Genomic DNA, 72,089 nt, shown 5'->3' with positions numbered 1-72,089 from the left:
AGTTTTGTTATAAACATTGTTTTGGGCTCTTCATCTTCTGAGATTTTGTATGCACACAACACTTCATTCTGCCAGATGTCTGCTGGTGTTCAGTAAGATTTTTGAATATCCTGCAATGTTCGAAATAGGTACTTTGAGCTTGCATTCAGGAAAACAAAGGTGATTTTAAGGCGCTTTTGGTCTAACAACACTGTTATTTTTCCTTTGACACCACCTTTCACCCCTGGCGCTTCCGGTCCATCATGCTGGCACTGGTGGGTGGCAGGTTAGACAACCATTTTGGTGTGCGCACAACTGCGCGGTTTTCCTGGTTCTGGGATGGAATGATGGGCGGCGACAGCTCATCCCCACATCCACCCAGTCTATTGATTTAGTTTTGTTCTGGGATAGAATGATGGGCGGCGACAGCTCATCCCCACATCTACCCCGTCTAATAATTCAACATGGGTCAAAACCCTTGACAATACATGTTTCCAGATTGAGGAATAGGAATTGAAATATTCAAAATATGTTGACAAAAACTGTGTTTACAGAGGTAAAGTAATTTATTTTTCTAGGGATGTCGTTTCCCATGATGCCATTTCCTGTGGTGCCACCCTATACACGTTAGGAGGGTCCCACACTTGAATTGCTGCAATTGGCCCCATAAATCCTAGGCATGGCCCTGCATGCAGACACAGAAACAAATTCTTTCTGGCAATCCACTCACACATATAATACACACACAGACTGACATATACTATAGGTTTATGGCCCTAACAGAAGTGGATCAACCCCTCAGTGTTTATTTTCGAGTGGGTGTTTTTATTTTTACTTCTATATTAATGTTCACAGTGGCATTCAGTGTGCCTTTTAAACTCCCGCCATCCACCCCGGGCTTCAACGTATCTGTGAGAAAGCCACAGGAGTGGGCATTGTTGCGCTCCAAATGTTTTAGATTGACCTGCCTGCCATTTATCATTCTATTGCTGTGCCTTGACTTAGCAAGGTGAGAATCGCTCTCCAGTTATACCAATAATGGTTATTCTTCGTATGTGATGGGTTGGAGAGGAGACCTGTGCCTAATATTCAATTTTTGTATTATTATTATTATTATTATTATTATTGTATTTATTGAGAGTGGACCTAGATTCGAGAAGCAATGGAGCACTTTACAGAGGTATACCACAGAACAGGTGCATAACTGAGTACTTTCCAGAGGTCACAACAGACCACATATACAGCGTGGGGTAGGATGCAGAGGGTGTTACAGCTATACAAGGGGGGTGAGGAGAGGGGTGGACGGCGTCTAACAAATTAAGTGATGTGGGGGTAATGTGATGGCTGAGGTGTGAGACTCCTTGAAGAGCTCCCCTGTCCCCCCAGATTTTGTGTGTCTCCTATTCTCCTGCCGGCACCTGGGTGCCAAAGTGGTTCCAGCCAGCCAGGGGTAGCTCCATCCCCCAGCCACTTTGGCAGTAGAGCCTCAACCCAAAGACACGGCACAGGACACTTTTCCACACAGGAAGAAGAACTAATCTGATGAGGAACTCCAGATCCTGGTTGACTACGTGACCAATCACCATCGTGCCATGTTCCTGTATGCGGGGAGCACACGTACAGTCGCAGAACGTATGGTGCATTGGTTGCATGTCACAGAACAGATAAATGCCTTAGAGTTGGGTATGCGCACAATGGAACAGGTCAACAAGTGCTGGAATGATCTCACCCGTCGCACCAAGCACAAGCTGAGTGTCAACCTGACCTCCGAACTGGCAACCAGAGGGGGGCCACAAGAGGAGGAACAGCGGACACCGCATGAAGAGGCCATGAGCCAATTCATCCCCATTGAGCAGGTGCAAGGCACGGGAGGCCTGGAGAATTATGAGGGCACATCAGGTGAGTGGACGTCATTGCGCCTCATGTGTTTTGCCAGTCATGTTTACCCACATCAATTGTGTATTGGGACATCTGGCTGCATTTGTAAGACAGCCCAGGGAAAAACATGTCCTGTGACATACAAACTCATGTCAATTAGCCATCATACTGGGCGTAGCCCGTTTGGCAGCCATTCGTGGCACATGTCTGTGTGACAGGACACATCCCCCACAGGGTACTCCCCGGTACTTGGGAAACATGTGACACCTACAAATAGTGTTCATTGCTATAGTCTTGTTTCGTTTCACTCTTCACTGCTGTACCGGTGCATGCACACAAAGTATCACTTACACGCCATATCATGCAGAGATGCATGTTCCTTTTGTCACCTGTTCCTATGGGTTTCCTTGTCACGATGCATATCTGAGCTGTCTGTCAACGCACATTGTTGTGTTCAGAGTGTAGTTGCATGAGAGTCCACAGACCACATACACATTGAATCGATTGCAGTGCCACAGAGAGCCTACTCATTGTGACGCATGCTCCCTCTTACCCTCCCACACTCTGTGCCCACTCCATGTGGCCACTGCCTTTACCCTCTTGTGGATTGATGGACCTTGTTCACATTGCCCAACCCACTCTCCATCTCACTGCACTTCAGGGACCTTGACCAGAAGTCACAATTTCAGCTGTACCCACTCATGGGCTTCTTCCCTTTCCATGCCTTCCTGCAAGCCCTCACTGTCTTCTGTTCCCTGTCCCAAACCTGATTAGTGTGTCATGTGTTGACCGTGGTGTTGTCTGTGAATATGGATGTCTGGCCGTTCCCATGTGATGTCATCACATGTGCATTACTTTTCTCCTGGCATGTGTGGCGACTTGGCAGTTGAATGTTCCCTCATTGTGCATTTACAAAACTGTTGAATGTCAATGTGCCCAGTGCTGGCATGGACATGATGTGGGAGGGATGTGAGGGGCACTTGTCATTAAATGTCATGCATCAATTGCTCACTGGACCAAGTGTGTGAATGTGCAATGTCTGATAGGTGCATGTCATGCTATTTCTTGTCAGAGTACTTCTTGGCACATATCGTATGATATGATATGGCATTTCTAACGCGCCTATACACAAGTGTTTCAAGGCGCGATGAGGCAAGGGAGGGGAAACAGAGGGAAGACAGAGACAAAATTCTTACTAGGCCAGGTGACATTGAGATCGCGCAAGTGCAGGGAAGGGGAAGGGGAAAAGTGCGGGGGGACAGGGTGGGGGCAGTGCTATACATAGGATAACTGTAAAATAAATAAAGACAATAAATACAATAAATAAGACAATAAATAAAAAGTTTTGCCAGCTGGTGGCAGGTGCAAGGGTAAATGCAGACATGAGGGGTCAAGTGCTAGTAGGGGCTGTAGGGATACAGAAACAGTCCCTGAGTGCAAGGGTTGCCCGGGGGGCAGTGCAGCTGTGCAACTGGCGGGGAGGGGACTGGGCCCAAATCAGAGGGTAATCAGGTAACCAGTGAAGTGTAGATTCACCCAGGAAATCAAAAGGAGAGAGGAGGAGAGAAAGCAGAAGTAAAGAGGAAGGTCTTGAGGTGCTTCCTGAACTGGAGATGGTTCTCCTCAAGTTTCAGAGAGGCAGGGAGGCTGTTCCAGAGGGAGGGCCCAGCAGAAGAAAGCGATCTACCATCAACTCGCTGCTTGGAGAAGCGTTTGACCCTGAGGGAGTTGGAGGCGGATGAGTGAAGAGCTCGAGACGGAAGATATTTAGGAAGAGAGAGATGAAGTTATTGAGGTCCCAGGCCCCATTAGGCCTTCTGGACAATGCAGAGGGTTTTTAACTTTATCCTCGTCGCAACTGGGAGCCAGTGCAGAAATTTCATTCCTGGAGAGATACGATCCCTGGGCTTGAGTTCAAGGACAAGTCTTGCAGTCCTGTTTTGGATGAGTTGCAGAGGGCGGAGAGTAGAGGTAGGCAGATTTAGAAAGAGGCTGTTGCAGTAGTTCAGCCTAGAGAGAACCAGAGCTCTGGAGACAGTGAGATTCTGGGGGAAGGAGAGGAAAGGAAGAATACCTCTCAGGAGGCGCAGCTGGTAGTGTGACTTCTTAGAGACATCAGAGATGTGAGGAGTGAAGGAAAGCGTGGAGTCGAAGATGACCCTGAAGTGTTTAGCCTCACAGGTGAGAGCAGGAAGCGGTCCAAGATAGGCCGGCCAGAGAGTGACAGGAAAGGAGGGAGCAGGTGTTCCGAAGAGCAGAATCTCATTCTTACTGGCATTAAGGCAGAGATCATTGGTGGCACGCCAGGCACAGATGAGCGAAGGAGAAGAGGTGGCGGAAGGAAGCCTGAAAATGAGTTGAGTGTCATCTGCATAGCACTGAAAGTTGGAGCAGAGAGCGGCAATGCAGTGGGTAAGAAGTGCCAGGTATTGCTTGAACAGCCAGGGAGAGAGGTTAGACCCATGGGCAACACCACAGGTAGAGATAGAGGAGGGGAAGGACCCAAGTTAGACCTGGGAGGGCCGATCAGAGAGGAAGGAGGTCAGCCAAGCCAGGGCATAATCAGTGATACCGATACTGTACATTGTTGACTTTTTTGACATGTATCAATATGTCTTTCACTGTCCATGTGCAGGTGAGGATGCACCAGATGCAGGGGTGGAGGAGGAGGAAGAGTCAGTTGTGCGGCAGACCAGCAGTGGGGGACGTGATGTAGTATGATTATAATAGTGATTATAATTGGTTATTTATAACATGCTTAATACCCTGAGGTTTCTGAGCACGGACTCTGGGATCGAACCTGTGTTGTTCCGTGTCGTCCAAGGCGAGCACGTTGTCCCTGAACTAGGACGTGAGAACCCACTGGTGGTGCAGACCATCCTGAGTCATTCTGCAGACTCTTCAGACTCTTTTGATTCAGATGTCTCTGATGCTGAACCGGATATGCATGTCTCAAAGAGGCCAGAGGTGAGTGCCCCAATGTCTGGATCAGTCAGGGCCTGTGAGTCTGTGGCTGGCAGCTGGCTTCACAAGGCCAGTCAGTGGTGGCACCCCCGTCTACAGTGCTAATGGCTGCAAGGCCACTCTCCCCTGATTTGGTATCAGGTCCTTGGCCTGATATCTAGGGGAGGGAAACAGACCTGCAGCCAAAGACAGTGCCACCACAGCAAAGGACTAGGTTCCTTGCATGAGGCTGCTATGGGCCCCGTCCAAGTGGGGGATGTGTGCAGGCTGGCGAGACAGAGTGGGAGCAACAGATGTTGCGTGCCACCGTCCGACATGGATATGTGTCGTATAAGATATCTGAGGGCATGGATAAGATGGCCAAATCCATGACCCACCAGCGCCCTGGGTAGAACAACAGCTGCAGGTCATGTGTTCCTCCTGCCGCTCCCAAAGACTGCGCATGGAGGCCAAAATCAAGGGCCGACGGGCTGATCTGGGGTGTCTACAGGCTTCCCTGCATGCAGACGCTCAGGCACACAGAGAGGCCTTGAGGCTTGAGATGGAGGCCCAGAGGACTACACTATGTGCAGAACTAACAGCCACAAGGAAAATTATCCACAATGAGGTGGGTGCCTTCAGGCAGTCAATCTCGGAGGAACTCTGTGCTTCATGGGCGTCTGCACATAAAGACTCTGTTGCCTTCTGTGATGCAGTGCATACAGACATCACTGGCCTAACTGTGCTAGTGCATTCATCAGTGTCACACATGGCCACCGCCTCTGAAGACCAGGCCTTGGCACTGCGTGGTCTGCCTCCAGCACCACACTCACCTGCAGAGCAACCACAGGAAGGGGGTCCCAGCACAGACATGCCTCCTGGTCCACCATTGCTGTGAGGTCCATGAGCCCTTGGAGAGTTTTTTTTCTTTCTTTTTTTTCTTAATCAGACCTTTTGACCACTCAAGTGGACATTGGCATGCACGCTACCCCTCCCCCTCAAGGGTGGATCCCCCCACATCCATGATGGACCATTTTCTGACATTTTTAATTTTTCATAGCCATGGCCTTTATGCTTTTGATTTTTGTGTCCCTTGCATTGGCATGAAAAGTTTGTTCTTTGATTACAAGACCCCTGGCCCAGATGTTGGCATGTTTCTTTGTTCATCCCTTTCCAAGGTGGAATGTTTGTCTGTTTTCTTTTATATTTTTTACATTTGCCTTGAGTTGCGCAGTTGCCCTCTCAAGGCCGTGACGTATGCAGTGGTGGACATGCAGCCATGCACAGTGACGTCAACTGCCATGGTTGTATTGTGGTGGGTGGGATGGCATGTGCAGGTAAAATTGGGTTGAGTGAATATTGACACATGTGCGGTGTGTATGGTACTACACTATGGGCCTCATTCCGAGTACGGCGCTAACCAATGGCGCTATTAACGCCTTGGTTGACGCCGTACCCGGACCGGCAGCGCCTTGGTGGATGGCGGAATTACCGCCCCATTCCAAGGTTGGCGGGCGGTAATTCCCCATTCACCAAGGCTCTTCCCCATTCCCAAATGAGCCCCCATAGGGCTCAATGGGAATGGGGAAGATGCAAATAACGGTGACCGTTCATTACGGTCACCGTTATTGGCTTGGAGGCCCCTTTGCGCCCTCGACTTTAACACCTGCTCAAAGCAGGCGTTAAGGGCGAGGGCGCAAAGGGAACTCGGAGTATGGCGGTAAGGGATTACCGCCACCGGTCTCGTTACCGGTGGCCGCTATCCCTTACCGCCATACTCGTAATGAGGCCCTATGGCTGTTATAATGCCTTGTCCCATGTTATTACAGTGACTGAGACAGTGACTGCACTCCCGGGCTAGACACCCTGCACCCTTTGACATCCCAAGTCCCCATGCCCTCTGCCAGGCACTGAACCTCCTGTCATGCATTTGGAGGCACAGTTCCCAGTGGAGCTGATGTGGGAATCACATCATGCTGGCTCAGTCAGCAGGTAAGCACATTCACTGTCTTGCATGTTGTGCCCGTGTAATTGTTCCTCATGGTTTCTGCATGCAGTACACATCTTGATCAGATGGTGGTGTTCACCTTGTGTCCCAATGAATGTCTGTGCTGATGTGTGTCTGTACACATGCATGTGTGAGTATGTGCATTTGCACTTCTATGCCAGTGGCTTGTTTCTGTGGATGCACTCATGATGTTGACAGAATGTTTGGAAGTGATTATGTAGCACTATTGTCACATTCCTCATGGTCAGTGTTTCATTCTGTGTGAGTGCACGTACTGCGTGGCCACATGCATGTTGGTGATTCTGCACTCTGGGGGATTCTGTTCTCTGACACTTGGCACACTGACCATGGTGACGTCTCCTTACTCCCACCCTTCTACTTCCTCAGTCCCTAAATTGCATACAGTGCCCTGTAGGTGTTCTCCCTCTGGATACTACTCTTTGACCGTTGGGCAATTCTAAATCTGCTTCCTTCTCTGTTTACATGTCCCACCCAGCCAGGCCACTGGTTACGATGTCCCATTCACATTGATAGGCATATATGCACACCCTAGACTACAGCACCTCATGACATGACCTCTGGTGACTCCATCGTGGACATTTGTGTGCATTGACTCCACAGGACATGTTTGTCGCAATTGATGCATGTTGGTTTTGACAGATATTCACATGTGTATCTCTGACTGACTGCTTCTGTGTTACCCAGTATGGCGACTTTTTAAACTTGTTTGTGTACTGTTGGTTATCATCACTGTTGTGTATTACATGTTTTCTGTTTTTAAATTCGATTTCATGTTTACTGCCACAGTCTGTGGGTATACATTGCATGGACACAATGTAGTTGCATGCATGTCTGACAAACTCCACTTCCCACCGCTTGGCTTTATCTGGTGTCCCTGGCCCTCATTACAACCTTGGCGGAGGACCATGGTGCTATTAGCACCATGGTCCATGCCGCTAAGGTTACGATTCCGCCATGGTGGATGGCGGAATTACCGCCCCATTCCAAGGTGAGTGGGGCGGTAATTCCCCATTCACCATTTGCCCTTCCCCATTCCCATTTTTGCCCCCATAGGGCATAATGGGAATGGGGAAGGCGCTAATTACGGCACCGTAAATTACGGTGCCGTAATTAGCTCCAAAGTCCCTTTGCGGGTTGGATTTTTAACGCCTGCAGAAAGCAGGCGTTAAACACCAACCCGCAAAGGGACACTTGTAATCAGGCGTTAAGGGTTTAACTGCGCCGACGGTGCCGTTAAACCCTTAACGCCTGAGTTGTAATGAGGGCCCCTGTGTCAGATTCAAGGGAGCCCTGGAATCCATGCACACTTACTGGGGCAGTTTCACTCAGGGGAGTGGTGTTTTGGGGGGGGTGAATGTACAACTGCATGTCCATTTGCTGTGTTGTCCAACAGGGGTATATGTTGGCTGATGTAGGCTAGGTCTATATGCTTTCATTGCATGCCATGGTGGGGTTTTGTCTTGGTTTGGATATTTTCCTTCTATGTGCCTTCTGTGTTCTCATGCCATGATTGTACGTTTAGAGGTATTGATATCACTATCATCCTGCCTATGTCAACTTTTATGTGCCCTCACCCACAGTGATGTTCAGCATGTCCATCCCCATTGCCACTCCAGACAGTGTACTCCTTGCTATGGTTTTCAATTGTCCCTCCCCCTCTCTCTGTTGTGCTATTCTCCACTCCTAGGCAATTCCCATTGGTATGGTATGGTATTGCTTATTTATATAGGGCCTATTCACAGGCAAGTGTATAAAAGCGCTTCGAACCCTTGAAATTCGGAGACGATAATAGTCTGCAGGGGCAGTTTAAGTGTGTAAAAAGTATATTTAACAGATTGGGGGGACAGCAAATTGGCCTGATGGCAATTCTGCAGTTTTAGACAGTGCAATTAGGGGGGAAGACAAGGGAGACAGCCATGCGACCTTGGGTGCATTACGTACGGATCAAGCAAGTGCAAGGAGGGTCACAGGGAGCGGGAGGATCAAGTGCACCTGGTTGGTAGAGACTGGCGTAAGTGCAGAGAGAGCCACTCTCTTGTGTAAATTTCTCAAGTGCATTGAGTGGGGTAGGGTGTAGGACACTGAGGCAAGTGCAAGGGGGGGAGGAGTGGTGGAGGGACCAGAGACCAGTGAGTGTACGATGGAGGAGGGAGAGAGGGAAAAAGCAGAGAAAATTATGTTAGCAATGTAGAGGGAGAGAGAAGGAAGAGGAGAAGAGAAAAGTCTTGAGGAGTTTCCGGAATTTAAGGAGATCTGGCTCAAGATGGAGGGTGGCAGGGAGGCGGTTCCAGAGGGAGGCGCCTGCTGAGAATAAGGATGTCCCTCCAAATCTCTGCTTGGAGAACCAGCTCACTCGCAGAAGGGTGGAGGAAGATGAGTGGAGGGCTTTTGAGGGACAGTATTTAGGTAGACAGTATATTCTGTGTCCTGTCTCCCTCTTGCACCCTCTGGTCCTTCTGCACTGGGTGGACTATGCCTGTTTTCTAATTCCATAAATGGGTGTCATGGATCTCCACTGTCTCTAAGTTGTTGCAATGCATGTCTTTACAATTTTAGGATGTGTTTCCCGCTGGTATGCAGTGTATGCAGGCCAGGTGGGTACCCTCTGCAGGTAAGTGAAGGGGACTCAGGGTGTCACTTGTGGTGTGGTGTTTAGAAGGGAGTCTGGCACTGTGTGCATTCACTTTTGTTTAACTTGTTTTGTGGAGCATAGGTCCAAGTTCGCAGGTGCATGTGTCACATGGTGTTCTTATGGTCCTGTGTCTGTGCATGCTGTTTTCACACTCATATCATGGTGCCACAGGTTGCAGGATCGTAGTTGTGGGCGGGTGATCTCTGTAGGCCCTTTCTTGTTGAGCTTACAGGAGAATGGCAGGGCCAGCTGTTTGTGGTCTGTGACGTGTTGATGGTGGTGTGTGTTTCCTTGCACTTTTCACATGTGTATTGCCTGACACATGGCATTCCTTACAATGATTCACTAATATTGATTCATGTACACAGAAGACACTATTTAGCCTTTCTCGGTCAGGGTTCAACATTCTTTTTGTACAGTCCTAAGAATAATCCACACACATGACTCCATTGACGCACATGTCTGGGATGCTATGTTGTCACTAGGCACACTAAATTGAGCATGGTTTGTTATTTGCCATCCATGAACCATGCATGGTGCACCATGGGGATTACAACGGCATGTTCACAGCTGCTGGGTGCATGTCAATGCTACCTTCAATTCAATGCACATTAGACCCAATGCAATTGAGTCACATTGAAGTCTGCATTATCTTGCACTTTCCAGTTGCCTCTCCATTTTGTGTGCATTTTTTTCTCTGTTTCACATTGCTTGGTCATGTGTGCTTCTGTGTTTCGTGCCAGTTCCCTCGGTGCCCAGCCTTCCAGTCTGACATCTGCCTCTGCGAAGTGCTACCTTCTGCAAGATCCTGCCTCCAGTGCAATTGGTGAGTATTTGCGTTCAGGCGTTCTTGGGCTTCGCATCATCAGTTCCCCTGCCAGTGTTCACTGCACTGTCCCAGTGCTACACTGATGATTGCATGCTATGTCATGGCATGGGAAATACTCCCAGGGTTATCCAGCCTTTTAGTGATCTCAGTGATTACCTTTTGTGGGTCCGATCATTGTCATTGATCATTGTCCTGTTGACTGTTGCCAGATGTGTTTGTGTGTCGAGTATGTGCCATCAGCTTGATTATGGGGTAGGTCTGACATGGCCAATCACTGCATGGCACTTGGGGGTTCAGGCAGTGTGTGGGCTGTGGGCAGGTGTGTGGTAGTGTGTGTGTGTTTTGTGTGTTGGATTTGCATGAAGTGTGCAGATATGGCAGCATGTGTGCCAGGACACACGTTGATGGTCACCAGCAGTATGCAAAATGTGTACGCGACTCACAGTTAGCCTCGTAGGAAAAAACAATACATGCGCGTGTGCGCGGAGGAAACTCGCCCGCCAAAACAAGAAGTAGGCACTGTCATAGTAGGGAACAATTTGCGTGGCACCCCAAAATACTTCGAAGTCCACGCGTCCTTCCACTACAAATGCACGTACATTGTAATGTTATCCTACGCACACCTTATCCCTATCCAGGATGCCAACGCCAAACGTTCAGCGCGTGTCACAGAATTTACGTTCATAGGGCCTTTCCTCTGATTTCATTCTAACATGCTGTTTCCGCACGTGCGGATTCACACTGTGTCCGGCTGCCCATGTGAGTAACACGGAAGACGCACGCTCCTTTACATGCCTCCTGCTTGCCCCGAGCTGCCTCCTACGATCCATCTGCTGCCTGCCCACTGTGCGTGCCTGCTGCCCACGTGCCCTGCAGTTTTGGTGCCTGCTGTACAGCCATTGCCAGTGTTCCTGTCGTCAGAACTGTGACCACCTCTGCTGATCCAGAAGACTTCCGACATGCCTGAACATCGCTCCACAGCCCAGCCCAGGACCACCTTGCCCACCCACACCTGCCTCAGGGGTTGCCATGTCTGAACCAACGTCATCATCGGCAATTGGCAAACCCCCGGCAGCAAGGCAGAGAGCTGTCAGCTTCAGTACCACCGAAGTTGACATCCTGGTCGAGCAAGTCCTGGGGCATTATGATGCTCTCTTCCACGGACCAACGCAAGTCGGCAAGGGAGGGCAGAGGATGATGTGGGCCGACATCATGGGTGCCATCAACGCGGAGGGAGTGGCATCCCGCGACTACCACCATGTCCACAATCACTGGGAGGACTTCAGAGCCAGGATCCAGCACAAGGTCCGGCGCTTCCTCCAGGCTGGTGAGAACCAAGTGGGGCGCCGGGGCCCCTTGACCACCAACAACATGTGGGTCCTGGAGCGGTTCTACCCAGCACTGCATGCCCTGGTCATGGATTTGCAGCTCCGTCTGTAGTCGACTGGTAAGTGTCCATGTGTTGGTGTCCTCCACAGTGCATGTTCATGTTGATGTGTGGTTGGAGTGTGCACCTTGACCTTATGATAGGTATGCCTCTTGTATGGATGTCTGTGTGCATGTCCTAGACAGTGCTGCATATGTGTCCATTCAAGAATGTGTGACATCAACTGTGTTTCTGTTGCAATGTGTGATGCGCTGCAGCATGTAACGACATGCACATGGTTGCATACATGTGTGTGGCCATGGCGGTGTGTGAGGTGTGACACATGGGTGTTGTCGGCAACATCATGGACATGCATGGTGTACATGTGCATGTGTCTGAGAAGTGAGTGTGTGACTGGCCAACACTCCTGGATGGAGGTTACTGGAGCATTTGAATGTGTGCTTGACTCTTGCTGCCAAATTAACATTGAGTGGACTCTAATGTGATAGCTCTGTGCACTGCTTCAGGACTGTCAGGTGATGTGTACGTACATTGTAATGTTATCCTACGCACACCTTTATCCCAATCCGGGACGCCAACGCCCAACGTTCAGCGCGTGTCACATAACTTATCATTGTGAATGAGATGTGTATGTCCCATGATGCATGTTTGGAGACTGCACAATTTGTAGGTGCTGACAGTGCCTTGTCCAAGGATGTGATTGTCTGTTGTGAAGGACACACATGAGTGTGCATTGTGTAAATTGCACCTACCTGTGTGTTGTGGAGGTTGATGATGGTTGTGACCTTTGCCAGTGCAACTCATGTGCATTTGTTTTGTGCCAAACAGACATATTTTCAGTACCCTGATGTTTGTGTTCTATGTCTCCCTATCCACAGTGACATTGGAAGAAGAGGGCGGAGAAGGTGCTGTGGGGCAAGGCAGCAAGGATGCCTCCACCAGGCACAGACGCAGGGCCCTGTCACGCTCCCAAGTAATAACATCTTCGGGGAGCGAGGAGACTGGTGCCGCATCAGAGCCAATGGCCGCAGCTGCTGAGGGGTGGTCCAAGAGGGTGAAGGTGGTCGTGGACTCCTCGGCAGTGGGAGGGACAGGTGAGCTCGCACAGGGACAATCCAATGCGGAAGACATTGGGGAGTCATCCAGGTTGGCGGGGGAGTAGGAGGAGGAGTAGGCCACATCAACCCAGTCCATGGGGCCCGGCGGGGGTGATGAGGTGGGTGTGACTGGTGCTGTCCAGACTCAGGGGCAGGAGGCAGTGCAGGTCGCTGTGGAGGGGCCTGTGCTTAATCCTGCCCCTGGGACTGCGACTGCACCAGTATGCACCTGTGGGCATGCCCCAGGCCGGACCATCCTCAGGTGGCGGATGTTTCCACACAAACGGAAACACCAATACCTGCAGATGTCGCCATTCGGGACAGGGTGGAACCTGTGCTAGCCCGTATCGCGAGGCGTACAGTCACCATTCGTGATGATGTGCAGTCTTCCAATCAGGGGCTTGCACATCATCACAATGAGGTCTAGTGTCTCCTGAACTGGCTAGCACATTTCCTGGTCTCGAATTGGGTGCGTGGGCTGACTACTGGTGCAACCCCCCTCCTCATCTTTCACCTCTGTGCACTAGTCGTCCTCCCTGCTGTCTTCTGGCCCAGATAACACCAGGGCCCCTGTGTACCTGTCCGAACCCCAGTGGCCAGTCTGGTGGAGATCACATCCCTGCCAGAGTCAGGAGTCGAAGTTGGATCATCCGAGGTGGTCCCCACGCAGATTCAGCCGGCGAAAGGAGCTGTGGCAATGGCGGGAGAGCAGGCACCAAGGAGCAGGGCACGTGCACGACGGCTGACCTTAAGGAGCAGGCACCGGGCTGTTGGGCAGCAGCAGGCTCGGAGTAGGAGGCTACAGTACTCGGGGCTTAACATCTCAGGGAGGCAGGTATCAGCTATCAGGCAGGAGGCAAACGTGGACCTTACACAAAGGATGTCTTCCGTGTTGGAGATTTTGGGGCAGCAGATCGGGGCAGAGTGGCAGCAGGCACGGGAGGCAAGACATACCATGGCCAGGGCGAAGATTTCACCGCGTCTGGCAGAGAGGCGGGCTGAGGTCCTCGAGGAGACTTGCAGGAAGTGGGAGAGGAGCATGTTGGAGTCCCTGCCAGCCCTCGAGGTGAGAGCGAAGGCCCATCTAGGGGAATTGGATGCAGTGTTCAATGATGCCCTGGCCGAGACATTGAGGGAGCATGGCGAGGAAAAGGATTTGCCTGCTGACCTTTTTTAGAGTTCTTTAGGTATAAGTTTCCTTTTTCTTTTTTCTTTTTTGGGAGTGTTTCGATTGTGCTCTACTTTTTGTACATAGTTATTTTGGTGTGTCATTTTGTTGATTTTTAGTTATCAATGTATTGACTTTTATGTTCACCATGTTGGAATGGATTTGCTTTCTGTACATCATTTATGGACATGGACCTGATTTGTGCCTTGTACATCTTTTTTTTTTTTTACTTGCACTGGATTTTCATTTTGACAATCTCACTTTTTATTTTTTCATGCATCTTTTATTTTTTTTTTACATATGTGTGACATTCATACTACTTTTAAATATATTTCATTTATTTTACTCCCAGTGATGTTTGAACTTTGATTTTTTGCAAGTTTGGTACTTCCATACTCTGTTCTGTGTCCCTGGTGATGACGGTTGTTTTTCATGTGTGTGCAAACTTGCATGCATGTGCCAGGTTTGACATCCATTTGCATGGGGCATGTTCTGGTGTGCATGAGCAGTGGATGGGTGTCAAGGTGGAGTTGGAGTGTACACAGTGAAGTGGCATTTGATTTTGCATCTGCAGTATCAATGTGTATTGGTCCTCACTGTGTTTGGAATGGGGGTGGAGTGATGGGAGTGTAAAATGTTTTCAATTTGGGTCCAGGATTTGCTAGATGCAGTGTGACGCACATGTCATGCTTTGCCCTTCACCAGCATGTCTTTGTGCTTATTTCATTGTCTCTCGTGTAGTTGTCCATCTTTATTTGCACCTTTTTTCAATTAGTATGTTTTTACATATGGACAGAACAATGCTGCAGTATTGGTGGATAGGGTACTGTATGATTGCCATGCACTCAATCATGACTTAAGTCACTCCTCTGTGCTTGTGCTTTTGGTACTCCTCTGCCCTGATGAAGTCCTGTGTGAATCTGCTATGGTCAGCTGGCTACTCTCTGACCTTGCCATGATGTCCCCTTGCACGCCACTTGCACACCTGCACTGGCCTGCCCAATCTTTAGACTGTTTTTAGCCAACAGACTCCTACTGACAGTTTGCACCTCCCGACTGCACTTAGGCTTCAAATTGACACTGGCTGTCCAGATTTTCTTTGTTGTCTTTTTGGGTGTATTTTTTATGATGTCCTTTGCATGTACAGAACTGGCACCTCTGCAACCACATTTCATCAATCACCACTTCCGATGCACTGGCACCATCTCAATGTAACCTGCCCTAACAAGTTTCTTGTGTCTGTCTTCCCTCTCTTACCCCTCCCGGGACGCTTTGGCCCTCTGGACACTTGTGTACATGTGCATTCTGAATGACATGTCATTTGAATGTATGCTATGTCATGTCCTTCACACATGGCAGGGTCACTTGTGTGTTTATGATGGGGGCCTGGTGGGGCCCATGTGGTGTGGGCTGCCTGCGGGGTGTGTGGCATCACGGGTGATGGGGGCTGGGGTGTGACTGTCCCGTCAGGAGGGGGTCTGCTTCCAGTGGATTTGTGCATGATGTGGCTGGGGTGCGTCTGGGTACGCGCAAGAGTTTTCACGAGATTTGGCTGGTGTGCGTCCGGGGTACACGCAGGAGTTTCTATGAGATTTGGCTGGGGTGCATCTGGGCTACGCGTGGGCGTTTCCACGTGATTAGGCTGGGGTGCGTTCAGGGTATGCACAGTAGTTTCCACGCAATTTGGTCGGGGTGCGTCCGGGGTAAGCGGCAGAGTTTTCACGCGATTTAGCTGGGGTGCGTCCGGGGTACATGTGGGGGTTTCCACGTGATTTGGCCGGGGTGCGTCTGGGGTACGCGCAGGAGTTTCCACGCGATCTGGCTGGGGTGCATCCGGGATATGTGCAGGAGTTTCCACGTGATTTGCCTGGGGTCCGTCTGGGGTACGTGCAGGAATTTCCATGGCATTTGGCTGGGTGCGTCCGGGGTACGCGCAGGAGTTTCCACGCGATTTTACTGGGGTTCGTCCGAGGTACGCATAGGAGTTTCCATGGGATTTGGCTGAGGTGGGTTCAGGGTACGCGTGGGAGTTTCTACACAATTTGGCTGGGATGTGACAGGGGGACGCGCTGAGTTTTCACGATATTACGTTGGGGTGCGGACTGGGTACGCTGGACCAGGGATGGCGCAGGGGCTTGCGCGGTGTTAGGCATTTCACTTGCTTTTTGCTGTGCGTGGGGGCGTGTTGGGGGCGTTACTGGTGCTGCTTGATGTTCCTTGTGCCACGGCTACTGATGCCTTGGGAAATCCATGAATATGCGTGCCACGCAATTGTTTCTTTGTGCCACGGCTGGCACACTCTCCTTCTCGGCGCATAGCGCTTGCGCCTTTTCTGCGCTGCATTCTATGAATCGGGCCCTTAGTATTTGCCATTGTCCCTGGCATGAAAATAATCGTAAATATTGATGATGTCTTGCTGAACAACCTATGCTCATAGTGAATGGACTCTAAAGCTTCTATTGATTTAGCTGAGAAATAAGTCTACCTTTACATTCGTTTAAGAGTTTCAAGTGATCTCTTCTTTCTTAAATGAGCATTAGCTTTGGGAAATTCTCCAATGTCCAGATCACTTTTCGGGATCACCAATGCTGGAATATGGATAATCACCATAGAACACAGTCCACCCCAGTCTCTGGGTAGCTTCATATAGGCTCTGGATCCACATGCCCAGTAGTGGTTGATTATCACTACTGTTCCTTCCTTCATGTCTGGTACATCGAAAATGTTTCTGCACTGTTAATTCTCTCCAACTTTTCTAGTGCGATTGTTTCTGAAGAACAGTTCTGTACTTGCCAAAGGCACTATCTGCACTGGGCCTCCTCTATCTTCAACCCAAGATAGTAGCTTGGCAAGCTTCGGCCATAGAAGTTTGCATACCCTCTCCACATTTTCTATAGTTGATTTGTGGGATCTTGTTACTGCCAGTCCTCTGCATACTACCATGCCATTTTCCCATCCATCTGGTGAAAGTACTGTTCCCCAAATCTGCATCTGTCCTCTCTCGTTGCATCGTCAGATTTCTTCTTCATTCTTGCAGTGGCAATTAAGCCTTTTGTTTATCTCCCATCTAATTCCTGCTCCCTTTATTCCAGGCTGTCCATATCTTATCACATGATCTCTGGTGTGAGGTCTTGCTCTTGTCTTTGAATCTTGAACATAATCATCTTCTTCTGGCGCTGACCATTCTGTAACCCATACTAGGGATGCTGTTTGACCCTGGAATTGACCTTTTGTATGACAGAGTGCAAGGTGAGTAAGGCAATGAGCCGTTTGGACATTTATTTCTATAGCTATACATATCTTAGAGTTCCCCAATGCATAAGGTAGGAGAGCACAAACATAACAACTCTCCTCTGAGGTTCGCTTGCCAACTTCTTTCATGTGCTAATGCCACATGTTATTCCCCAAATGTGCTGTATTGTCAAGATAATTATTTAACTCATAATCATCTTCGCTTATTCTTCTCTTGGGTCTCTTTCTTGTATAATGCGTGTGTACCCAATGATCATGGAGTAAATCAAAAACAGACCTTCCTTCAGGGGGAATCATATATTATACACCAATACATTAATCCCCACCAGCAATAATTCCTCATACGTTCCTGGGCTTGTACGTTGTCCACTATGATATCATTATTAGCACTCCACATTATGCCTGTGAACTACTTTTTAAGGAAGGAAAAACTTCTTTAATCAGGCAAATTCATCAGATTCTCGGGAACCTGCATGATTTGCTCAATTATTGCTGAGCAATCTCCTTACAATTGGACCATTTTTAGGATCTTGCAGAAAAACATATATATCTGTATTTCTCCCCACCAGTGCAGGGAACACTCGCAAAATAAAAAGAGAAACAGCAAGTAAGAGCCGATGAGTGTTGACATCAGACGGCACCATTAGCGAGACCAAACAAGAACTCAGTGAGGAATGAATCGGGAAACGGTTCCCTTTTCCAATCATTAAATAAAAACTCACGATCTGGCATATTTCTTCAGGATTTCAATACTTTTCTAAAGTCCAAATTTAAAAGATTTCAGTGGCTCAAGCAGCTTGTTTTCATGCCTGCTATAATATCTATAAGGAGTGCTCAAGGGAAGCCACAGTCCAAATGCACATTTGCATTTACTCAGTCAGCACTTTCTGCATCCTACTACCTCGTCATCGATCGAGTCCGCACATGCCAAACTACTTCAGGCTGACTTGCTTCTCAATCAGGTGGGGCTGGACCGGTCTCACCGGCATATGGCTTGACGTCGCCCAAATGAATCCAGGCACGTCTTTCCTGGACCTTTACTGCTGAAGGGGTAATGTTCTCGATAATAAAGGGACCAACAAAATGGGGCTCATGCCACTTCCTAATGAATTTTCGAATTAGGATTGGGTCTCCCACAAATCATTTTGGTATAGGTAGTAGTTCTTGTAGTCCGGTTGCTGAATGCTCTTTGCTTGCATCCTGAGACTGACACCCCGTGCTGCAGTATTGATCCGAAATGACAGAGCTACTAGCGGTCATTCATGTCAAATAATCACGTATCTCATTTCCTAACATTTCTACTGTCTTCTGGGCATCACTTCTATTCCTCGATGGAGGAGTCAGAGGCGTTCTCATTCGCCTCCCAGTAACTAGTTCATGGGGTATGAGGTGTGGACCGACCCAGGATGATTCCTTAATGCATACAATGCTAGGGGTAGGCAATAAAGCCATCCCTTCTTTAGTGATAATTTCAATTTGGCAATTCTCTCTTTGAGAAGACAGTTGAGTCTCTCACATCTGCCGTTCGCTTGCGGGTGATAAGCGGAAGAAAAAGTATGCTTTATGTTTAGTAACAAGTTGATCTGTTCAAATAATTCATTTACAATATGGGGGCCATTGTTGGATATCAGAACTTCACATGTTCCTGATCTAGGAAATACTTCTCAAACTAAAAACATTGCTGCGCAAGTGGCATCAGGATGTGTGCATGGACCGGCTTTGACCCATCTTGAAAAGGGGCACACTACCACTATCATATACGTATATATCCACTACATACCTCCAGCATGTCAACATAGTCAATATGTAAATGCTGAAAAGGACTGTTCAGTTGAGGAATTACTCCTCTAATTGTTCGAAGTGTGTGCCCAGCCATAAACCTTTGACATGCGATGCAATTTACTACATAAAATGCAACGTATTCTAACAGGTAGGTACATGCGCAGGGTAGTACAGCTGTTCAAGCGCTACCTTCAGTAATGCTACTGGCATCACTTGCTTTCCAGTGCTGTCTTGCCGCCATAAAGCTTCAGTGTGGCATAAAGAACATCTCCTCCTCTTCCATAACTCCTTCTCATCCTGTGGAGCATTTCCTTGAATTTCCATCAACTTGCATTCCTTCTTGCATTGTCATAGCCATAGTCACCCCCCTCTTTATACTAGGAGTATTAAAACTTGAAATATCAGAAGAACCCACAACCCTTTTGGCCTCTTCGCCCGCGGCTTCATTTCCATGTGAAATAAAGTCAGTTATCTTAGTATGTGCTGTGCATTCAACTACTGCAATGGCTGCTGGGAGCTGTAGTGCCTTAATAAGCCTGTCCAATAATACTGCGTGTTGCACTGGAGTGCCGTCCGCTCGAAGGTAGCCACTCCTTTTCCAATGTGCTAGACCTGCATGTACGGTCGACGTCACATATTCGGAGTCACTGCACATCGTCACTTCCTCCCCTTCATATTTCTCAAGCGCAATAATAAGCGCCACCTATTCTGCTGCTTCCTCCTTTCTCCATTATCTTGATCGATCTTCGACGACCCATCAATAAAGAGAATCTCTCCTTCCAACAATGCATTTTCTTTTACATGCGGTATGGCGTCATAAAACTCCTCATAGCTAGAGCAGTCATGCATATGCTCGTCATCTGACACTGGCTCAGCTACAAATGTGGCAGGGTTCACTATACTGCACCTGACTATCTCAATTGCAGGATTCAATATGACTGCTTCATATGCAGAAGTTCTCTGGTGTGTCAATGTGCACTTAGGCTTTTCCAGAATGGCAAACAAAGCATGCTCAACAAATATTGTCATAGCGCATTCCGACACTATATTTGTAGACTTCTCAATTGTGAACGCTGCTGCAGCCAGCGATTGTTCGTAAGCAACGTGTCCTCTCATAACTGGATCTAAAATCCCACTGTAATATACCAGAGGTTTATACCCCAGAGTAGTCCTCTGTGTAAGCACTGCTGTCATAACTGTCCCATTTGTGTGTGAGAACAGGAAAAACTCCTCAGAGTAATTGGGAATCCCTAAAACTGGAGCTGTACAAATTGCTTTCTTTAGCTCATCAAATCCTTCTTCCATCTCATCAGTCCATTCTATTTTATCTTTATATACTCATGCCTTCTTGAGAGCCTGCAAAGGTAGTCTTGTGTATGTACTATAATCAAATACCCATGTACTAACATAGGGGGTCATTACGACCCAGGCACTAATTGCGCCAACTTTACCACCATGGTGCAAACTATGTTTACACCATGGTGGATGGCGGATTTACCGCCCCATTCCAAGGTGAGTGGGGCGGTAAATCCCCATTTCCCATTTTCCCTTCCCCATTCCCATTTATGCCCTATAGGGCATAATGGGAGTGGGGAAGGCGCTAATTACGCCACCGTAAATTACGGTGGCGTAATTAGCATCATGGCAGGTTAGCGCCATGGATTTTAACGGCTGCTAAAAGTAGCCGTTAAAATCAGAATCAGGCGTTAAGGGTTAACGACGGCGTTAACCCTTAACGCCTGAGTTGTAATGAGGCCCATAATTACATAAACCCAGGAACTGTTGCATCTGCCTTATCATGTGCGGTTTTGCCGTTTTCAGAATTGCGTCAGCTCTTTCAGGTGCATCCTTTTTCCCTCATGCAAGATCAACGGGCCTATGTACAACACCTCTTCTTGACAATACTGCAATTTCTCCTTATCCACTTTATATCCCTTGTCTGCTAGAATAATCATTAACTGAATCAAGTCTTCCCTGGCTCATCTTCTGTCGTGCTGCAAACTAAAATATCATCTACGTATTGCACAAAACTTTTCCCTTTCAATTCAATGTTGCCTAAGTCCATCTGGAGCACCCTATCAAACATTGATGGAGACTCACAGTACCCCTGAGGTAAATGTGTGCTTTTCAGTTTCGTCTGACAGAAACTAAATGTCAGATTTTGAGAGTCCTTATGCAACAGGATTGAGAAAAACGCATTTTTCAAGTCAATCACCGTGAAATATCCTGCCTCACCAGGAATATTACATAGTATCATCGCAGGATTTGGAACTAGAGGAAACTCTGACTGTACAATCTGGTAAATCGGTCTCATGTCCTGGTTTAAATGCCATGACTCTCCCTTCTGTTTCTTGACAGGATACACTGTGGTATTGCATGGTGACTCTGACGTTACTAAGATACCCAGTTCCATTAATGCCAAAATGGTCTTAAAAATACCCTAAACTGCCTCTCGAGACATGGGATACTGCCTTGCTCGAGGTAAAATTGCTCCTGGTTTCAACTTAATCTGAACACTCCTATCCCCTTTAATAGGCCTACATCATAGGTGCCTGTGGTCCATAACGAGGATGACACTTTTTCTAAGTCCTCGTCAAAATATTCTGGACGCTGCTGTACTGTCATCATTCGCTGCAGGAACCTCTCTTTCTATATTTTAATCCAATAGGTCATATTCATTTCAAATATCAACTCATCATCTGCTGGATCGTCTTTAAACAAATCTTCGTCTGTGGCATCAGTCAGACTATACCCTTCCCCAATGGCAATGACTGTTCTCCATAGCCTGCCCTGATCCCATCCTTCGAGCATGGCCCTCCCCTCGCACTACAGCTGCAATTAGTTCTAAAGGAGCGACTTGTCCCCCCCTCTTCGTCCCTTGGTATCTGTGGTCTAAACAGAAACTCCTCAGGTATCCTCATAGTCTTTCCCACTAAGCCAGGCAAACATGTTAGCAGAATGCGTATCCCATAAAGAAAAACTTCAGGTTCGAGTGGCATTCCTCGCATGGCCATATGCCCTGTAAATGCCATTATAAATTCACCCACGTTTAAATAGTGTATCCCGGCAGTGGAACACACTGTGCCATAATCAGAAAATGAAATCGTCATATTAAGCTTAATCATTAAATCTCACCCCAGAATATTAGCTGGTGTCTGCCGTGAATACAACAAAGGTGCAGGCATATCACATTCTCCCACAGAGATTGGCAATTCATCAGTAAAAGGAACTCTACTTGTAGTTCCAGAGAATCCCTGAGCATGCATGACATTTCCCTACATTGGATATTTGCCCTCACGTATACATGAACGAGTTGCACCAGTGTCTGCTAAAAAAGAAAGGATTTGCCTCCTATCAATACATCAACCCTCGGTTCCTCTTGAGGCTCTGGTGTTACTGATAGTACTGAACACATGAAGTCGCCCTGTGAACTGTCCTATTTTGGATATATGCTCATCCGAGTACCTGTGAAAGGACTCCCTCCCATCACAGTAGCACCTCCCACTCTAGGTGTCATTAGCTGTCCCCTGTTCATGATCTGCTGTATTTGCTTGGGAGCGTGTTGCGACTGCCCTTGCAGCGGACTCAATGGTGCCTTTTGTGATTGTGGTGCCTATTGCATTTGCAGCGCTTGCTGTTGATACACTGTCTGATCTTACGGAAAATCATTTCTAGCTTGTGAGCTATATACCGGAGGGTAAGCTGTCCCCCCTCTTGAAAATTGCTCATTCTGTACAGATCCTAGGCTTCCACACATATGTGCGATATGGCCTGTCATGCCACACGCCCAACATACAAGAGGCGCTCTTCTTATTTGCCCTCCTTGTACATTCTGATTGTCATTTTGCATATTCTGAAAGCTGTTTTGATTACTTTGAAAACCACCCCTTCTGCTAAAACCCATTCCTCGTCCTCTTTGCATGAACCCATTTCCTCCTTGATCTGTATGACGTTGATTATTCGCCTGTGATATACCCCTAGGTTGATGCATTCCCAACCCTTCTCCGTTTGTCAAAACCACCACTTGTAGAGAGTATTCTGACAATTTCTTCTTAACTAACTTGGCTTCTTCAAGTTTCCTAGCTACTTGTTGTTTCTTATTCTTCTCTTGCAACAGTAGACAATGATGCACAATGGTCAACTGTATCTCTGGCCATGGCCATGCTTCCATACCCACTAATTTCTTGAGCTGCCTCTGCACTTGCTCCGGCAATCCTTGACATAAAATGTGGTAAAATACTGCCACTGATTTCCCTCAAGGCTTGCGCGTTTCCAAAGTCCATTGCTCTTGAATAGTTTGAATTTAGGCAAGCAGATCTTCATCTTACGTGCCATAATTCTACCCCCATCCTTCCTGTCGGGATACTGCACTCTCAGGGCTCTCCAAGCATCTACTCTACAATTATTAAATGTCCCTCCATCATGAGCTGTATTCTGTGCCGTGAGACTTGAATAGCCTGCTCGTGTCCAAATGTTGTCAGCCCTTTCCCCAAGAATGGCTGCTAGGGGACCCTTAATGTCCCCTGTAGCTAGAGTATTCCCTCCTGTCATTTTCTCTAGCTCATAGATCAATTTTCCTGCACCCACTGTTAAACTAAGGTGTTGACATCTTAAATTATCCTTATCTTTCTGCAGCCATGGAATATACTGTGGCCTTGCTCCTCCTTTCTCTAATAGGTGGAACTGCGAATACCGAGATCCGCCTTCAGCACCCATTGTCTGCTTATCCATAGCAGGGACAATGGGTCTGCATCGTCTTCTTTCTGGCAATAACCTTAGTCTGCTTACATATGGTGGCGATTCTCCTCTCTCACTATGCAATCGTCCTGTAGGGCGCTCAGGATATGCTATGGGATCTGGTATCCCGCCCTTAGGTTGTTCCAGATCTGACCATCTTACTTCCTTGTCTGTCAGCATGCATCCTTCGGGACCACATGCACTCTCTCCCTCCTACCCTTGGAAGGCTTCCCCTTTTTCGTCTGACATATCTAGTCCCCAATTAGTGCGGCTCTCATCCCTATCATTTTTATCCAAAGTTCACCTGTCCAAAGACAAGGTTCTGTGCTTGTGACTGAACCGGCTTTGTTGCCTCGCGATTGGGTATTATAGATTGATCTTCTTTTCCCCTGCTTCCCAATTCAACCTTTGTTCTCAGTTCTTGGTACACCTTATCCATTCTGTCTCTGATACTTCCCATGTCCAAATTCTTGTCTGATCTAGACGGCCCTGGCATTGCTTCCTTTAATGGAAGAAACTCCTCTAGGCTTATTCCAAGTGGTTCTGTCGTTGCTCCTTGTGACGGGAGAAACTTCTCTATATGATTCCATGATATTACTGGACTCAGTTCCATTAGCTCTTTCTGAATGAATCCATGTCACATGCTCTCGGTCTCCTTTTGCGCTCCATTTCTTCGTCTAATTCCCTTTGTTTCTTTGCTTCCCATCTAACCTTTTCTCCTCCTTTCTTTTCTCTTCCCTTCTCTCTTTTTCTCTGCTCACTTCCTCATCTTTGTGTCTTAGCATTCTTTTGGCTCTTAATTTCTATGCTTCCTCCTCTTCCAACCTGTCTTGTTCTTTGAGTGCTCTCTTTCTGTTGTCATTTTTCCTTTGCTCCTCTGCCCTTTCTTCCTTTCTTTGCTTTCCTCCTGATACATCTGTTCTCACTTTTGTCTATTCTTTCTTTTGTTCTCATCTTCCCTCAACCTTTTTTCTCATTCCCTGTCTTTTCTATCTTTCTCGGTTTTATCTTCCCCTTGCTTGACTTCTTCGATGCTTTTCTCATCAAGTTTAAGCAGTATCTGTCCACCCATCCATTCGTTCTGCACAAGCGTTATCTTGTCTGCTTTATCCTTTTCCCCTTGCCATCTCTTGATCTCTTGTTCTATATCTGTTCACTTTTCTCCTCATTGTTCTGCAAGGCTTTAAAGATTTCTTTCTTTCTCTTACTCTCCTCTGAGTTATCGCCACTGCTATACGCAGGTGGTTTATATATCAGATTATTATACCCTGTTGCTGCCTTTAGTTCTTTCAATGGATATAATTCTATATCTTCCGTACTATCGCTGTTTACTGACAGCGGAGTAGGGGGAGCAGAAGGTTCAACACCCTTCTCATTGCTCTGGTTAAGCATCCATTCCTCAGGAGGCAGATCCTCTCGCTCCTGATACATCTTCCAGAGCACTAAAATATCTAACCTTTCCTGTAGTTTCTGTCCTGTGAATGCTGCGTGCAAATATGTGGTCATGTCTTGCAAAACTGCTTTTGACAGTGTTTCCCCTTGTGACCATTACCCATACTGTATCAGTGGTGTGAGTTATCCCATTTTGACAAGTCTCAATCAACTGTCTATACTTACCAGTGTTTACACAAGATACATTTCAGAAAAATAATAAATATGAGCGTGCTCCACACTTGCCGCTCAAAGCCTTTACTTTTCAATAATTTCAATCTACTCTGCTTTCGGCATCGACAATGACCCAAGGTCGATAACAACTTTGTCTCTATACAACACAGCCTATCTCTGCCGTTCTTTCCAACACTTCCTTAAAACATAAAATTCACAGACAAACTAGTCGACTTTCACATATACGTCATAACCTCTTTCCACTAGCCCCTAAAAATACTCTAGTGGGAGTTTGAATTTTGTCCTCTCACAGATCTTATCTGTGTGCACCCTAGTTTTATCCACTTGGATTTTGAGACAATACCTTCTATGCTCCTTGAACGAGGACTACCAGGCTTTCAGGTGCTTTACGCCTCACCTCAATTACTTCATCATATAATTTTTGACGTTCCTCGTCACACACTAAAACAACCCCCGTTGCCTTATACTATTGCAATCCCTTTCCCCACAATTTGCCAGTCTCTTAGTCTACTCACCATTTGTTGTTCAGCTTTAAGCCCTCAATATTGTCTCCCCCTCCTTCAATCCAGCCTTCAGTCGGTTCGGCGCCTTTGGAAACAAGGAGGGATTTCATCATAGAGGTGCCTGTCCCACCTGTATTTTCTTTCTTGCAAGTTGAATTTTCGGCCGTTCTGCAAAGGAAACTTTGCGTCCTTCCAGCTAGATGGCAGAGGGTATTGGATTATCCGAGAATCTCGAGTCTACTAAATCAACTGACCTTTTATTTAACCATCCGACCTGCTACCACTTGAACCCGAGGGGCTCTGTAAGACGAGGTGGCGCTCTTATGGGAAGGATGGGATGCAGAAACTACTCAAACATCAATAATAAGGTTGACTCAAGAAGTTGGCATGGTGTGCGCTGTTTTATTAACAATTATCTAAACAGGGAGTACAACGAACATCTACAGATGTCTCATGGCAAGTTCTTGATGTTTTACATAAAAAACACTCTTATATAGTAAAAATTCATCATCACTGATGTTACACTACATGGAAAACTGTACAAAGCTATGTGGGGCTGTGATTTGGGAACAGGGAACATCTACATATACTTTCTATGGGGTTGTGAAAGGATGTCTACTGTCAGGTGGGCAACTAAGCCCTGCCCTAGTGCAATTCATCTTCATCATCACAAAATATGCGAAGATTCATTGGATATCAATGTAAAGACCGGTAGGGGGTGTCTGTACATCTGCTCTCTATATGGTAGAGGAGAGGCACAGAAGACCCCAGCCAAGATTCTCTATAAGGTAGCAATGGACGAGCAATCAAGACCTAGCTTCTCAGGAGGTGATGCAGGCTGGTTCTTAAGTACAGTGTGTTCCCCGAACACCCACAAAGGAATGTCCACACACTGTATTACTGAAAACACAGTCTTTATATAATTAATATTCAAAGGTATGTACACGATCACAATAACGCACTTTGTACTTGGAAGCCAATAATGATAAATATATACATGTCTAGAGTGGTACCACTAATTGTTATCAAATCTCATTAAAGTGCATCAACTGTACGGTTAAAATGTCACACAGATCAATAACGAGTAAACCAGCAATAGAGATAGGAAGGAACGCAAGATGGTTGAAACAATAGACAGTATACTGACCCCTACCTCTACGCACAGTTCTGTGTGGAGATCCCCCCACCTGGGCAACCTGTAGATAAAGATATATTGCACAAGCCCAGTCCAAATGTTCAATAGTCTTACTTCTTCCTGTTAAGGTTTTACACCCCCAATGTACCTGGTGGAGTAGAGTTCTCTGACGATGCGCCGACAGATCCTTCTTGAGTGCCTCCCTTTCAGGCAGGAGCCACGGATCGTCGAGAGGTGTCGGAGAACTTGGCGTTCAGTGTCGGGTAATCGACGGCCCTTCTTAAGTGCCCTCCCTTTAAGGCAGGAGTCACGGGTCGTCGAACGTCCGACGGTGAACAGGGTGAACTATGGCAGGGAAGTGGCAGCTTCGTTCCTAGTGGTGCTCGTCGACGACAGAGCGTTGGCGTCCTGCAAGGAGGAGGCTATGGGGCACCTCTGTGACAATAGTTCTGGACCGCAAAGAGATGATGAAGAACGGTGGCCCAGCAAGGGCGTCGAGTCGTCGGCGTCTCTGCAGTCTGTAGGTGGCGGGAAACCCATCTGTGGATGCTCCTCGGCGCGTCGACGGTCGGGCCTTCTCCAGCGGGAGACAAGCGGATGCCGATGCAGACGAGAGCGTCAGATGATCAGTTGAAGTTCTTAGGCAAACGGGAGCACGGCGGCTCCGGTCGGCGACGGCGGTCGTCGACAGTGGCGGACAACAGTCCGGGTGCTTCTCCTTGGAGTTCCGCAGCAGTCCCCATATCGGGTCGGCAGCCTGTCAAAGGTCTGTCTACCAGGGAGCGTTGGCAAAGATCAGCTGTGCACGATGATTCCTCGTAGCTCGGGAAGAGGGCGCCTTACCAGGTCCTCTCTGGGTCAGTCCTTGGGGGCACAGCAGCTTTCAGATTGTGAAGTAGAGCAACAGCAATTCTTCTCGTCCAGCAGGGCTTCAAGGTCAAGCGTCAGTTAATACAGTTACTCATAATAGTGGACTTCAGCTTCTGAACACGATTCCTAGCAGTGAGAGGTCCCCAGATATACTGTTGATCTCCCATTCATTCCGCTGGGTCACACTCAAGCATCCAATCACGACTATGGGCATTCATGCAGGCAGGCAGCCAATCAGGCACACGAGGTATTCAGGCCATTCACTTCTCTCCAGACACTCACAACAAGTTATGTGTATTGGGACAAGTACCGAGCCATTCAACACTCCAAGCTGCATTCATACCGGTTTCGGGCAGGGTTGTCTCAGTCATTGTGTCAACCACCAGATGCTAGACACCCACAACACAGAATGCATATTCGCTACACAATCTATTCACCCAGGTCCCACCCACAGGAGGTACCCACAACATACATCACCGGGAAGGCTCCAGCTAGTCTGACTGGGCCTTGACAACAACAGCATATATGGCACTTCCATCCAACAGCCAGTCAGGGGGAAGGGACAGAGTCAGGGCTTCCCAGGACTTTGGGAAAACAAGGTAATGGGTAATAGAAAGCAAGAGGCCACCGGGGACATCTTGTTTTCCATCAGGAATCAACTGATCCCAATGGCAGGGCCGGGGTATCCCAAAATGGAGGATATGCCACACACCTGTCACATTCAGCATGGAGCTGCCACCAGCCCATACCCTGCTCTCTGGGCCACCCACAGGTGCCCAAAAACATAAACTAGGGGCACAGGCTTGTACCCCCACCCGTGGGTGCCATAAGGGTATCCCATGGGTCCGTTCACCAAACCAAAAGAAAGAGAGTTGCACCGCCAGGAGTCCCACATGAACTCCTGTGCGGAAAACATGACAGAACACATGATAAAAAGCAGTAAAGGACAAGGATATGGAGGCCCTGTCCCTCCAATGCATTTCCAGCATCACAGTCGCCCCCCCAGACTGAGGTGGAGGGTGCCTAATCTCCCACGGGATAGACACCCTCATCCAGACGGTCAACATACCTTCTGGAAAGGCCATCTGCATTATCGTGACTCTTCCCTGGTCTGTGCTCTATGGTGAAGTCTAGCCCTTGCAGGCTAATGGACCACCTGAGCAGTTTTGGGTTCTCACCCTTCATCTGCATAAGCCACTTTAGGGGCTTATGATCTGTTTGGACCTTGAAGGTAGACCCCGTAAGGTAGGGCCTAAAACGCCTAAACTATACTAAAACATTCATTTTTAACAGTAGCCCACCTGAGTTCTCTACCCTTGAGTTGTCTACTGATGAATATGATAGGATGTTCTCTCCCTTTGTCATCTAACTGGGACAAGACAGCTCCAATTCCGGTGTCGCAGGCATCCGTCTGGACGATAAAGGGTCGGCTGTAGTCGGGCGCACACAACACGGGTGCCCGACACAGACTTTCTTTCAAGCCATCAAAGGCCCTCTGACAGTCTTCAGTCCAATTAACCTTCCTAGGCTGTTTGGGTGAAGTCAGAGCTGTCAGTGGTGCAGCTATGGTTCCATAGTCTGCCATGAAATTGCTATAGTACCCGGTGAGGCCCAAAAAGGCTCTCACCTGGGTTTGAGTAGTGGGAGTCTCCCAGTCCTGTACATCCTGTACCTTACTGGGGAGAGGTTGGATTTGACCCCCTCCTACCTCATGAACAAGATACGTGACTTTCGCCTGAGCTATCTGGCACTTGGTGGCCTTGATAGTGAGGTTAGCCCTTTTCAAGGCCTGCCACACTCTACCGAGATGTGGCAAGTGCTCTTCCCAAGTGGAACTGTAGACGGCAATGTCGTCTAAATAAGCCACACAAAAGGCTTCCAGCCCACAGAGCATGATTGACCAATCTCTGGAAGGTGGCAGGGGCATTCTTCAACCCAAAAGGCATGACCCTAAACTGGTAGAGTCCCTCGGGTGTTGAGAACGCCGTCTTTTCCTCGGCATGGTCCGTCAGAGCTATTTGCCAATAGCCTGAGGTGAAGTCAAAGGTGCTCACAAATTTGGCAACACCTATGGTGTCCACGAGCTCATCAGCCCTGGGTAATGGGTGCGCGTCAGTTTTGATGACGGCATTGACTCCTCGATAGTCCACACAGAACCTCCAATCCTTGGTACCTGCCTGGGAACTTGCCTTGGGGACAAGGACCATGGGACTGGACCAGGGACTGGTTGAGGGTTCAATAACACCCAGATCCAACATCTTGGCGACCTCAGCCTGGATGTGGTTCTTAACCGTATCTGACATTCAGTAGCTCCTGCTCTTGACAGGCACGCTGTCACCAGTGTCAATCTCGTGCTTCCCCACGGTGTAAGGCCTGGCGTCAGTGAAAACAGAGAGGCATACTGCTGGAGCAAAGTCCTGCAGGCCCTCTACTGCTCGGTTGTCAAATCTGAAGAGAGCTGCACTCCCTCCACTGAGCCATCCTGAGGGTTGCTATGCAGCAAATCAGGAAGGGGCTCACTCTCATCCTCTTCTTGCTCTGAAGCCAGCAATAAACATGAGACTTCTGCTCGCCGGTGGAACGGCTTGAGCCTATTAACATGGAATACTTGAGGGGCTACCCCTGGGATTCCCACGTCAACCAGATAATTGACCTCGCCCATCTTGGAGATTATCCTGAAGGGTCCAGTCCATTTATCTGCCAATGCTCGAGGGTTGGTAGGCTCTATCACGAGGACCTCCTGTCCCGGAGTCGACTCCACTTGCGATGCTTTAAGGTCATGCCAGTATTTGTTCAATTCCTGGCTGGCCTTGAGATTCGCCGTTGCTTGTCCCATCATCTGTGTCATCCTCCGTCTGAGGCCTAACACATAGTCCCCCACTTGCTTGGCGGGACCGGGAGGGGTGGCTTCCAAGCCTTCTCTGATAAAGGCGAGGGGCCCCCTCACGGGATGTCCAAAGGGCAACTCAAAGGGGCTGAAACCAACACCCTCTTGAGGTACCTCTCTGTAAGCAAACAGCAGACATGGTAGGAGGAGATCCCATTTCCTCCTTAGGGGCTCTTCCAAAGCACCTAGCATGCCTTTGAGAGTTTTATTAAATCTCTCAACCAGACCATTGGTCTGAGGGTGGTAAGAAGTGGAGAACTTGTAGGTTACCCCGCATTCTTTCCACATGGTTTTCATGTAACTAGACATGAAGTTGGATCCTCGGTCAGAGACAACCTCCTTGGGGAATCCAACATGGGTAAAAATGCCCAGGAGGGCCCGGGCAACCACCTTGGCAGTAACAGTCCGAATGGGTATAGCCTCAGGGTACCTGGTGGCATGATCTACCAAAACCAGGATGAACCGATGTCCATCTGATGTGGGAGGGTCAAGGGGACCGACGATGTCGATGCCCACCCTCTCAAACGGTGTGCCAACCACTGGCAATGGCTGCAGTGGGGCAATGACACTGCCTCCAGTCTTGCCAGACAACTGACAAGTTGGGCAGGTCCTGCAGTGGGACTCCACTTCTACTCCCATCCGAGGCCAGTAGAAATGGGCAGAGAGCGTCTGCTTAGTCTTCTTGGTACCAAGATGACCAGCCAAGGGCACCTCATGCGCCAACTGCAGTAGGAAGGGCCTGTAAACCTGAGGTGCCACCAACCTCTTGAGGGCACCAGGTTCAGGCTTAGTGGGCTCACTAACAAGGAGCTCACCCTCCCAATAAATCCGGAAAGTCCTAGGCACTTCGCATTGTGCCTGGGACAGTGCCTGTTTCCTCAGACCCTCGAGAGAGGGACACTCTCTCTGTCCTTTACAGAAGTCTGCCCGGGAGGGCCCCCCTTCAACTAACAAGCATTGAAGAACGGGATGATCCTCCGGGTTGAGAACCTCTCCCACAGGAGAGTCTTCTGGCTCTTCTCCCACAGGAGTTGAGACAGGGTTTACCACTGGACCCAGCCCGTCCGGAGCATGGATCCCAATGGGTGCTGTAGGAACAGCAGGAAGAGAAGGAGCTCCCTCCACAGAGGTGGCCTTCTTGCTCTTCCTTCGTCGTGCCTTAGGCCGCGCCTTCGGCTCGGGTACCTGACTCACAGCCAGACCCGGTGTCACCTATGACCTAGTGACCGCAGCAGCAGTTATGGGAAGACCATCCGTGATCAATCCCAACTCGGCTAGATCGTTACCTAACAGAATGTTAGCGGGGACGTTGTCCTGAACCAGGACAGGAAGCTTTGCTGTCTTGTCTCCAATTACGAGTGTGACTCGGGGCTACAGGCGATAATTTAGGAGGCCCACCAGCTAACCTGGTGGTTCTCAGAGGAGCATCTACATAGTCCTCTGGCTTGAGCAGGGTCCTGTCCACCACTGTCATGCTAGCCCCAGTGTCTCTCAAACCAGTAGAAGGCTGGTCATTCAGGAGGACACTTCTCAAAAATCTACGGGTGTTCTGTGGAATAGTCGCCAGTACTTCCGTATACTGGTCACAGGCCCCAAGGGACACTAAGGAAATCTCTACGGGAGCACCAAAAGTGATCCAGGTAGAGGAGGGGAGGACAGTGGCCTCCACCTCAGACATGGGGTAAGGGTAGGTCAGGCTGACAGCCTGTACTCCGAGTGCCTTACCTTTACACTTGGAGTCACCCCTTTTGTGATCCAGAGCCCCACAGTCCCAACAAGTGCCGGAAACGCGGGGTACGGTACTGGAACCACCGGGAGCCTGCTTTGCAGCAGGTGGACCACTACTCTTATTCCCACCCACAGATGACTTATCCCAACTAGAGTTTTGTGTCTTAGGAGAGGAGGGTTTAGGTTTATTCGACTGTGACTGCTTTTGGGACTCCTCAGCTTTCTGAGAGGCCCCCTTTTCTTTGTCCTTGTCCTTCCCACTGGAGTCCTTAGGGAACACCCGGTGAGAGACCCACTTGTCAGCCAACCTAGCCAGCTTAAAGGGATCCAAAATGTTCTGGTCAGCAACATACTGACGCAGCTACGGTGAACAGGCTTCCGAAAAATGCTAAAAAAACAACAGGTGGGACAATTCAACAAAAGTTTTCACCTTGTAACCATCAATCCACCCCATCATATTCATGTGCACAGCACTCACCCAGTCAACCCAAGACACATTCTCTCTTTTCTTAAAATCCCTGAACCTTTTAAGGTATTGGGTAGGCGTCTTGCCAAACTTGGCAATCAAAGCAGATTTCATACACTCACACTGACCCCGTTCTTCCACACTCAGCTTCAGAATACAGTCATATCCAGTTTGAGGCACTCTGCTTAGCAAACACTTAGCCCAATCTCTTTTGTCAACATCATGAATTGCACAAGCCATTTCAAACGCTTCAATCCATTGGAGGATATCAGAACCCTCCGAAAACACACCAACCAAATCCTTCATAAATTTAGTTGCTGGGGACCTGACACTCTCACTCGGTTTCGCTGAAGTCTCCACTCGAGCTTTCTCTAGCTGGATTCTCTGACATTCAGTGTCCTTGTCTTTGAGTTCAAGATCCCTATTCTTGAGTTCCACCAGCTGCGCTAGCTCCTCTTTCTTAAGCTCAGCATCTATTTCCAACTTGCGATATTCAATGGCCAATTTCATCCTTAATAACTCAAGTTCCAAGGAATTGCTGGGGTTCGGAACAGAGGCAGAAGGAATGGCGGCATTCCCAGAAACAGATTCAGTAGAAACCCCAGGGGCAGAGTCCTCATTGGTTGCATTTCCCCCCCCTCATCAAGAGTTTCACCATCGGTCTGGTAGTCCACCAGGGCAGTTATCAGCTCAGCCCTAGACTTATCCACGGAGTCTAACTCCCTGGCTTCACAAGCACTCTGGAGAGCCTCTAAGCTCATCCGAGTCAATTTACCATTCGCAATAGACGCCATTTCTTGTAATGCAGTTATTTTGCACACACCCAAATCTTAATCAAATAAAGTGCAGATATTTTATAAGTGGCCAGGTTATACACTGATTCTTAAAACCATAAGCATCCCACCGCTGCCACCAGTGTAAAAACCGGTAGGGGGTGTCTGTACTTCTGCTCTCTATATGGTAGAGGAGAGGCACGGAAGACCCCAACCAAGATTCTCTATAAGGTAGCAATGGACGAGCAATCAAGGCCTAGCTTCTCAGGAGGTGATGCAGGCTGGTTCTTAAGTACAGTGTGTTCCCCGAACACCCACAAAGGAATGTCCACACACTGTATTACTGAAAACACAGTCTTTATATAATTAATATTCAAAGGTATGTACACGATCACAATAACGCACTTTGTACTTTGAAGTCAATAATGATAAATATATACATGTCTCGAGTGGTACCACTAATGTTATCAAATCTCATTAAAGTGTATCAACTGTACGGTTAAAATGTCACACAGATCAATGACGAGTAAACCAGCAATAGAGATAGGGAGGAACGCAAGATGGTTGAAACAATAGGCAGAAAACTGACCCCTACCTCTAGGCACAGTTCTGTGTGGAGATCCCCCCACCTGGGCAACCTGTAGATAAAGATATATAGCACAAGCCCAGTCCAAATGTTCAATAGTCTTACTTCTTCCTGTTAAGGTTTTACCCCCCCCCAATGTACCTGGTGGAGTAGAGATCTCCGACGATGTGCCGACCGATCCTTCTTGAGTGCCTCCCTTTCAGGCGGGAGCCACAGATCGTCGAGAGGTGTCGGGGAACTTGGCGTTCGGTGTCGGGGAATCGACGGCCCTTCTTGAGTGCCCTCCCTTTAAGGCAGGAGTCACGGGTCGTTGAACGTCCGACGGTGAACAGGGTGAACTATGGCAGGGAAGTGGCAGCTTTGTTCCTAGCGGTGCTCGTCGATGACAGAGCGTTGGTGTCCTGCAAGGAGGAGGCGTGCGGGGCACTTTGGTGACAATAGTTCAGGACCGCAAAGAGATGATGAAGAACGGTGGCCTAGCAAGGGCGTCGAGTCGTCGGCGTATCTGTGGTCTGTAGGTGGCGGGAAACCCACCGGTGGATGCTCCTCGGCGTGTCGACGGTCGGGCCTTCTCCAGCGGGAGACAAACGGATGCCGATGCAGACAAGAGCGTCCGATGATCAGTTGAAGTTCTTAGGCAAACGGGAGCATGGCGGTCATCGACAGTGGCGGACAACAGCCTGTCGAAGGTCTGTCTACCAGAGAGCGTTGGCAAAGATCAGCTGTGCACGATGGTCCCTCGTAGCTCGGGAAGAGGGCGCCTTACCAGGTCCTCTCTGGGTCAGTCCTTGGGGGCACAGCAGCTTTCAGATTGTGAAGTAGAGCAGCAGCAATTCTTCTCGTCCAGCAGGGCTTCAAGGTCAAGTGTCAGTTAATCCAGTTACTCATCGTAGTGGACTTCAGCTTCTGAACATGATTCCTAGCAGTGAGAGGTCCCCAGATATACTGTTGATCTCCCATTCATTCCGCTGAGTCACACTCAAGCATCCAATCACGACTACGGGCATTCATGCAGGCAGGCAGCCAATCAGGCACACAAGGTATTCAGGCCATTCACTTCTCTCCAGACACTCACAACAAGTTATGTGTATTGGGACAAGTACCGAGCCATTCAACACTTGCAAGCTGCATTCATACAGGTTTCGGGCAAGGTTGTCTCAGTCATTGTGTCAACCATCAGATACTAGACACCCACAGCACAGAATGCATATTCGTCACACACTCTATTCACCCAGAACATACATCACCGGGAAGGCTCCAGCTAGTCTGACTGGGCCTTCACAACAACACCATATATGGCACTTCCATCCAACAGCCAGTCAGGGGGAAGGGACAGAGTCAGGGCTTCCCAGGACTTTGGGAAAACAAGGTAATGGGTAATAGAAAGCAACTGATCCCAATGGCAGGGCCTGGGTATCCCAAAATGGAGGATACGCCGCGCACCTGTCACATTCAGCATGCAGCTGCCACCAGCCCATACCCTGCTCTGTGGGCCACCCACAGGTGCCCAAAAACATACACTAGGGGCACAGGGTTGTACCCCCACCCATGGGTACCATAAGGGTTTCCCACAGGTCTGTTCACCAAACCAAAAGAAAGAGAGCTGCACCGCCAGGAGTCCCACATGAACTCCTGTGCAGAAAACACGACAGAACACACGATAAAAAGCAGTAAAGGACAAGGATACGGAGGCCCTGTCCCTCCGATGCATTTCCAGCATCACAATCAAGCTGTAGGGCTCTTTGATACGTGGCCCTCTATAATTGGTTGGCACACTTGTACCCTTGTGGAATATTCCACTCGCTAGCAGTGCAGGAGCCGGTACCCCAGGTGCTGGTGGGTTGGTCCTGACCATACCTCCCCACCTAATTAGCCCAACATCTATCATCACTCTTAATTTCTGTCATTCAATTAACCTTTGAACATGGCCTTGTAGGCCTCACAACTCCTGGGAATAATAGGGAGTGTAGGCATGCTTTTATCTTCTGGTCTCAGCATAGTATGTTCAGGTCTATTTTCATCTAGGTCACGTGATTAGAGACCACGTTTCGAGCTTCTCTTCTGTATTAAATGGTATTATACCCGAATAAAACTTGGCACTCATTGCCTTTTTGTTGTACCTTGGGAGGAGGTTGGCCCGTTTCTTGCATTCATTGTATCTACCTGTTCTCGGCTGTTCTGGCCTTTTGACACTCGGCCAAACAAGCCTTCTTGATTCTTTCTTGGTCGTCAGCTACTTTTATGAACTACACCACACTTTGAGCCGTCCTACTCATGTGATCCCAGTTTGTTAAAACACGATGTGGAACATCCAGACTTCTTATGCATATATATTCCTTGACGGCACCGCCTGCAGTCTATTCTATATGCTTAGCTAGCCTTCATGATTATTTCATCTACTTGTGTTTGAGCATCTGTAAAATTATACAATGGTTTGCATTTTCTTCCGTGCTTCTTACATGTATAATCTTCATTTCCCTCTTAACAGGTTACTTGACTCTTTACTTCATTACTGGATTCTATATGTTCTCTTTACGTTCTCTTCTATTATCTCTTCTTGGAGTGTCACTTTACGTCATGTGGTGCCACCAGTCTGCTCTTTCATTCATCTTCTCTCCTTCTTCAGGGATCTCTCCCAACAGACTTTCAGCTCTTCGTTGATACATAAAGAATGGCTTTCTCAATGGATACTTTGCACAAAGTTTGCTCGTGTTATTGGCATCATTACAGGTGTCGCCTTTTTTACTATCTCCGGTTCCCAACATAAAGGCAGGTTAGGAGCGGGACTTTTGGTGGAGGCTTTTGGCTCCTCCTCTACAGTGAAATAAGGCCTCCATCGCCCAGACAATCAGCAACGTCAGATGTGTACTAGTTGAAACGCCAGGGATCCATCACACATCATTGCCTGACCCCCCGGTATGAGCAAATTCTCTTACTGAGATCACCTTTTTGGTTTAACCCCACTTACAAGCCTCAGAAGAAGTCCTGCTGACAAGACCCACAGAGCCAATTTAGCCCATAGCCGATTTCGATCCACACAGTCGAAGGCGGCCGATAGATCCACTGAGGCCATGTATGTGCAGCCCCCGGGCATCAGCCATGCGACTTCCTGTATACATTTAACCATTAGGCTATTGATGTTAGTAGAATGTCCCTTACGGAAAACAGTTTGTAGATCATTTAGGTGATGCAATGACATAGCCCATTGTTCCAGATGGGTCAGGAGAAATTCCGAAAAGATCTTGCAATCTGCATCTATTACGGAAATAGGCTGGTAATTTTTCGGATCGGGCCTACTATCGTATTTAAAAATCGGGACCACATGTGCAGTACTCCATGACAGAGGAGTAATTCCCGTACGGATGATATCACTGAATTGAAAATAGAGAAAGTTGGCCCAATTAAGTTGGTCAGCCTTGAAAGTATTATTAGTAAGGCCATTAGGACCGGGCGCTCGAGATTTTTCGCACCTTTTCAACATGGCATGAATAGATGAAATGTCCAAGTCTGGCGAACACAGGTAAGTAGTTATTAAAGGATTAAGGCCCCATTCATACACCAGACTACTAGTGGTGCTCCCAAGAACATTTCCAAAGTAAAACACCCATACCGACTCCGGGATGGAGTTTAGTTGTGAAATGACAACGCTAGGATCCTGTCTGTTAATTAGTGACCAAAAAGCCCACACGCGGGAGCTAATCAAGCACCCAAGCATTATCTCTTCATCCCTCTGGAGTAGCATGTCCTTGGTTGACTTACAGTCGTTTTTATACTTCTGCTTGATCTTTTTGATAAGACCACTGCTGGAAATACTATCCTCTGAGGAGTCTCGAAGTTGTCTAATCTCCCTCCTCATGGTGTATTTGGCAGTACCTAAGTCTTTATTGTAGCAGTGTAAATGTCTGGCTGGTCTGCTTGGCTTAAATCCAGTCCAGAATAGTAGTACTCATGATTGCATTAAGATTTTGATTTAAAATGTGAATTTTAGGGCCAGACCAGCAAATTGCATTACCTGCCGGGTTAGTAGTTAAAGACAGCTGACGGTTATATTCTCTCGTAGTCAATACAACGTTGATGACCGCCATCAAAATAGAGTGGTCACTCCAGTTGTTCTTAAACATGGAGAATGAAGCACAACAATTAGACAAGTAGTCATCAGTATAGATGTGATCTAGTAGGGAAGAGCTGCTCCCTCTATACCAAGTGTGCCAGTCTTTCTCCTGTGATTGACTAGATATCTTGCCCACAAGGGGCTGCAGCCCAAGGCCCTATAGCCCCAAAATAGATCTTCCAGCTAAACATTTTGGGGTCATTGAACCAATGTCTACTGCAGAGTAACACAATTCCCAGGCTGAGTCTCCTCTTCCTGTAATCAATCTGTTCCTGGTTTCTATATAGATTTGTGTGCCTTCATTGTGTTCCCACTTTTCCATGTAATCTGCCTGTAATTACCAGAGGGGGGACCCAGCCCGTCTTTGTACACAACACACCCCTAGAGGGTCTGTTGACTCCCTGGTCCAAAACTGTGGCTCCGACTGGGGTCTCCCACACAGCCTCCCCCATTTTGGCCTGCCTGCCACTTCCAAAGGATATTCAAATCTGACCTATGTGTCCCCACCTGCTACAGCCCGGCCATCTGCCTTGCCGCAGCATACTAAACGAACCCTAGCCGCTGGAGCGAGGGACAGGAAATCAAAGAATGAGTTGGAAGAGGCTTTAGAAGTGGTGCAGGCAGAATTGGCGCAGGAAGAAGTAAACCCTGATGTGGGTTAAATGAATGGAGGGCCAGGGATATGTGGTTTAGGTTAGATAGCACTGAGATTATCCTGATGCGCCGGACCTGCTGTCCATAATGCAGTATGGTTGTAGCAGGTGGGGACACATATGGGGGAGGCTGTGTGGGAGACCCCAGTTCCGGGAGGATAGCTCAGCGGCAGCGTGCGCGTCTTGGAAGCAAGACGACACGAAGCAACAACAGGTTCGATCCCCGGGTCCGCGCTGAGAAAGCTCTGGGTGTTTAAGCGCGTTATAAATACGTAACTAAGACAAAAAAAAACACAATTACGCAACTAAGAAAAACAAACAATTCCTGTAACAGCGCCTCGATGTCTGCGGGCTGTGTGAGCGCTTTATAAATGTAAAATAAAATAAAAAATAAAAAAGTATACAATGGGGGATAATAAGGATCCAGCCCAATACATTTTAAAAGTGCAAGAGATGTGGAGAGCATAGACGGGAGAACAGTGGGACTGATCAATTCTGTTCTTTTATTTTGTTATTAAGCTAGGATTACCGAAGCAAGTGCAAAAGGCCTGCAACAAGATTGTGGGCATAGAGGCGAAGAGGTGGGCCGAAATAAAAATTATTACCATTCATCATTGCATTAAAGTGAGGGGAAAGAAAACCACTCAAAGGTTGCAGCCTGAGGGATGAATCTGCGGTAAAAGTTAGCGAAGCCTAACATGCTTTCGACTCCTTTTACAGAAGTTGGTGAAGGCCACTTGATGATTGCATCGACTTTCATTGAATCCATATGGACTCCGTTAGGTGACAATATGAATCCCAGGAACTCAACTTCAGTTACGTTGAAAACGCATTTTTCGAGTTTAGCAAAAAGGTTATGTTGATGTAATCTCTCGAGGACCTCTCTAACGTGTTTACGATGTTCTTCTTCAGATGATGAATAGACGAGGATGTCATCAATGTAGACAACAACACACACATCAATGAGTTCTCTAAGGACATCATTCATAAAATACTGGAAGGCGGCAGGAGCGTTGCAAAGTCCAAAGGGCATAACTTGATATTCAAACAGCCCATACTTGGTGCGGAAGGCCGTCTTCCATTCATCGCCCTCTTTTATTCGTACCAAATGGTAGGCTCCTCTGAGATCCAACTTTGTATATATACATGCGTCTTTGACTTGGTCCAGGAGTTCAGGGATCAAAGGTAACGGGTATCTGTTTTTAACGGTGATTTGATTCAGGGCGCGGTAATCTATACAAGTCCTAAGGTCTCCTTCCTTTTTCGGAACGAAGAACAAAGCCGAGGAAGCTGGAGATTTTGAAGGACGGATAAACCCGTTAGCTAGGTATTGGTCCAGATATTGTCTGAGGTGAAGATTCTCTGGCTCGGTGAGGGCATAAATCCTACTGCAAGGAGGAGTTGTTCCGGGTATCAGATCTATTTGACAGTCGTAAGACCTATGAGGAGGCAGGGTGTTAGCTTGGTCCTTCCGAAAGACGTCTTGGAATTCCTGGTATTCGGGAGGTAATTTGGGAACCTCCGAAGAGATTGCCGCCAGTGAAACATCAGGCCGAGGATAACAAGTGGTAAAACATTCTGGAAACTGAACCGTCTTTGCTCGCCAATCGATCTGAGGATTGTGCTTCTCTAACCAAGGGATTCCCAGAATGATCTGGAACTGAGGGGCCTTGATCACATCGAACACTATTTTCTCCCGGTGTCCATCTTGGCTCACTAACATCACTTCTTGGGTGGCGTGCGTTACTGGTCCGGAGGCTATCTCCGTGCCATCCACTGTAGTAATGACGTCTTTTACTGCCTTAGGGACAAGAGGTAGATTCATCCTTGATACCATTTCACGGTCCACATAATTACCGATTGCTCCGCTGTCGATGTAAGCTTCAATTGCATGCAAACGATCCGGACGTTCAGGACTAATGAGGACCATAGGCACCACGAAATGCGAGGTCACGGGACAGATTTTAACGCTCGGCAAGAGGACCTCTACACTTGTCGGGCTAGGTCGTTTCCCTGCTCAGAATTTGTGGTACAGGTATCTGCGGCTCCTATAGCCTTCTTAGCTGGTTTCACTGGACAGTCTCGAAGAAAGTGCCCAGAGTTTCCGCAATAGAGGCATAATTGCAGCTGTCTTCTTCTTTCCCGCTCCTTTTGGGTTAAAGGTCCTTTCATGCCCCCTATTTGCATGGGTTCCACTTTGTCAGCTCCCCTAGTAGAGGTCTGTGGTTTAGAAAACATTTGGGTATCAAATTTGGAACGATCAGCCTTCCTGTTCTGTAATCTGTGGTCCAATTTGACCACTAAGTCAATATAGTCTGAGCATTCTTGCGGAGGATTCACGACTTGAGCTAACACATCCTTGAGCTCTCCACGCAGGCCTCTGTAGAAGAGCGTTATTCTCTTATCCTCAGGCCATTGAGTTTCCACTATAAGTCTGTTGAATGAGGCTATATAAGTCAAGAGGTCTTGATTACCCTGTCGTAACGAAAGAAGTTCATTGTCCAAGGCCTGCCCTTGTGCATGTCTTGCGAACAGTTTCTCCATGCTGGACTGGAAGGCCTGGAAATCATGCAGAACCGGATCATCCTGAGTGACTAAAGGGTTCGACCAATCTGCGGCGCTGCCACTGAGATAAGAAAGCACGAAAGCCACCTTGGTCTGATCTGTTGGGAAGGCAGCTGGTCGACATAAGAAGTGTAGGCGGCACTGGTTAATGAACACTGCAAATTTCTTTGGGTCACCAGAAAAGCGTTCGGGCGGAGCCAAGGGCACATTGCCGGGTAGATTGATTTGCACTGGATTTAAGGATGATGCAGAAGGATAACCTCCTCCTGGAGCGGGCAAAGGTGTCTGTCCTGCCTGCGTTTGTAGCAATTGCCTAGCGAGGTCCTCTGTTCGCTCCTTGGAAATTATCAGCTCTCTTCTTAGAGAATTTGTTTCCTGACGAGCTGCATGTACTTCTGCTCTTAGTTCCCCAAGCAACTGGGCTAATTGATCAGTGTCTGAGGTTTCCATTGCGCCTGGGTAGGAGTTTTGCGGTGGGCTTTGCGTTCTGTAACGCTCACCTGATTCCCACGGAGGCGCTGGTCTTGGCAGGAAGGTGTCTGTGACCCGAAAAGTGATGTGCAGGACTCGATTTGCTTCTGGGGCCGACCCTCCTCGCACTGTGTGTCGAACTCTAAGAGTGAGATTTCTGCAGGTGAAAGAATATGGGGGTTAATGATCTGGGTTGTTGAATGTCCCCCTCTCTCTCTCTAGCTTCTCCGTAGAGCCCCCAGGTCAACGTGCTCACCTTAGATTGGTGAATGCTGGACTCTCCATCTGCGTCTAGTGCAGGGTGCCGTTGCCAGTTCCTTCACTGGTGAAACATAGGCCTCTTGACATCAGAGGATCGCTACCGTCGTTAACTGCACGAGCTGTGAGTTTCCGGACACCTTTTTAGTCCTTATAGTCTTTAGGTGCGTGGGCACGTTAATATAGAACAGGACTCTGTATAATGCTTTTTCCTATTTGTCTTGCAGGGCTCTTGAGATAGGAGATGGTGTGGAGAGAGCCGAAGTTGGAGCCAGAGCCTTGGAATGAAGCGCTTAGAAATGCGTAAGTAAATGCAAGCGCTCTAACTGTCTCTTTTCCCTTGCAGCTGTGAGTTCGTGCTGAAGAGATGCTGGAAAACGCCGGAGTATTTGCAGGCATTCTATTGTGGCGAGCGCGATGGACGTGAGTAAATACCTGTCTAATGTCTCTTCGTTTGTCTTTCAGATGCTGGGTTGCAGCGTTGAAGAAATCCGGAATTTCGCGGAGTGCCGGTAAGTAATAACAATGCTTTTGTCTTCACAGGCGGAGGTGCAGCGTGAAGAAATGTTCGCTGCCGATGGATCAGGTGAGGAAAGCGCTGCGTGTAAAGGTTGCCGTGCTAACCTGTTGTTTCTTGTCTTTGCAGGTGCTGCTGAATACTGGATACAGGAGTGGTAAGTATTGTTCTTGCAGGTTCAGGATCGGAAGGAAGAAAGGCTGGAACAGACTCAATGAGCGTTCTGCTGCAGATGCAGAATAACGCGAAGCACGTTTGTTCAATCGGGTGTGGTTTAAATAGCCTTGGAGTGATGAGGCGTCTTCCTCCACGGCCCCGCCTAGGTAAGAAAAGAGTTCCAGTTCCAGAAGAGTTCCCGTGTTGTATCCAGGGAGTGGAGCTTGCCCCACCCAGGTAAGAAAGTAGTTCCTGTTCACAGAGGATTCCTATGTGGCTGGTAAGTAAGCAGCATGGTCTGCTGCAGGTAAGTCCACCCAAGCATCTTCATACATATTATGAGCCCGGCGCTTCCAGTGCCGGGACCGATGGCTTTGATGAGCCTGGTGCCACCGGCGCCAGGACAAGGTCCAAAAGGTCCCAGTGGGGACCGGCTGGTGCCTAAGATGACGGTTAGGGGCCTGCTTCCAAGGACGTTGGGCTGTTCCTGACTCCTTGGAAGCAGTGATCATGACAGCCGCTGAGAGCCGGAGTACCGCAAAACTGCAAGACTCAAACCTATTAGCGACCTCGACTGAACTGGCAAAGTTTGGTGTGGACTGTGCCGAGGCTCGGTAAGTACTTGCATCACTTACTGGTGGCCCCCTGAACCTGTCTCTTTTATGCACGAATACCCCTAAAGGTATTCAATTTTAGCTGGGTTAGCCTGCGCTCTCTAGCTATTCTCACCTTTTGAAAACTGCTCTGCTGCCAAGGGCAAATCCTTCTCGAATAGTGGGAACCAATTCTTCATCACCTCAAGCCCCTTACTGACTTGCTACAGGCCTCCCATGAAGACCCGTTTTCTGTTTCACCTGCGTGGTTGTGCACTTTTACACACAACTGTACTGTTGAGCACAAGGGCTGGACTCGAAAGTTAGGAAACGACTCCAAAGAATTGTGTAATGCTCCTAGTGTGTTAACTCAAACCTCTCTTTACAGGTTGTGGATGTGTTTTACTGCTTTGTCGCATTAGGAACCGTCATGTATATATGTTATCTAGTATAAGGAATTTGTATGATAACTGGTTTTGCATAACTAAAGTATACTTGTGTCTATTGGTCCAGCCGACAAAGAATGTGTAGATATTTTTCATATACACTTGTCTAAGAGTAATTTGTGGTTTGTTACTGTTGTGGTCATTGTGGGCTTCCGATCACTCGCACCCCTCCTGAGACTTAGTCTTCACCACCTACCAGGATACCTAGATTTGTCTGGCTTGTCCAGAAGGTTCCCCTGTTTCACTCAACTGAAGCTGGCCTCCTAAACCTCTGCCCACCAGGTCAGAATTTAGAAATCCATCTTAACACCCTACACCCAGAGTCACAGTACCTCACTGCGTATATGCATGGCGGCCAGCACTACGAGCACACAAGATTTCCTCAGGGGTATTGTGAGTCCCTGAGCATCGTTAACAGAACATTACACACAGACATGGGTAACATTCAGGTGCAGAGCATGATCCTCCAGTATGTTCATGACTTTCTGGTGTGCAGTTACGATGAACAACACTGTCGAAGGTACTCAGTGGCTCTATTACAATTGCTAGCACATAAGGGGTACAAGGCCAAGACAAGGCCAAGTTACAATATTGCCTTAAGGAAGTACTTTATCTGGGTCAATTGATATCTGCCCGTGGCAAAAGAATCCTGGCCGAACGTGCCACATCAGTACGCAGGGCTACCCAACCAAAGACGGTTAAAGAAATGCAGACATTTCTTCAGTTGTACAATTACTGCAGAGCATGGATCTTGATTATGCAGCGTACACGAGGCCACTGTTACATGGCCTCAAGGAGGCACAAAAGACGAACAACAGAATAGAGTGGACAGACATTTCCACTGCCCCGGTGTTAGCCAACCCTGATTATACTCAAGAATTCTATCCCTTTTCCCATTCTAATTCCCAGATGATGACAGAAGTACTCACTCAGAAGGGTACCATGGGCCACAAGCCATTGGTCTATTACAGCAGAGTGTTCAACTCAGTGATGCAGGGACAGTTCCCTTGTGAGCAAGTGCTTGCCGCTGCTACATTCTTGATCGAAGATAGTTCCACAATCACCATGGGGTGTTCCATCACACTGTATGGAGCGATCTAAGTCAACATTGACTATGCATCAGGCATTTGCATATGAAATTTTCCTATCCAGCTCAAACTTTCATATTGTGCAGTATAAAACAGTGAACCTGCCTATTTTATGACTGAACTGTTTACCTAGGAAGACCTTGTTAGCGATGACTGTGCAACCTATAAGGGAGAGGAGGATGATACCCCACTAGATGGGGAAGAAGTTTTCTTCATTGGCAGGTCAGTGACTATTGATCAGGACACTGGGGAGCGACGCACTTTGTGGCGGTGGTCCGCCTAGTGGATTAGGAATATGAGACATTGGTACAGAAGAGAGTACCAATGCACTAGGCGGACAAGCTATTTGCACTCATTGAAACGTTACAAGAGTCCCAAGGATGAATAGTGACTATTTATTCAGACTCAGCCTACGTCACAACGACAGTACATTCCGGATTAGCAATATGGAAGAGGGCTTTCACGAGAGCAGACAGGTCCCTAATACAGCATGCAGCATTGCCCGATAGACTGATCAAAGCACTTTCCCAACTATCGCTAGTTGCCGTCATTAAATGTGCTTCCCACATGAATAAAACCATCAAAGAGTCTCTTGGTAATGCCGGCGAGGATGCGGCAGCAAAGCAGGCAGCGTATCTTCCAGTACCCATTATTCCCAAGTACCCAGTGGTGGCACGAGTACATGAGCAGTTGGCAGCCTCATACACTTCTCGCAATGGCACAACTAATTGAATTACAAGGACCCGCCCCCATAGAGGAGACACAACTATGGGCAAAAAGAGGGCGTGTAAAATCTCCCACTGATCTATTATGGAAAAAGGAAAGTGCAGGCAAGGTTGTTATGCCTCATGAATTGGTGCTGGTCACCTTTGACCAGCTGCATTACCCTCTCATGTCTCGAAAGAACATATTTCTGCAGATTTGCAGGATGACTGGTTTGTCCCCAATCTACAAGAAACATTAACTAAAATGGTGATCAACTGCACTACATGCCAAATGTACAGTACTGGCCACCCCCTAAAAACCATCAGGGGTTCTCTACCCACTCGACTGGACCATTCCTTGATTTACACATCGACTACGTTGACATGGGGGAAAGATGTAATGGGATTTGGTATATGATAGTAGTTTTGTGTCCCTTCTCCCAATTGGTGGAGGCAGACTCTTGTGCACTTCCAGATCCTAAGTGTGTGGCCACGTTTCTGATCAGAGGTGTTCCCTCGCTGGGGAGTGTGTGACTTGCTCCGATAATGGCACCCACTTCCTCAATGAGCTGTTCAAAGAAACAAGAGAACTATTAGGCATCAAGCGTCTGATGTGCATAATTTACCACCCTCAGGCCAACCGGATTGTTGAGAGGATAAACGGGTTGTTGAAAAGTAAACTTTCCAAGCTGTGCACCACATTGAAGAGGAACTGGGTGCATTTCTTGCCTCTGGCTTTGTTCAGCATGCACACGCAGCACTGTAAGGATCGCCATGTATCGCCCCATGAGGTGGTAATAGGGCAACAAATGCACATGCCTCTCTCTTCAATCAGGAAAGCTTCAAATACTTACAGGGCTGCATCTGTTCTAGGTGATAAGTTAAGGATTACCTGTCTGCCCTAACAAAAGCAATAAAATGTATTTCTCTCAACAGATAGCACCAACACGTCCTGAAGAAGCAACCAACACTGCAATGGACCAACTGACACCGCCCCCTTTTCAGCTTTTTCCTGGGGACCAGGTGTTTGTAAAAAACGTTGTCCCCCATTCTAGTGAGTCTATTTTTAACCATCCTCATGCCAAAATGTGAAACTGCCAGGCGGCTTTGCCCCTCCAGCGAGAATAAAGCAAAGCTAACATCCACGGCATTACACTACAAAAAGGAAATCTGTCTGGCAAAACGCAACTCGTACAATAAATGTATTGCCAACTACAACTCTAGCATGAAAGAATTATTTACAATACTAAGAGAACTAGAGTCCCCTATCTCCATACACGATATATGTATCAAAAACAAGTCCTGGTGTTCAGCGATCCAACAAGCCTTAACCAACAAAATAAACACCTTACAAATCAAAATAAAAAATAAGAAAGACGCCCTGAGCCTATCACAGCCAACTCTCTCCCACTGGATACAAAAACCACTGATCAAAATAATAGATTCCGTTTCACCAAAACCTCCATCATAGAAGTTGAAAAAACGATCCTATCACTTAAACCTTCGAACTGTAAAGGAGATGTCTGTCCAGCACATATCATAAAAGATGCCGCGAGAGACCTCTCTCCATTCATTTCCAAGTTGATCAATGCCTCATTTGCCTCTGGCACCGTCCCAGTCAATCTCAAACAATCATGGGTTCTCCCACTTCTGAAGAAGCAAACCCTAGACCCACTCATCACCACAAACTACCACCCTATCACGACGGTACCATTTGTACTTAAAATCTTGGACAAAGTTGCTTGCTCGCAGATCCTAAAATACCTTGAGCTACATAAACTCCTAGGGGTTAGACAATCAGGATTCCGTCTGCTACATGGGACGGAAACTGCATTGATAGATCTGAAAACACAAATCGATGAGCTGAGAGACAAAGGAAAGACAGCACTACTGCTGTTACTTGATCTCTCAGCTGCATTCGATCTGGTGGATCATAAGGTCCTCTGCAGACACCTTGACTCAGCAGCCCACTTCTCCAAAGATGCTGTCAAGTGGATATAATCATTCCTGAGCGACAGAACCATCAGAGTATTCTCCTTATTGGCGGCGGCTGATCCCACCCAATCGTGTTCGGGGTCCCTCAGGGCTCATGCGTGTCCCCAACTCTGTACAACATATTCACCAAGCCATTGTTCGATGATTTGGACCTTCTGGGTATCACCTACACTAACTATGCAAATGATACACAGATTATCCTCCCACTTTCTGGGGATCATGGCAAGGACTTGGCGTTGGTGAATAGGATCTACCTCATCATTCAGGCATGGATGGCCACACACGGCCTATGCCTGAATGATGACAAGACAGAGCTGATAATTCTTGGCACCCCTTCTAACATCTCCAAACTAGGTCACGAATACGCTTCTTTTATCATTTATGGCAACAATATCACAGTCTCAAAGGAGGTAAAACCCCTAGGCTTCTACCTGGACGCTAGCATGTCTTTTAATAAGCAACTGAAATCCCTGGCCTCCACCACAGCCTACACGTGCAAGTTTATCAAAGCGGGCAAGCCCTTCCTCTCCAACGATAGATGCATTATACTGGCCAGAGCATTAATTCTCTCCAGATTAGACTACGGCAATGCTCTCTACAGTAGCGCTAACAAAGCCAGTATCCAAAAACTACAAATATTACAAAATAACGCTCTTAGAGCCGCACTAGGCACTAACAAAAGAGCGCACATGACCGCAATCAGACGCCAATATAATTGGCTATCTACCCATAACAAAATACAACTAAAAGTCGCCTCCCTGACACACAAAGCATTACACAATGCTGCCCCCAGCTACCTAATCAACAAATTGGGGGTCATTACGAGGTGGGCAGTAAGGGAAAAACGATGCCGGTAAAGGATTACCAGCATCGCTTACTGCTACAGGCTATTCTGACCAACCAGACCGCTATTTACGGCACCGTAAAGTACGATGCCATAAATAGCGGTCTAGTGTCATGCGCGTGACACACCATGCCAATATTAGCGGCATGCCGTGAACCGGAGCTGATCACAAGTAATACGGACATGCAAATAACAGCCCCTGAAGCCCGAAAAGTACCTTACCGGCATGGAGTAAATATTGGCATCTCCGAGAAGGTGTTAAGAACCCTAAGCAGTGTTTCCAAGAGACACAGGTGCACACAATCAGCACAGGTGGAGGCAATGGAGTCTGGCACAGCACAAAAGGAGCACAACCACACACCACACCCCCTCCCACACCACGAAGATACCAATACTAGTAGCACTACTGGAGCTTGAGGCTCTGCTTGCAAGGCAGCAACAACAACAACAACAAAAGCAACAACAACAACCACAGCCCCCACCACAAAGGATACATAGGAGGAGAAGGGGGGTGAGACAGGCCCAGCATGCCCCACCAGTGCAGCCACTGTTACCACGCTGGCAGCCCCCAATCCCTCGCATCAGAGCCACCCCCTTCAACCTAACACCAGACCAGATCCACACCCTGTACCGGCATGACAGTGACACCATCACCACCATAGTGGACCTGATACATGACGACAAAGTGAGCCTCATAGAAATATGCACCGCCATCCCCCCTCCACTGAAGGTAGTGTCTGTGCTCCACTTCCTTGCCACAGGCACCTACCAGCACACATTGGGGCACATGCATGGCATATCACAACCCTTATTTTCCCGGATACTGAACCAAGTGCTGGATGCCCTCCTCAAGCACACAAGGGACTACATATCACTACCACGGACTCCACAGGAGATATGCGATACAAACATTGCCTTCCATGCACTGGCAGGCATGCCTAATTGTATCAGTGCCCTCGACTGCACCCACGTGGAGTTGTTGGTCCTGCATGCCATGGAGGTGGAGTATCGCAACCGCAAGCAATACCACTCCATCAATGTGCAGATGGTATGCAACGCAAGCAAGTACATCACACATTGTTGTGCCCGTTATCCAGGATCAACTCATGACTCTTTGGTCCTACCACGCTACATGGAGCGACATGCTGGACGACGTGCCTGGCTGCTTGGTGAGTTGCCTGACTGGCCCATGGCAGTGTATCGGGGTCATGAGGTGGGTGCCTGCATACTCCATCTGGTTGGGAAGGGGGGGGGAGATGCATACTCCACCTGGGTGGAAATGATGACGCCAGTGCACGATGAGCACCTCACCGAACACTGTGCCCCAGACCCAGTGAAACGGCACATAACTACCAAATCCCACAGTGATGAAGTGAGGCCGACACCTAACACTACATGACCAACAGGTGACCAGGCCACATCCCACAACACATGCACCACTCATCGGCGGCCCACACACACCATAAGGGCATCTAGCAATATGCACTGCATATGCACTATGTCGCTGCCTCCAGCATATCACCACACAGGACAGTCATCCCTGGGAGTGCATTGATGTGAGCCAAACAGGGATACCACAGCATGTCACTGGTACTGCACACCCATAGGAGTGCTGTGAGTCACCAAAGTACGGATCAGTGCAGAATGACAAATATGCTACTGACTACAGCCAACACTCCCTACTACCAAATCTCACAGAACACAGCACTTCAATGATATTGCCCCAAGACTGCTGCATGCACATCTTGTTCTACAAGATGTGAGTGCACACCATAAACCATCTTGAAGATGCTACCCCCTCCATCATTCCATTGCACAGGACACATAGCGGGCCAGGAATGGGGTCAATGCATCCAGGGACATGTGCGTATGGGCAGAAATCACCTGCTGCCATGTAAGACTAGTTCAGTTGTCCACCATGAATGTACATACACTTACCATCATTCCCCTCTCATGCAGGTGATGGTGGCTATCCCCTCACGCCTTGGCTCATGACCCCTGTCTGAAACCCACAGAACAGGCACTAGGAGGACTACAATCATTCCCATACCTGTACACGTGTGGTGATTAAGCAGACCTTTGGCCTGTTGAAGGCACAATTTTGTTGCCTCAGCCGGTCGGGTGGGGCACCCATCTACAGCCATGAGAAGGTGTCCAAGATCCCCATGGCATGTGTAATGTTGCACAATATGTGCATCCGTCGGAACGTGCCCCTGTCCCCTGACATGGGACTGCTACCACCAGATGATGATGAAGGGTAGGAGGAGGAAGAAGGGGCAGGACAGCACCATGGTGCTGATGCACAGGAGGGAGGTGCCGTGCGGCAAGCATTGATTGGACAATATTACTGACACACAATTCAGCAGAGGGTGTCATGACATAGCGCACTGGGTGTGGGGATACATGTACACTCAAAAGACACATGCTCAATGATGAATGTCCACACTGGTTTACCTTTGCAACACAGTGTATTGAAATTGAAAATGCCTAAGTGAATAACAAACCCTCCACCACCACCCGCCACCCCTCCCCCCCAACTCCCCCACACCTCTTCACCCCCTCCCCTCCAACTCCCCAACACTCCGCGCTCCCGGGGCCACGGGGAGGCATGTCCCGGCGGTGCTGGGAATGGAGTGACCAACACAGTGGGCTTGTCTGTGTTGAGTTACTGGTCGACGGGGTATCCTCATGCTCGGCCTGTTGTGAAGGACGTGCAGCCTCCAGGGCATCGGCAATGCGGCCGAGGACCTCACATAGATGGTTGGTGCTGTCCGTCACCACTTGCCGAATTGCCCTTAATTCCTCCCGCCACTCCTCCCTGCCCTGCCGATTGTCCTGCATCAGCTCGGTGATGAGGGCGGTGAGCTGCGCTGCACGCTGCACATTAGCCGATGGTATGTTGTCCCTGCAGGGGATTGTGCTGCTATGACCTGCCAGGGCTTCACCTGGGGGACTGGGCACAGGACCGGCTTGTTCCTGTGATGATCCACGGGCACATTGGCCAGGTGTGTCTGTCTCGCCCGAGCCGCTGAATGAGACCTGTGGGTAGGAGCTGGCCTCTGAGGTGTGGACGACTGAAAATGTGTCCTCTTCTGCCGCTCCACAGGTGGAAAAGGGGCTGTCTACAGATTCCAGGGGGGCCGTGGCTGCCACCTCCCCAGCCACGCTTGACTCCTCAGACCTTGGCGTTGCCAATGTTCCTGACACCAATGCAGGGAGGGGTGGGGGTGGTGCACCCTCCATGGGCCTTGCAGGAGCCGGTGTTGCGCTTCCAGGTGTGCTCTTCCTGGCTGGGATGCGGCAGACCCTGCCTTTGCCTCTGGAGATGGTGGGACAGCTGGTCTCGTGGTCCTCGCTATCATGCTCACTGCCTGTGGGGGTGGAAGAGAGGGACGGCAGGAGTGATGATTTGGGAGCCAACTTTCATACATGGCTACAATCACATATTCAGTCTTTTGGGGTTTATGGGCATTTGGGTATGCAACGGCACTACATTCAATTTATGGGTGGGATATGCATGCAGGTGTCAGTGTCACTCATGTTGGCCGGGTACTGTGCTGTCTGACTAGCATACTGTCCACAACAACTGCCCAGTATGCCTCATGGGAAAGGCCACTTCGTGCAGTATGTGAAATGTGCGTTAAGCCCTTGCACTTGGAACTTGCTTGGGTTGCTGTTGCTTCAGCATGATTTTAAGGGGGTGGGGGGGACACCATGCCGTGACTCCTTGGCCAGGCCTTTCAAGTGTATGTCATGGCATTGGCAGTGTTGACTTTGGACACTCACCTCCGTCAGCGGACGACGTTGCCACACAATCCATGTTGCTGACCCCTTCAGTTGATTCTTGGCCGATCAAGCAGGCACACGTCTCCTCCGCTGGCATCAGTTTTATGGGGGAACTTGGGCCCCCTCCAGTCTCCTGGGCCTGGCTGCGGTTTGCCGAGAGTATGCACCGCACCTTCAGCCGCAGGTCGTCCCACCGCTTGCGGCAGTCTTTGGGGGTGAGGGGGGTGTTGCTGACTGCGCTCACCCTCTGGCCCACTAGTGCCCAGATGTTTTTCTTCCTGAGCACCGGCCCTCTCCGCATGTCTCAGCTGAAGACGATGTCGGCGTGCTCCTGGAGGGTGTCCACCATCATCTGCAGTTCCTCGGGGCTGAAGCGCTCCTTGTGGAGCTGGTCTGCTCCCTTCTTGGGTGCATTTGGCAATTCTGGTACTTCTGTTAGGCTTTTCCAAGATTCACAATGGTCCCAGGGGTCCTGCCTGGTGAGGATGGCAATGGATTGTGTTTTTGAAGATGGCTGCCGCGCTCCTTCCCGTTTCTGTGCGATGACGCTGTTTCCGGTTCCGCTTATTAGCGGTCACCGCTGATAGCGGTCACCGCTAATGCCGGCGGCATGGATGGCGGTGGAGCTATCAGCGCTTCGCGCTACGACGGTAAGGGTGATCTTTCCCCCTTTACTGGCAGGGCCGTAAGGTCCTTACTGGCATGGAGCAAAGCTTGTGCCCGCGTACTCGTAATCGTCCTCTAATAGCGGGCTTGAAGCAACACAGACACGGTATTTGCTCCGTGCCGGTAAGGGCTGTTCTTTACCTCCACACTCGTAATGACCCCCATTGTCTAGAAAAACCTCCAGCAGGCCCACCAGAGCTGTCAATGCAAACTGCCTGGTGGTACCAAGATTCAAGTCCTCCAAGATTGGCGGCAACCGCATCCCTGTGAAGGCCGCTAAACTTTGGAACTCATTGCCATACGGGCTAAGAGCTGATCAACCCTACCCACATTTCAGAAAGAACCTCATCACCCCCTATAATCTGACCGAAGACTAGTCCCAACTCAAATTACTGCACAACAGCACACTTTACCTCCCAAGATTGTAAACTACTGTATATTATGATGTAAATAACTTTCTTTGAAATCTACAATATATGCAAACTATTGCATACTTCTGTACACTACGATGTAAATAGCTTTTTTTGAAATGTATTGCCTGCACATTCTGAGCCCTACCTATTTTGCATTTCACGTGTCAATTTATACTGCCATTATGTAACTTTGTAAGCCTTGCATATACTTTGCTGCGCCTTTGCTGCGCCCTGTTACCCCTGGGTCTGGTGCGCATTAGAAATTCAATAAACAAACAAACAAACAAACAAACAAACTCCACTTGCGGTGAAAGTACGGGAGCTGAGGTATTGGGTACATCTTTCAATGTCTGGAAGGTTCCCCCATGCCACAACCCCTGCACAAGTTACAGTGACAGCAGAAGAGTAAAGAGTTCTAAACAGATTGATGTAGTGAATTGACTGACATTTGTAAGCATCTGCACATGACTGGAATCTGTCCTCAAATATTTTTTTTTTATTTTCTTTTTTGTATTTTTTCAAGCTTATCTACCTCCAAACTATATTAATGCTGCTACGCACACTGTGCACTTTCTTTTAGTTTTCTGGCTTTTTTATGGTTTTTGATTGTAATTCTCTTTTTACTATAATGGATATGCAAAAATATCAAAATATGTCTAAAAGAAGGCCATGTACTTTCCTTTGTGAACAATGTATAGTGATAGAAGAAAACATTATGTATATGTGTATCATGCATTCTGTAGCTGGACTGTTTGCTCATTCTATGGTTGTTATAGGTATATATTTAGGTTTGAGTTTTATATAGGGAGAGCATATAAAAGGGGGGGACAAGGAGCAATTAAGATTAACAATACTAATGTTTTCTTATTCACAGTGAAAGACAACATCTCTGCTATTAATATGAAAACTAATACAACCGTCAGAAATGTGAATACTACTGTAGAGGAAATGGGGAAATTTAGTAAGCTGGTCACAGCGCAATTATTTTCCAATGTGGTGTCTAACATGATTGCTAATTTGAGTATTTCTCCTAACACACATGCTACTGTATTGAAATATCTCAAACGACGAGAGCCAAGTATGATGAATACAGATGACTAGGAATAGACATGATAGAAGATGTGCACCATCCAGAGTTGAGCAATAGTTGGTATGCCGACATGAGCTCGGTGGGGAAGAAGACAAGTAATGGGAGTTGTTATATTTGTGCCTTGATACCACATGCATTGGGAGCCCCCAAGGTGTTAATGCCACAAGAAACTTCACTTCTGGAGGCTCAATACTTTGTCCATCTAACGTTGTGTAGATTATGAAGCACCTTTCAGGCACAAAGCAAACAACTTGAGATGATGGACCCAGACAAACTGCAATGTGCCCGAAGTCACAAACGCATCTAGTATTTACAACAGCCATATATGAAATTGGAAGGTGTAAGATTGGTGGCGAATAGGTGGCAAGAGACTACAATGAGTTGCATGGCAGGAGGCCTCCTAGGTTTTTGCGACAAAGTAATTGAAAGAGTAAACAATGTGTGCCGAGAGTATTGGAATGAGCATGTGGCAAAATATACATGGATTGAACCATTGGAGAAGCCAGTGAAGGTGAAGAAGCAAGAAGAATATGAATTGTGCTTTTACAACGATGGAAATGTCTTTGTGGGGGCCAACAGCAAATGCAACAAGACACTGTACATCTCAGACCTCAAGAAAGGGACAGCTGTGATGATGGACAATTATTGGGTCTGCGGCTAGCAAGCATTCTTGGACCTCGTACCACTATGGAGGGGTGCGTGCTCGCTTCTCAAGTTGCACTCCACTCTCCTCGTGGCCCCGGAAGAACACTTAACAGTGGGACCTAGGGACCTGGTTGCCCCAACAACTGCACCCATGCCAGAAGTGTCAACCATGGGTCCGCCGTCACCCCCCATTTTCTGCATCATGCCAGAAAAGAAAAAGAAGGAAATGTTGTGCAGGAAGCAGAGGTTGAACTATGTATCTCAAGACTCAGCCCAGCTGCTGAAAAAAATCAAGACCAGTACAGACTATATAGCAAGGAAGAGACATTATTTGCCTAGTTGTTGGACATGGGATACAGATGGCAACCATCGCAAAATGGCTCCAGATCATGCGCTGCGAGGTGATACAGTTGGCAATTGATTCTGAACAAGGAATAAATGCAATAAAGGCTGAAATCCGGTTGATGACACTGCAGAACCGCTACATGCTGGATTTGCTCACGCCGATGGATGGGGGTGTGTGCAAGAAGATCTGGGATACATGCAGCACATACGTCCTCCCAAATGATGCAGAGAATGGGTCCCACACACAAATAATTGCAGCCCTACATACCCTCTGCACCCACATGCAAACAGGAGCTGGCATACAAACGAGTTACTGGTTCGACGACCTGTTCTCCTGGGCACCGTCATGGATGGGGGCGATAGTGAAGCTACTGGAGCCAGTGATAGTGTTTGTGTTGGTGATCTTTTGCACCTGCCAAATGTGACTTCCGTGCTGTGCCAAGGCAATGCCTAGTGTGGCAATTATGATGGTTTCAATTGGGGTACATGGGGCAATTCGCGGTACAAAAGGCAGTCAGGTCTAAACAGACGATCCAGACATTCCCTGCATGATAAGAACAAATCACAGGCTTGACCCTGGAGTGGTTACTGTAGCCCCTCCAGACCTAGAAAATTATGAAGAGCGCTGGATAGATTTAGAGGGAGGCAGGGGCTGTGTGTATCTCACCTGCACTCCGGACCAATATGCCCAATCGGGAAAGAATTTGCGCTCAGTATGTAGGGTATGGGTGCCTAGAAAAGAGACATAGATGCACAAAGAGCCCGAGAGGGTAGCTCGGGAGTTCGTTAATATAGCATTAACGAAAGGGGACAATGTTGGGAGACGGAGATGATCGCCCAGGCCTCCAAGCAGTTTCGGATGAGGCAAAGGCCTAAGAGCGTAGTGTAGGTTGTGGGGAGCTCATAGGGGGCAAGCAGACGTTGACAGAAACTGCATTTTGGATAGTTTAGTGTGTAAAGTGTGTCAGGGAAGAGACTCCATTTTGAAATACAGCAGCCATTTTGAAAAAGAGGCCTAGTGCTGCGCTGCAGCCAGACCTTACAGAGGAAGCCTGTGTGTGCATGGGTGGGCTGGAGCACGGGCAGTGATGAGACAGACCAAATCCACAGAGAATTATAACTGTTACATTGCCACAGAAGGGTTGTGCTCTGCAAGGCCATGAGGAGGGTGAGAGCACCAGGTGAACAGGTATCCTCAGAGAACGAGGGCACAAGCCTCCGACCTGAGCCAGACCCAACCCTACGTTATATTGCTCAAATGCCCCTATACCAAGACCCTGAATTCCAAAGGGGTAGATCTCCGACCATAAACCTGTTAGAGTGTCAATCCAACAGAAAGATCACAGTAAAAAGGTGAGTTCACAATATTCACGGCCCCTGTGATTTGTGTTGCGAGGTGCCAAGGGGAAAAATAACTAACTCAAAACCAGGGTGGGAAGATTTGGGAATGCACCAATGTTTCTGGAATCGAGCTGGGGTTTGCAAGTTATTGTGAGCTCGAAAGTATCCTCTGCACCCATGTCTGCAGTACTAGGTGCACATTAGGCCACATATAGAGAATGCAATGGTTCTTTGTTATTAATTGCCAATTAGGAGATTTGGGCCAGATAACGTACAGAGAAGATCCCCACGTGGAAGAAGATGGACAGGAGAAGCTGGGACCAATGGCATGGCATCCCCTATGGAGAAGGCAGTATATGTTTAGGGTCACTCCAACCAGCCACCAAGATTGTACCATATGTAATTACATCACTCGTGATGCTGTGTGTCTTTATAACCTATTTTCGATGCTGTTTTTAGTTTGAGAGCTCCATGACAGCAGAGACCTTTGCTGGCGTGTATTTGGTTTTCATGAGAATAAAACCTTGTCTCCTTGCAAGAGGTGTGCTGGGTGACCCAGCCTGGGTCTTTTTCCCTAGTGGGTTGTATTTTTTCTGGTGTGAGTGTTGAGGAGTGACTCTACACGACCAATCTCAAAACACAGTAACATGTGCCAGAATATGTGTGCTTTCCATCCAAAGATGAGCATCAGGAACCTGTGATGGTTAAAAAGAGTTATTAAATGCTTCAACAGTTTGTCACAGTTTATTTCACGGCACACACAAGTCAAGGATCTCCTTCCTCTGCAATGAATGGGGCGCCCAATAAAACGCTTCAGGTCCTTTTTTTATAAGGCCTCCAACCCGTCTCGCACACAACCCCAACAAATACCCAGCGTCACAATGGACTAGGAACCAGACTGGTGTGTATTAATATGATTTTTATTCATATACTTTTTTAAATCAAATTAGAACCAACAGATTACATCAGCCACCAATGTTGTGGCAACACAAAAACGCAATGACTTCTGTAAAGCAACTAGGTTGCGATATACTGTCACAAATACTTCCTTTTAAATTACAAGACAGAATAAAAACAATTCAACACACTCCGAGAGCATAATGGTGAAGCACTCCCCCAGCGACCCTCACCCCCCAAAAATCAACTGGGTTTGATTCCTTTGAATGGAAGTTAGTGGCAGAGAGTAAGAATGCAAGGGGGAAATCGTTTGTGTGGTACTCACAGAAACAATATGGGAGACAGAAAGGAAAGAGGAAAATTCGTTTGACACAGCACAATGGGAACATTATTTAACACAACTGCTATGGGAAAGAATAGAAAGGAAGGAAATTCCATCTGCTCATACTTAGAAAGACAGGCAGGTTTTTAGAGAATACTAGTCAGCACACAAGGGGAAGACTTAATCACAACCACATTAAAGAGGAGACAGGGATGCAAGGGGACACATTTGGTTTGCCACACCTGACAATAACACACAGGGCTTTAGGTTTATTATAAGAATAAAAAGGGAAAATTGATTTTGGGATGTTTAGCACAATTTCAAAGGGGAAATAAAATGCAAATGGGAATTTGTTTTTACCTTACAGTGGGGAAATAGGAACAGAATGGGAAAACCGATTTTGGGATGTTTAGCACAATTTCAATGGGGAAAGAAAATGCAAACGGGAATTCGTTTTTTATCTTACAATGGGGAAATAGGAACAGAATGGGAAAATGGGAACAATTTCGTTATGCACCTTACAAAGGGACACACATGGAAACAGGGCTTTTTGAAGTCAATTCTTTTGGCAAATCTTTAGGACTATACCGGCTCACAAAACACGGGGAAAAGATTGTCGGTTTCAAAATTCCACCAATACAGATCCTGTGGATTAAATGGGGGAATTAATTGATTTACTTTTATCAACAGACTAAGGATCTACACAGGCAGATGGGAGATTCTTCAATGGGGAAATGACTGAAATACACAGGCAATATATTCTTCAATGGGGAAAGGACTGAAATTGATAGGCAAATGGGGATTTTGTAATGGGGAATTATCTAAGCCAAGGCTACAAGAATACAGGGCCTACACACTCTATGGCTTTTGGGGTTTAGTTGTACTTACAGGAGAGGTCTGGACCGAACATCAGGGAGTGTCAGGGCACTGCTGGGACAGCAAAAGGGGGCCAGTCAAGGTCTCTTCTGAGTCCTCCAAGGGGTCCCAAGTCAGCTTCTAATCTCCTGGCACCTCTACAAGATTTAGGCCTCTCACTGCTGGGATGTTTCTCCAGATTTCAGCAGTCGATCACCTCATGGAATTAGTGGGAAAGGTCCGGCTCTGAGGCGAGCAGACTCAGTTATAGTGCAAATGACATCACTGACTTGTCATAGTTCCCGCAGAAGGGATTGGGTAAAGCTCCAGTACCCCACTCCCACCTGTGTGCTGATAGGTCCAGAACATGTGGCAGTGCTTTGGGACACCAGGGGAGGAGAACACTTCATCATCTCATCTCAACAGGTGGGCTTGGTCATGTTTCTGCGCATAAAATCTCACTACCTTGCAAATACCCTTAATTTCCACCTTTTGACAGATATGAATGCATTTTTGAAAACTACATTTTTCTGCGAGTCAAATGACACTACTTAGGAGGTTGTATGTCATTCCTGTGCAGAGCTACAGTTTTTCTTCATTTAGTCCAGGGTCATATCATTGAAAAACATGGCCTTTTATGGGCGCAATACTGATCATATATTACATGCTTTGTCAATTTATTGCATCACTGGCAAACACAATAGGGCTCCAATCACATGTTCCTGAATACCTTTAGTTGTGTTTACCTCACAAAAGTCATTTTGGGATGACCGGAAGGAGTTAACTGTCACCTTTTTAGAAATCCTACAAATATTGTCAATTTTACACGATAAATACATTTATCCCCATTTAAACAATGGACAGCCAAACCACTCCTTTGCTCTGGCCCCCACCATTGCTCTCCCAGTTTCAATTTCCCTGTTCATGCCTGTGACATAAAGATAGGGTTCTGTGTTTAGATTAGCTCAGCCCTTCAAGGGCAGATGAGCTCTGATGCACTTTTTTATGGGTTCTAGTGACCTGGAGGTCAGCAGTGCGGCACACCAGACCTCCTTATCAAGTCTCCCACTGTAAATGTGATCTCTACAAGTGGCACTGAGGTTTGAAGTTACAAGCTCAGATCTCCAGGGCAACGGGGACCCTGGAATGCAGTTTCACATCTTGAGCAAAGAGAAAAAAAACAAATGGCAGCACAGGGCCTTTCAAACTCAGCCGTACATTGCCTTTTAACTTCACATTTCACTTTAAAATTAACTCTTGGAAGGCACACAATTTGATATTTATAAGTGTCACAACAAAGTTGTCCACTGTATACGGTGGATAAATGAGGGCATCACAATCACACTTTTAGTGGCTTTGGTGAACATTTTGTTTTGCAGATTGTCACTTTGGAGGAAACACGAAAGAACATTTCCTTTAGAGGACACATGAGAGAAACTTCATTTTACTGCAGCTGCTTGGAACATAATATTGGCATTTTCCTTTGAGATACTGTGCACTGTGGGTCTGTGCAGTGTGGTTTCATGGAATATCAGTCCAGCTCTTCATAGATGAGTCAAACTATCCTTGCCATGTGTCTTTTGCTTCCTTTGTGAAAGGCAGTTAGCATCTTTCCATATTTTGCAATTTAGCACATTTTCTTTCCTTTTGATTGGAATATACAATGCCTTTAGTTCGAATGACTCTGGCCTCTTTATTTATGGCATCCGGGTCTATTTCACCCCACAAGTTAATTCAGACAGAGTCATCAGATAATACAAAAGGTTCTTTTTCATGAAATGTTTACAGTTCACTTAATCTACAATGTTCTTAATGCAGGATGCCTGATTCATGTTAGACCTGATGCATCTTAGACTATCATTTTCACTTTCATTCCCTGTTATTTTGGACTTTCTAAGATTTTCTCCCCTCCAATGTAAATATTTTGTTTGGGGGGTGGCTTGTTTTTATCTTGCAACATTTAATCATGTTACTTGACTTTCATTGTTATGGTTTCTTGGATCATCAAATCACTTCTCTCTTTTGCTGGTGTCTTTTTGTTCTTTTTTCCTCTCTATTTTGATCTGTTATCTATTGCTACCATTGCATTTTGTGTACCAAATCATTAATTTTTATAAAGCACATTGTCATAAGGCGCTATTGAAGCACATAAATAATTAAACAATTCCGTTTAAAAAATGTGTTCTGTTTTCACAGGCTTTCAAGAAGGTGATATTTTACATAGAGACATATAAGCAGAAAAGCAGTAATGCTAAACATACGCAGAGTTTCCCATCTGGGTGTACAGATGGAGGAACAGGACAATCAGTGCCATGCTTTGTCAAAGGCGGCCACACCTAGGAATCAGGATGCCAACTGTGAAGTAGGCAGCCCGGTGGCAAAGAGGAAGCTAGAAATGCCATGAGCTAAAGAGTTCCTTGAAACTTTGTTAGTTGTTTCTCTCACATTCAACCGACTCAAAAAGCAGCAAAACATTGTAGAGACGGGTGACTGGTTATTGGATCACTTGGTGCAGTCTGCAATTTATTTTCAATTAATTGCTGCAATGCAACTCTCATCTGCGTGTGGGAAATGATACTGACACTGAAAGGAGAAGAATGTTGGAGAGTGAAAACAAGTGGTTTCTGCTCTCTTTGTACCCTTGTCAATGGCGGTGAAACTGTTCTACCAATTGAGGCTGATCATGATGCCTGTGCTGGAGCAGTATCAGCACTCTGCACAGGCGTTGAAGCTATGGGACCCATTGTAGCAGAATCGCATACAGATTCAGATAAGATGGAAGCTCATTATGATGCTTCAAAACGGGAATGAACCCTCCTGCAATTGGAGGTATAGACCCATTATGATGCCCCTCCAAATTATTGGCTGTCTGGGTGCTGAAAATGGCATGGCCCATCAGCAGTTCCGATAGTACTTACTTGACCTGCAAATAGAGAGTTCTGACAGCCTTCACAAAGTACTTACAGTTGTTTAATATGACATTATCTTCCAAATGCAAAATCACACTGTTTTCTGGTAAAGTAGTAGCTGTAGCCATGCACAGAGGGTGTCAAGCGAGCACCTCATGGAGTCAGAGACCATGCTTTCTTTTGAGAGTTTTTCAAAATGCAGCAAACACTTCACAACTACCCAGCCAAACTTAACTTTATACATTCATGAAGCTATATGAAATCAATGTGTGTGTATAAAATGGGTCCTTCTAGAGCTGGATGTGCTGAAGTTGATGCCTTTGTGGATTGTCCCATATAAAGCCATGGTGGACAGCTACTGCAATAGTTCTGTGCAGTAGTAGGAAAATACAATGCAAACCCTGTTAATTATGTCCATCATGGCTCCTTTACCTGACTGGGCCACAGGATGGCCAGTCTTGGGAGATAAGGTAGAACTGATTCTGGCTCTACCAGGCGGACATCCTGACAAGGCCACAAAATGTTGTGGTAAAATAGTTCTTTTCTGACCAAAGTAATCGCCCATCGCATTGCAGCCCTCTGCTCCAATTTTCAGTGCTATGCGGATGACACTCAACTGATTTTCAGGCTTCCCTCGCCCACCTCTTCTCCTCCTCTCATCTCTGACTGCCTGTCTGCTATTCAGGAGTGGTGTGCCGCCAACGATCTCTGCCTTAATGCCAGCAAGACAGAGATCCTCCTCATCGGCACACCTTCACCCTCCTTTCCTGTCACTCTCGGGCTGGCCTCCTTTGGCCCTCCTCCTACCCCCACCTGCGAGGCTAAGAACCTCAGGGTCATCTTCAACTCCACGTTTTCCTTTTTTGCCCACATCCGTGAGGTCTCTAAAAAGTCAAACTTCCAACTGCACCTCCTCGGAGGTATTCTGCCTTTCCTCTCCTTCCTCCAGAAGCTCACTGTCTCTCGAGCCCTGGTTCTCTCTAGGTTGGACTATTGTAACAGCCTCTTTCTAAATCTACCTGCTTCTTCTCTCTGCCCTTTGCAACTCATCCAGAACAGGACTGCGAGACTTGTCCTTGGCCTCAAGCCCTGGGATTGCATCTCTCCAGCCCTGAAATCTCTTGATTGGCTCCCAGTGGCTGCAAGGATTACATTGAAGACCCTTTGCATTGTCCACAAGGCTTTCTGGGGCCTGGATCCACAATACCTTTAACTCTCCCTCCGTAAATACCTTCCCTCTTGAGCTCTTTTCTCCTCCACCTCCAACTCACTCAGAGTCAGCCGTTTCCCAAAGAAGCAACCTCGGGGTAGATCACTGTCTTCGGCTGGGGACTCACTATGGAACAGCCTCCCTGCCACTCTGAAACTTGAGGACAACCATCTCTGGTTCCGGAAGCACCTCACAACCTTCCTCCTCTCGTCCTCTCCCATGCTGATCTGTTCTGATTCGGCATCGTGCACCTGGTTACCCTCTGACTTCGGGCCCAGGTACTAGCCCACCCTGCTGCTCAACTGCACTGCCTCCTGGCAACCCTTGAACTTGGGTCTGTATCTGTAACCCTACAGTCCTCCCCTTTTTTCTGCACTTATCCGACACCCCCTGTCTGTGAATTAAACATAGCACCTGCCCCTTGCTGGCTGCACTACCACTGTTTTTTTATTACTTTGCTTAGCACTTTCCACTTCCCCCTCCCCCATTGCACGTTCCCATTTTCCCTCTCCCCTGCACTTGCGTGTTCTCAATGTCACTGGGCCTTTTAAGATCTTTGTTTTGTTCTCCCTTGTTCCCGTCCCTTGCCTCTTTACACTCTGAAACACTTGTGTATGAGCGTGATACAAATAAAATATCAATATCAATATCAATTTCACTTGTTCTTGCAGCACAACCATGCTAGAAAGAGCCACAGCTAAGAATGATGCATTGTAATACAGATCAGGATATTGTTAGGAGCTAGTGGACCTTATAGGACTGCAGATAGCACTGAATTGACAGCAAACTATTGTTTACAACCACCGTTCTTGACACGTCATGGGCCTTGCACTTCACTATTTGCAGCGCAGAAGTCAGAAGCAAAGTTTTCAATAAAGCAGAAACATAAACACCATTGTATTTACTGATGTCAAATAGCCATGTTATTAACACAGTACGATCAAGGCAGATTTACCATTTGCCAATACACATGCCGTATGCGCAATAAGTTCAGACAACCTGAGCAATATTAACATTTGGTAATTGATTGTGATGAATCCAATGGAGTCATCACTGATTCCCTGGTGGTGACCTCCTCCCATGAAAGTATGGAATGCAAATCAATAAGCTATATTATGCAACAAAGGAGATGCACAACTAGAGGAGAGGAGAGAAACAACATGTGAATATAAAAAGCCCTGCCAGGAGAGTACACCAGGCAATTACAAGAGTGTAAAAACAAGAGGTTCTGGCAGAAGAGGCCTAGCTCTGTAAACAAGGTCTGCAAGCCAAAGGGAGCCCGTGGACATATGTTAAACGTTATATATATATATATATATATATATATATATATATAAGGCATTTTTGGCCACAGTACAGCCTGGGGAAAAACATTAAACGTTATACATATATATATATATATATAAAGGGAATTTCTGGCCACAAGCATTTCGTGCAGCAGTACAGGAGGCCCACTAAACCTTCTATAGTGGGGAAAAAGGCATTTCAGCCACAAACAGCGTAATACCGGCCCGCAAAGCAGGGGCACCGGTTGCAATGGCAAAACAATATCCTATGCTGAATTCTACTGCGGACCTGTGAACGGAAGTATTCATTTTTTCTTCACTCCTCTTAACACTAGCGCTCACCTACGTATCCATCTCGTGGAGCGGAGCGGAGTGTATCAGAGTGTCTTGGTGTCTGGGTCTATTGGGCCCATGTAGGGGAACCGGTGTAACCAGCTACACCTTGTTGCTGAAACCTGACCTGGCTAGGGGGCCTCTCAGTGAAAAAAGTATGTGCTCTTGGACTGTTTGCTAAACCTCACACCTGATTTTCGAAGTTGTTTATGGAGGAGGGGCTGTGTTCTTACTTAGCGCTCACTTCTAACTGTAACTGTTACGCCCTACCACTAACACTGACGATGCCTAAATGCCGTGCACCAACAGTTGCTACCGCTGTCACGGTCCAACGCACAGCACTGGGAAGGAGTCACCCCCAAGTTAACCTCTCTCAGTCCTCCGACTTACAACAAGCCGCAATACTTGAGTGGGTGGGGGAGACTCATACAGAAACCACGCTTAAGACACCCCCTGCTCCTCTCACCAATGATAACGTCCCCATGTTAACTATGGAAGCTCCTTCTAACCGCAAAGGACGGTGGTTCTTGGCAATTCTATGGGAGTAAAAAAGATTAACAAGAAAATGACTGACTATTACCCGCTTCAGGGCAACGTGATCAGACAAGTGGCAATTGACCTCTCTTCCGAGCTAGTGGATGAACTCATGGTCTGGGTGCCTTGCTTAGGGTCTAAGACTATTGAAACAGTTGTCCAGGCACTCATTACACCTAATGGGCATCATTACGACCCTGGCGGTACGGGGTTAACGGTACTGTAAAAGGTGCCGGCGCCGTTTACCCCGTACCGCCTCATTACGAGATCCCCTTGCGGGACCCAGGAAGTAACGCCTGGTCAAACCAGGCATGCTTACCGGTCCCGCGAGGGGAAGAGGGAGCAAACAACGGGCCAACTCGTAATGGCCCGTTGTTTGCTCCCTCTCCCATTCCCATTCAGCCCTATGGGGGCTGAAATGGGAATGGGGAAGGACCGGGTCCGGGTCCTCGGAGGGAGGAATTACTGGGCCTTCCGACCTCGGAATGGCCCGGTAAGTCCTCATTCCGAGGACCCGGACCCCAACGCGATTTCGGCGGCAGCCATGCCGCCAATAGCAGCATGGCTACCGCCGAGGTCGTAATGAGGCCCGATGTGTCCCAATACACTGATAAAATCTCCAGCTCTGCATTACTCAATGCGCCACTGATGCAATTTCCATCTGGACCGTTGACCCTTGGGCGAGCGGCATAGTTTAATATGGACGGTCTGGATCTACTGCATACAGAGCTACTGCAAGACAAGTCTTTTTTGGAGGACAATGCGACTAGCATAGGCAGTTTGTTCAGACAACCCTCTACACACTCCCTACGGAATTATTCAGGCCAGACACATCAGCTGAGGATAGTAGTTCTTCTGCGGCTATGTTTTCTATTTTCGAGACTATGCTCACTCAGCTGCTGACTAACAGTGATGCAACCACTACTAAAGTGGAAGCCCTGAGCAGTCATTTCAACAAGATAGCTCAACCAGCTCTTGAAGGCTTCTTATGCTCTGGCTAGACTACAGGCATGGACACAATTAGTAAAAGTCAACACCATTTCTGTCCTAGTACCAACTGATCCTCAAATGCATGAAGAGCAACAGGCCGGATTGACTCGAAACAAGGCCAAGGTGGTCTCAGTTTACGATGCCATCAGTTGATATCAACAGAAAAAAAGAGGGCAGTGAGACAGGCGGTCATGTATGAGGACCTGTCGGGAAAAAAAGGAAAACAAATTAGGCACTAAAAGACAGGAGGAATCAGTGCAATAAACGCAGTATCCCTTCAGCTGGACGTCCTGAAAGGGCGGGCGGGGGCGGCAGGGGCTGGGGGCGGTGGGGGCTGGGGGGAGCAAGATGTGAGCATTCGTAAGTCCAACCCCCTATCGAATCGTGCCAGAGTAATCCCACTGGAGGTGGAGAGGACTGGGGAAAAAGCCCTCAGTGAAACTAAAGCTCAGAGTGACCTGAAGAATCCATCCAAGGACCTGAACAAACGTCTTATTGGAAACGATAACAACATTAAGGTCACTAGTACACAGGTGACAAGCCAAGGGACGAGCATGACACCTCCCACACACCGTGGCACTGTGGGGACTGATGCAGTAGTAGTATTTCATTTTCAATTTCTACCTATACCTAAAATGACCATCGACCAAAAAAACGACAACTGCTCCATTAATACAGTCCCAACTTGGGTGGACTCAGCCGAACTGATCTTAACACCTCTGTCATGAGCTCAGCTAGTGTGTCCATGCCAGCCGCTCACACCATTAAGGTCCTACAGGTGAAAAGCATATTCTGTGAAGGGAAGAGCCTCCATTTAAATCGATCCTGTTTTGGACCTATTATACGCAATAGTTCCATTGCCTCATATTAAGAGCAGCGATATTAGGATCGTAGACTTGTGCGAGAATACATATCAAGCAACCTCTATTGTTCACTTCCACTCTGAAAATATCCTCCAATACATCTTGAAACAACGTGAGGCAGTTTATAAACTGGGGTATGAATGCTCCATGATTGAACTGATAAACTTCTAATGGGCAGAAATACCCGCGCCCTGCTGGGTGGGGGGCAGGAGAGGGGCCAGGGAAGCTGTAACGGTGTCCAGTAGGAAAGGATGAAGGTCTACATTTCTCTGGAGCAAATTATAGGCACCTGTTCTGTGGATGCCTCTATGGGGCATGGGATCCAGGGCGACGGGTCACACTGGGTATGGCTGGGCAACCTGGTCGAGAAGAGGGGGGGGCAAGTCATCCCGAACAATGATCTCCCTACACCTTCTCTGATGCTGAGCTGGAATACAAGAGGGTATGCTCATCTGATCCATCAGGAGGGCCTATCTGAATATGTTGATGGATTCAACACTGCCTTGATCCAGGAGACTTGGTTAACAGACCCCTTAGTGATGAACAAATGGAATTTTTTAATGAATGAGGCGGAGAAGGGCCCTAGCGGTCGCACAAAGCGGGGTCTTGCATTAGGAATAAGGAACTGTACGGGGCTCGTAGAGGTCCCTACTTCCTTCAGGAATATTCTAAGGGGCAAAATGACTCCCCTTTCACAATCTGCACTAACTCGCCCCTGGGGGCTACTCCTTATTGTTATCTATGTCCCCCCATATGAAGGGAGCATTTTTATTTTGCTCAAGGAAATGAGGACATACTCAGCAACTTGAATTTTGAGGTCCTGATCATTCTCTGGGGAGACTTTAATGCCAAAATACCATCTTTTGGCATTTTATTGGAGAATGAAACTTTTGACACAGGGCTCTTGATGTTCTGTGGGGCCACTCCAAGAGCTCATCGTTGGGGGCTGAGATGGGCCTGCTTATTGTTTAGGTATGGTTTCTCAATGATCAACGGTGCTTGCCATTCAGATATCCTGCTTAACTTCACCCAGGTGGGCAATGGAGGGAGCAGTATCCTGGACTATATGTTTGTTGCCAATCGGCCCTCCATTGTGATGGATATGTGTGTGTATCACTGCTTGGAGAGTGACCATTTTCCCATCATTGCACATTTAGATCTGCAGGTAACGATTCACGGTTTGAGGCCAACCAGCCATTTAAGTATTAACATTGGTATGAATCGTATTTCCTGGAATGATCGGAATACTTGCGAGAGACACAATGGGCACTTTTCTAAGTTCTGTGGACGGGTGTGCTCAGTTGGTAGTCTCCTAATTTGAAAAATCTATGGGAATCATCGGAGAGTGTTCAATGACATATATTCCCAAGACAGGCAGCGTGGGCTTGGGCCTTAGGAATTTGCACCTACACTCTTATGACAAGGAAATAAGAGATAGAAAGAGGCTACTGAGAGGAGAACTACGGGCCAAATCGAAGTCTGAAGTTCAGCAGGCTGTACACAGCCATATGGTAAATATTGGAAAACATAAATACTGCAAGTGGCTGAAAAACCGTAAGTCAGTCTATCTATCTATCTATCTATCTATCTATCTATCTATCTATCTATCTATCTATCTATCTATCTATCTATCTATCTATCTATAGCGCCACTCGCCAAAGGGCATCAAGGCACACACAGGACCAACAACAAAAAAGAATGCAGAAGGCTAGAGAGACCAAACAAATATTTTAACCTGTACCCATATCAAAAAGATAGGTTTTTAAACGTTTGACACACTTCTCTTAAGATTGGATGGTAATGGGTTCCAAAGACTCGGTGCCCAAGCATTAAAGCTTGAGCCACCAATCTTTTTTAAAAGACCTCGAGGTTGATGAAGTAGAACGTCTTTGTTGGAGTGTAAACCCACCTGGAAGGAATCCTTCGAGACTCGTGATCAACAATATGCTGGGGCTTCACCTACCAAGCGTTTAAACACCATAACGGTGCCGTTGAACTGGATTCTTTGACTGAACGAGAGCCTGTGCAGTTTTCTGCGGGCCTCAGGACACTTGGTACCGACAACCAATTCCACTAACAGCACAAACTGCTCCATTTTGGATTACCTGTAGACTTTTCGTATTCGCTTGAGAGGTCCCTACAAGCAAGCTATTCCAATAATCCAGTTTTGTGTTAAACAAGAGCTGCCGCAATTATAGCCCTATTAGGCTCTGATAAATATGGACAAATCTGCCGTAGTAGAGAAGAAAGTAAGAACAAGAGGACTTAAGGTGAGAAACATGTTTTTGGAAAGATAGATGAGAATCAAAGAAGACCCTTAGGGCCTCATTACAAGACTTGCGCTGACGGAATGAAGGGGGCCGGTACGGGACCGCCCCCCTTCATTTCGTCAGGGCTGATTACAAGCTTCTCATCGCGGGACCCGGATCGCACGTCTGGTAAAACTAGGCATCCTTTCCGGGTCCCGCGGGGGGAAGAGTGAGGTAACAACGGGACACTCATAATGTGCCCGTTGTTACCTCCCTCCCCATTGAGCCCTATGGGGGCTCAAATGGGAATGGGGAATGGTTCCTGCAAGGAGGACTTACCGGGTCCTCCTATGTCGGAGTGACCCGGTAAGTCCCCATTGGAGGAACCCGGAAAAGGAGCCCGGTTTGGAGGCAGCCATGGTGCTAGAAGCACCATGGCTGCCTCCAAACTCGTAATGAGTGTGATGCTGGAAATGCATCTGAGGGACAGGGCCTCTGAATCCTTGTCCTTTTTCTGTTTTTACCGTGTGTTCTGTCATGTTTTCTGCCCAGGAGTCCATGAGGGACTCCTGGCAGTGCAGCTCTCTCTTTTGGTTTGGTGAACAGACCCATGGGATACCCTTATGGCACCCATGGGTAGGGGTACAACCCTGTGCCCCTAGTGTATGTTTTTGGGCACCTGTGGGTGGCCCACAGAGCAGGGTATGGGCTGGTGGCAGCTCCATGCTGAACTGGACAGGTGCTCTGGGTGTCCTCCATTTTGGGATACCCAGGCCCTGCCATTGGGATCAGTTGATTCCTGATAGAAACAAGATGGCCCCTGTGGCCTCTTGCTTTCTATTGCCTGTTGTCTTGTTTTTCCCAAAGTCCTGGGAAGCCCTGACTCTGTCCCTTCCCCCTGACTGGCTGTTGGGTGGAAGTTCCATGTATGGTATGGTGGTGAAGGCCCAGCTAGACTGGCTGGAGCCTTCCCAGTGTCTGTTTGTTGTGGGTACCTCCTGTGGGTGGGACCTGGGTGAATGGAGTGTGTGACCAATATGCACTTCTTGTTGTGGTTGTCTGGTTTCTGGCATGAGAGACAAAGACTGAGACAGCCCTGCCCGAAACTGGCCTGAATGCAGTGTGTAGTGTTGAATGGCTGGGTACTTGTCCCAATCCACATTCCTTGTTGTGAGTGTCTGAAAGGGAGGAGTGTGGCCTGAATGCACTGTGTGCCTGATTGGCTGACTGACTGCATGAATGCCCTTCTGTGTGATTGGCTGCTGTGTGTGTGCCAGCAGTGTGGATGAGAGACAGAATAGTATATCTGGGGACCTCTCACCACTGGAAATTGTTCAGAAGCATTCAGAAGCTGAGTCTCCACTCAAGAGTAACTGGATTTGCTGATCCTCGACGTCCAGCTGGAAGAAGAAGACTTGCTGTGGCATTTGCTTCGACGGAACTGAAGGTTGTCGAAATCGTCGAGGACTGACCCGAGAGAGGACCTGGCTAGGCGCCCTCTTCCCGTGCTCCGAGGGACCATCGAGCACCGCTGAATCTTCGCCGAAGCGCCCTGGAAGTCAGACCCTCGAAAGGCTGCCGACCCGAGACGGGACCGCCGAGGAGATCGAAGTGAAGCACCCGGACATCGACGCCGTCGAAGTCCATTGCCGTCGACCAGGGTTCGCAGGTCTGTGTAACCGCTGGAGGCCCGTCGAAGTTGTGTTGCCCAGCCGTGGGAACCACTTGACGCCGTGCCACCGACGACCGGAGCCGTCCGCTCCTTGCCTAAGAACACTTGACTCGAAGGACTCCCTCGTCCGCACCGTCGACCGCTTTTGTCCTGCCGGAGAAAGTCGAGGACGACCAACGCGCCGAGGAGAATCCGCCGGTGGGTTTCCCGCCACCTCACGACCCCAAAGACTCGAGCGACTCGACGCCCTTGTTGAGCTACCGTCATTCACAATCTTTGCGGTCCAGAACTAGTGTCGCCGAGGTGCCCCGCACGCCTCTTCCTCGCGGGACGCCGACGTCTCGACGCCGACGAGCACCGCTCGGATCGAAGCCTGCCGCCTCATCGACGCCGTTCTACCCTGTTTGGTTGTCGGACGTTCGACGCCCCGTGCCTCCCGCTTGAAAGGGAAGGCATTCAAGAAGGGCCGTCGATTCCCCGACACCGAACACCGAGTTCCTCGACGCTTCTCGACACCTCTCGAAGATCCGTGACTCCTGCTTTAAAGGGGGTCATTCAAGAAGGATCTGTCAACGCCTCTTCGAAGAACTCGACTCCACCAGGTACATTGGGGGGGGTAAAAACATTGTAGGAGAGAATAAGACTATTGAACAATATATGGACTGGGCTTGTGTTATATCCCTTTATTTTACAGGTTGCCCAGGTGGGGGGATCTCCACACAGAACTGTGTCCAGTGGTAGGGGCCAGTATTCTGCCTATTGTTTCAACCCTCTGTTATCTCTCCTCTCTCTATTGCTGGTTTCCTTCTTATTGATCTGTGTGCCATTTTAACAGTATTGTGAATGCACTTTAATGAGGTCTAATATTAGTGGTACCACTTTAGAATTGTAGATATTTACCATTACTGATTTTCCTGAGCACAAAGTGCGTTATTGTGATAAGTGTACATAACCTTTGAATATTAATTATATAAAGACTGTGTTTTCAGTAATAC

The sequence above is a fragment of the Ambystoma mexicanum genome, chromosome 7p (assembly GCF_040938575.1).
Source record: "Ambystoma mexicanum isolate Mex_15411 chromosome 7p, UKY_AmexF1_1, whole genome shotgun sequence".
NCBI classification, from domain to species: Eukaryota; Metazoa; Chordata; class Amphibia; order Caudata; family Ambystomatidae; genus Ambystoma; species Ambystoma mexicanum.
Note: the sequence above shows the minus strand (reverse complement) of the source record.